The sequence below is a fragment of the Colias eurytheme genome, chromosome 1 (assembly GCF_061535395.1).
Source record: "Colias eurytheme isolate Ceu_HAF_F1 chromosome 1, ilColEury1 Martin Lab GWU primary, whole genome shotgun sequence".
Taxonomy (NCBI): domain Eukaryota; kingdom Metazoa; phylum Arthropoda; class Insecta; order Lepidoptera; family Pieridae; genus Colias; species Colias eurytheme.
In genome coordinates this window covers 3,704,719-3,761,960 of record NC_142980.1, presented here as the reverse complement: position 1 = coordinate 3,761,960, position 57,242 = coordinate 3,704,719, and the positions used below count along the sequence as shown (strand labels likewise).

Sequence of the window (57,242 nt, the reverse complement as noted above, 5' to 3'; positions counted from 1 at the left end):
GAAAATGGTTACACTCGTATCTATGAAATTATTTGACGATAAATATTTTTCTTCTCTAATCCTTTACAAAGACTATTTTACGTTCCAAAGTCCAAACCATGCTTAAATGCTGATTAAATATTTTCTTGTATACCTAATATTATGACATATGATTTCTCAAATCATTTGTCATTTGTCATTTATTCTCAATTCATAAATTGGCCTATTAGACTAGAGTAGATAATTTTTGAAACAAAAAAAAAATCGCAGTCGGATGAAACCCATTAGAAAAGGAAGGGAATATGATAAAAATGTAAGGAAAAATAAATTACGGTCAATCCGAGTTCGGGAAGCGGGAGCGGGGAGCTTTTAAGAGAAAAAAATGGTTTCTCTCGATTTCCGACAAAACTACAAGTCCTATAGAAAAAAGTTTAATGGTAAAGTTGTAGGTAATAAAAAGTTCTACAACATTTTTATTAACAATTTTTTCACATAACCTCAAAATTTAGGTGAAAAATTCAAAAAACCAAGTTTTTGGTCTTTTATTTTTATCTACTTCAAAATTTATTTTTTTTCTACGAAATTTGGTGGAGACTTACTTTATTATGTCCCAAATACACTGTAATTTATTTGATTGAAAATATTTATTTTTTCGCCTTATTTTGAATTAATACCAAAAAAACAACCTAATTTTCAATCGAAAAGTCACCCGTCAAAATATCAGCTTTTTTCAAAAACTTGGGGTGCCTTTTATTCATTGAAATCTCTACTTTCATATGGTGTAAAAAAAATAAACACCACCATAGTAAATGTTCATAGGAAATGCATACAAACAGTGTGAAAATTAGCTTTTACTAAATCAGGCACACTTCTTGAACTACCTGAAATGTTTTTATCGACATTATTTTGCTTTTGAATATGCTGTAAAATATTAAACTTAGAACAGATAATTATTTTTCTTTTGAAATATTACCGAAAAGCCGATACAAGAGAAGATATACAGTTCAAGAAGTGTGCCTGATTTAGTAAAAGCTCATTATCACACTGTTTGTATGCATTTCCTGAGAACATTTACTATAGTAGTGTTTATTTTTTTTTACACCATATGAAAGTAGAGATTTCAATGAATAAAAGGCACCCCAAGTTTTTGAAAAAAGCTGATATTTTGACGGGTGACTTTTCGATTGAAAATTAGGTTGTTTTTTTGGTATTCATTCAAAATAAGGCGAAAAAATAAATATTTTCAATCAAATAGATTACAGTGTATTTGGGACATAATAAAGTAAGTTTCCACCAAATTTCGTAGAAAAAAAATAAATTTTGAAGTAGATAAAAATAAAAGACCAAAAACTTGGTTTTTTGAATTTTTCACCTAAATTTTGAGGTTATGTGAAAAAATTGTTAATACAAAAGTTGTAGAACTTTTTATTACCTACAACTTTGCCATTGAACTTTTTTCTATAGGACTTGTAGTTTTGTCGGAAATCAGGAGAAACCATTTTTTTCTCTTAAAAGCTCCCCCCTCCCACTTCCCGAACTCGGATTGACCGTAATTTATTTTTCCTTTTATTTTCATCATATTCCCCTCCTTTTCTAATGGGTTTCATCCGACTGCGATTTTTTTTATCTTTTCATTATTTTTAAAGGTTTCTACCCCAGTCTATATAGATACCTATTAATTAAGTCCAGTATGGTATAATTGTACTTGCTTTTTGTGATTTTTCGAATTAATTGTCCAGTATTATATGTATTATGATGTTGTATTTATGTTTTTCTTAATCGATCTCTAATATGTTTAATCCTACTTTCCTTGCCTACTCATCACAAAATACCCTTACACTTTTGGAAGATCCATATCAGCACCAAGTTCCTAGTCATCCTTATCATTACCTAACCCCGCAAACCTTGTAAAACCCGCAATCCTCTTTCAGAATAAATAATAACAACGTAATGTAATACAAATATGTACAAATGCAAACAATCGTTCAACAACATATACCATTAAATAGAACTTCATAAAACTCGAACAAAGCAGAAAGTTTTCAAAGCAGCTTCGTGTAATCGTGATACCTGTAAAGAAATATTTTATTGTTTACTCATTACCTTGTGTAGTTTTCGCAACAACAAAACGTAGTTATAATGGTTTTCCTTGAAAGTTCTATATTTGTTTTTTATCAAGTCAAAAGAATGTACTCATATTTGTATAAGATAAATGTCATTTTAAATCTAAAGTTTACTCTATTATTCTTGTTATAGCTCGTAAATATATGAGCTATGGCTCATTCATTATTATCTTGAACATATCTAAAGTAAATAACACCACTAAAGAACAGCTGAAAGGGACTTAATGATTTTCGCTTCATTCGATTTGCCGCCTGCATTAGGAACCTTAGCTGTTAAAATGTGAAAAACATAAATCGGAGTCGAGGCGAGCAGTTACAAGAATTACTTCAATACTAAATTTTATCCAACTTTCGGAAAGTTCTCGTCTCGTATTTTGTTTAATTTTTTAAGGTTTCTTTCCCAATGGTCCTATTTTAGAATCAGGCTTAGTACCTTGAGTTGTTTCCCCTCGAGATACCCTCCGATCATTAAAGTTTGGGTGAAAAAGTAACTAAGAAGTTGTGACCTTCCCTGCATTTGGAGGTACCTATCATTGAACAGGTATTCTAAAGTTAGGTCGAAGACCGAAGTTTTATATTTCATTTATTAGTTTTTGAAAAGGTTGGGAGTGAAATGTCGAAATATGAATTGTAAGTATCTCAAGTATTCATTTCATTTGAGTAGTTACTTTTAGGCAAAAGAAAAACATTAAACACCAAAAACACTAAATACGATTTGATATTTTAACATATACAATAGAAATCAGTATGTATTTACTTTTTTGTGGCAAACGCATACGTGATGTTTTATGAAACAGTTTTATTAGAATCTAATGAGCTATGGCTCGTATTTTTAAGAGCTTTATCACGAATTAACAAACTTATAAACTTGTTTACTAGGCAAGTTACGTTTTTCTTTTTTTAAATATAAACTTCATTAATTAAGTACCTATTTCGAATGAGCGCTCATTATAAAGCGACTTTATTAAAAAAGCACTTTTCTCAAACTGATACAATTACTGCCATCTTTTATTTCACATAGGAGCTTTGGAAAAAAACAGCAGTACCTTAATGTAATATTTTATAAACCTTGTAATTTAATAAACCTTTAATATAACTGCATTTTTCTTTCTCCACTACATATTTTTCAGAATTTTCAAACAAATCATTGAATGTTACAAAAACGACATTAGCTGCACCATGCGGTCGAAACGTGCAAACAATGTAAATAAACTGTAGCGCTCCGACATTCGAGTGAACCTGAAAAATGTATTTCGTAGTTCCCGTGTCCCCGTTTAGATGGCTCTTAGGTAAACCATCGAATCGCCCCATAAAGCGCTTAAAGCATAAGTTTAAGGAACATACCCATACTACGTTACCCGTTTAGAGGTTGGAGTCTATGCATGGGTTGGAGTCACGTGATGATGGGGGGTGGGTTAGATTTTTTTTACGTAGTCGATCTCGCCTAAAGTAATTTTGCAATTTTTCGGTGTATACTCGAATACGGTGCGCATATTTCAATTTACTCGTATTATAATTTATTATACGCATGAAGTAGTCTTACGATAAACGGTGGTGTCTCAAATTATTTTCTTTTGTTGCACTTTCTGCCTGTGAAATGATTGAAAATTGCACTTGTCAATGCTACTTAAAAACTTTAAGGAAGAGGGGTCTGGGCATATACGAGGGGTCGAAAAATCTTGAAAAATAATTCACGTAGTATGGGCACGTTGCCTTAGTTCCACTTACCGCTTACTGCGCTTGAGGTTCCGGCTCGGCGGGGCGGGCGTCCCACTCAACTTTCACCTTCGGTTCGCGAGCCGCTTTCCAGCGTCCCAAGTCCTCCACCATTTCTGTTGCAATCATACAAGTATTGCTTTGATGTAACAATGGGCTAAATGCGTTTAATGGGCCCTCTTCACAAAGGGCTGCGGTGGGCGAGTAGAGGCAATCAAGAGTGTACAGGGCCTAAATGTCTATATGATCAACCGAAATTATAGATATATTCATAATCGCTGTAATCGCAGCTAACATCGATGATCATTTGTTGGGCCAACGCTGCCCATTTTGAAGAGGGCCCATAATATAAGCTAAATATCGCACAGCCACAGCATAGCGTTATGCATGACTTGACATCCCATACCGCAGTTCGCATGAAGTTCGGAAGTAAGTACAAAGTTCATTATGACAAGTTCCATCGCTTGGCATTTAACATTCTAAAGCTCGCTGAATCTAAATATCAACAAGTTGAATGTATACAGCACACAATAAAAAAAATTGTTAGTCACAGACAATAAATAAATGGGAAGTGCTTCGAATCCCACCTTATGATCAAATATTATAAATTCTTTAAAAAGTTCCAATAAGCATTTAATATTACAAAACTAAATATTCAAAGATTAACATTTTTATCAAAGCTTACATCCCTGTACAAAATATTCAGCTCAACAGGTGTATTATATACAACTCCATATAACACGCTAATGCGGATTCGGTATTGCACTTGACTTGTTCCACGTAACTCGTAAGCTACCCGAGAGCAAGTAGCGTGCGTTTGTAGCGCCATCTTCACGAAGCTTTCGCATTAAAAGTGCTTTACATTTCATAGACGAGTCCTTGAAATAGGAGCATTCTCGCAAGCTCTTAAAGACTTACAAAATATATGTTATAATTCCTATGAAATTGCCTTATACACATTATGGGATTCACTACGTTTATAATACGTAATAAACCGATACAACCGCTTACAATTTCTAACGCGCAAAACGTAGCATGTCATATTGAAGATGCTAATTGAGAACGCTTGAAAGCGAACTTCTCGTTTGAAGCTGGCTTATTTATATAAACAGTTTTCTGTGTTGGACCTCAGAATTTCTAAGAAGCTTATTAGTGGAATTCGCTATTATGTACAAGAGCAACTTTGAAGGGTATGTCACAAAGCAGAATATTATGTTATATTAATTGAGCGCTCGAGCTCATTAAAATCGCATTACAATAAACTTGTACATTTCGTCGAAGTACGACATTCATAATACGAATTTAACACTCATAAAATAGTAATAGCATTTGCATAGCCTTTTATCATAGAAAGGATGACTGGTGAAATATACTTTGTACGATTCCCGTTGTATGTAATAAAAGTCAGTCCCTAACTTTTATCCTTTTTTGCTATAAAGAAGTGTAGACACGCGCTCCTGCCATCATTTCGATTCAATCACGCTGTGGCCTTAGAACACCAGTCCTAGGCTACAATGGTAAACCTATACCATACCCATACCCATACCCTATACCCGATAACTTACATAAAATGCTAAAACAACTTTAAAATTTTACTTATAAAAAATCTCGTATCACATTCGTTTGAAGAATATGTTACCAGTCACCTTAAAATTAATTAACAATGCGAATTTTTTTTTAATACTTACGGTGAAGCTGGAAATATTCAGCCTCAGTGACCAGGAGGTCATAATCAGCGAAGTTGTTGGGCAGGATCAGCCGGCAGTTCCTGAGATAGTTCAGGATGTGGCGGAACATTCCGCCATCACGGTCGATGAAGTAGTGCTGCTTCAGGCTGTCCAGCACCAGCGGTATGGCGCCAGAGAACATCCTGCCAAGGCGGGAGTCCGGGAACCTGCTGTTATTTTACTAGGGTTATCGCGGGATTTTTAGAGATGATGGGAGTAAGGTTATTGAATCAAACGTTACTAAGACGTGTACGTCTTAGTAAGGGCGGTAGACTGTAGCCTAAGCTTAGAAGTTGTTAATTCATTAGTGTTTTAAAAGACACATGTAAATAAAGAAATCCAAAATTACGAACATGCTGAGTTCCAAAATTGAAAACGAAACCTGATACTCTATTCAATCCTAACGCCGTGAGCACGTATAATTACTCCTTTTGTCCGAATCCAACGAATTTGGGATGGGTTTGAATCAGTTAAAACTTATAGATTACGGATACAAAATTCAGAGCATTCTTCGATTTACTGGGGGTCATTTAAACGCACACAAAAGTAGCTCTTAATAACTTCGGCGTAGGATAAAAGTGGCGCGAGGTTTGTCCGCATGGCTGCCGGCTACGCTTGTGGCTCGGTTTGGATAAACCATGCTTATTTACGATCCTGCCAAAATAACTGGAAATTTGAGAACAGGCGAACAAGTTTTAAAATCTGACAAATGTTTTTGATAGCTTGAAAGCCACGCCACGTGCACGGTATAAGTAATTTACATCACGCATTATGAGATGCTATCGTTTGATTATCAATTTCACAGTGTTAAATTGGAATTTAAATAGGGATATATTCCTATAGTTAAATACCATAATAATAATAATTTAACGTAAATAAAGAATTATGAATTATGAATTAGGAATATTCCTTGAAAACTTGCTTTGAATATATTTTAGTCAGTTTTAAATCCGTAACTGTAAAAGTTACAATAGAGCCGCTTTAAAACCAAATATAATATTGGATACTTACACAGTCAGCGTCTCCATGGAAGATGTATAAATCACCCCGCCCACATCGATATGCACCGGCGCCGTCATGTGGTTGGGCACCGCAATGCGCGGCATGCAGTAGCGCGGCTCTGGCGCATACGTCATCTCATATCCAGGGTGCTCGTGGATGTGCCCTGCCCCGTGGTATCTATGCGGGGTCATCTCGCACTGCAGCGAGCGAATGTCTTGCACATTGTCGTACCAGCCTCTGTCTACGGATTGGGCGACGTAGGGGCGAGGGCGGTAGGGCCAGGTATCCGGGCGGGGGTTGTGCGGCTGCACGTGGATAGGCCCGTGCGTGTGCGCGTGCCCCGGGCCGTGCCCGTGTCCCCGCGCGTGGACGTGCCCCTGTGCCTGTGCCCCGTTGGTGTGCTCTGGCGCATGCACGTGCGATGAATGGCTCTCGTTCGAAGGCTCAGCCGGTGAGCAAACGGATGTTGCCCGATCCGGAGGCGGACTCCAATTGGGCAGCGGCTCCGTGCAACGACCACTTACTCTGCTTCAAAGTTGAAATAACATTACATAGGTATTTTGTTAAGAGTTCCAATAAAATTCAACGTCATGGGCGAAGAATTGAATCAGTCCTGTAATATTAAGCACCAAGCAAATAAATAATTTTGAGTTTGGATCCGATTCAATTTTTTTTTATTATTATGCAATTAAAAACGCAATGAATTCCTTTGATCGATTGTCAGGCGCCATATTCAATGTATCAGAACTTTGTTAATTTTTTAATGACTCCATTGAATTTTCATTTAACGAAAGTTTTCCCGGTATAATTTCTATTCCGGGAATTCTTGGAGATTAAATTCTCCCGTGAGATTGCAAATAAAATTCAAGCGTATTCAATTATTATTATTAACACCTTATTAAAACGAACTTCAATGTCTATTAAAATCTGTTAGAGATTATCTTATCTTATATATAAAATTCTCGTGTCACAATGTTAGTCTGCATACTCCTCCGAAACGGGTGGACCGATTCTCATGAAATTTTCTGTGCATATCGGGTAAGTCTGAGAATCGGCCAACATCTATTTTTCATATGTACCACGGGCGAAGCCGGGGCGGCCCGCTAGTCTTATATATAAAATTCTCGTGTCACAATGTTAGTCTGCATACTCCTCCGAAACGGGTGGACCGATTCTCATGAAATTTTCTGTGCATATCGGGTAAGTCTGAGAATCGGCCAACATCTATTTTTCATATGTACCACGGGCGAAGCCGGGGCGGGCCGCTAGTATAATATAATATAACATCTGTAGGTTCACTAAAGAAAAAATATGTATACAACATAAATATGTTATAAAAAATATGTATACAATATTGTACTAACCTTTTCGGCATGCTGGCAAATTGCGATCGACTCTCAAAATTCGAAGTTTATTTCAAATCTGAAAGAAAACCTCTATTAAAACCGAAACTGCAGAATACTAATGAAAAATGATAATTATTGTATGAGTACCAAGACTGGATATTTAATCGAGAATTCGATTTTATTGAATTAGAATAATTGATATTCTTTATATAATTTTGAACCGACGTGACAAAAAAACTACTATAGGTTCTAATTTTCGTAGCGTATTTTTTAGATGTACAAAATGAACGCTACATTATAAAATCCTTTTGGTATAAAGAACTTGCCTCAATTTGCATAATGACACGAAATAGTAAAAATGAGTGAATTTGTTTGTTTTGTTATAACATTTTCCTACACAACAAATGAGTACTCCACTAATCGCTACACGATAATGCAATAGCTTATAATAAATCGCAAATCGGATTACATGTTAACAGTAGCTTCCTATTGCAGTCAATTAGGAGAATTGATTGCCCCCCGTATTGATATCAACAATTGAATCCGAGCTTTCATATTACCGTGTATTCTTTTCACTATAACATCCATTTAAATTATTTCATATTCCATACAACGAGCTTAGGAAATGAACACGATTTTAATGCGCATATAGAACATAGTAGATATAAAGGTAGCTCTGGCAAGAGTGAAATACTTTTAAAACTGTCAAAGAGCTTGGTAATGAATTAAATGTTTGTGTTCTGATTTCTTTGCTCCATTAGTGAATATTGATTTCTGCTATCGTTTTAAGATTTAGGTAGCCTAGTGGTTCATCAGTTTTGCACGAGCAATTAGACGTAAGGCATGAAGATTCATTTTTGGCGATTTACACATAGTGAAGTTATTTTTCCTAAATTTATTATGATTCCCTCACACACAGATTATATATTCCAAAAATGCTTATACACCACAGTCCACAATAATCCAAGACATTTCCCCAGAGTAAAACATTTTCTATTTCTGAATACCGTATATATACCGCTCTCCGTTTGGAGTAGGCGAAGCCCTAAGGCCATTCATGAACTCGCCTTATTGTGGGGCGCACCGCCCGGAGGCCTGCCGTCGCCGGCGGAGCCCCCGGGCCGGCCTGCCAACATTTTGTACATACAACTACAATATTTACGACCGCTTTTAATATTCAACAAGAAATAAGGTTGAAATTTATTTATGCGTATTGCTGTATGACGCGACTTTGTTTTAACTGCTATTAATCATCTGCATCGATCTTAGCTGTATAATAATGCAATAAAATTGCACTGTTTTAAGAGCTGTTTATAGAAGGCATCGGGCGTTCAGTGATACCGAAATGGATTTTTCTTTATGAACTTTTACCAAAGTACATAACATAAAAGGCGGTCTATCGCCTATGCGACAGGAGCTTTTTGGCGGCAAATGAACCCTCAGCATCTAACATCATAACTAAAGAAATTCTTTATAAGTATGAGTACTTTCCTCATCGATCAGCTTTGTATGATTTAGAATTATACAATAAATTGATAATGCTGCACAAAAAGGATTGATCGATTAACCTGTTACCTTACCTAGAAAACGTAACGAAATAGATTTTCCTATTAAATATGAATATGGCAAGTTTCTATGGCGGGCCTTGTCAAAGAAATAATGTCTTTGAAATCTACGTTTAAAGAAATTGTCATCTACAATATACTGTAGTAGGAAATGTATTCCTGTAATTTCTTGGAATATAAAATATGAAAAACAGTTTCATTTTGTAACTATTTCTGGAATTCTGCAATCCTGTTTCCATTTAATTGCGATTGAAAATACACAAACAGTCCTTTGGAAAACTTTTAGTGATAATTATTTAATCCTAGAATATTACAAAGCATTAAGAAAATGAAGGAGATAAAAATGGATTCATAGAATAAAAAGCTATGAATAGATACTGTTGTAGCTCAGAAGTTTTATTAATTAATTCTAAGAATAAAATAAAGTGCAGGGATTTTTGCATTTAATTGAATACTATTTATTATTATAGATCAAATGCAATTGTTATAATGATATACCTAATTCAATTAAGATACTAATGGATTTGCTTGTTTTTTCCATTAGATATTTAGATATTATTATTTGGCAAATTTTACCAATTTTTATATTTTTTTGACAGAGTTACATTATCTTAATCACCAATTAAATAAAATTTACTTAATATTATTAAAAATCGAAATTTAAAAATTAATTTTATAAACTCCTTGGTCTCGAACATCCAACCCACGACTTAATAGCGATACCGCCATAAAAACCAATAAATGCATCTCAAATAACGTGAACGCAATGTTTTGAAACTTGTATTACTTACAGAAAACCCCATTAAAACGAAAGAAAGGGGCAATGTTTACGCGACAGGGAAACAACGGCGAAAGACAATACCTCATAATAACATCTTGCTTATTCTATGCAGGCCCATAAAGACACGATGCAAGGTCAAATGATTTCCTTTGAAGAAACCTTTTACTGCCATTAAATTATAACAGAGATTTTCTTTGTTGGCTAACAGTGCGACCGGAGCTTTAATTATAAATTTAAAAGAGCAAATGTGAAAATACATTTTAAGGATAATATTTATCTCACTAGAATGCATTTATAGCGTTTAGTGTTAGAATTAACGCTGTTATTATTTAAAATTTATGAAGCTGAAAATTATTTAGCAAAAACGCGAAGTAACGGAGTATATGCCATTTTAATTAATTTGTCAATTAAGTATTTGTGATCGTCTCACCACACGACAGCTTCGTACGGAAACTGATTATTGACTTTTTTATTTTCCACAAACAAATGCGGAAAACAAACGTATATTTACGTTTTGTGTATTTGATTGCTTTGTCAAATAATTATAGGCAGCGTGTGTCGAACACCATGTGTTCAGTGTTACAGAGTGACATGCTTATTAGGAAAATTTGTATGACAGCAAACAATAATACCACTGATGATACTGCACGGCTTGATGCTTCTGTATAAAGGGGATGGACGTGATTTATGGTAGGTATGTTGTTGAGGGATACGCCTATTGTAACATATTGGCAGGTATCAATTAGTATATTATGACAATAACAACGTTACGAACGTCAGCCTTCACCTCTTGTGTTAGGGTGGGTGTAACACAGAACGTTCACATGCATTTGCACTTTTTATCGAGCATTCCATGTTCTGTTAGTCTGTTACAAGCTGTTTACAAGAGCGAATTGGTGTAACTTTTTACCGAGAAAAAGTACCAAGGCAGACGCTATGATGCTGTTTTTAATTGGAAAAAGTTCAAACCAAAATATAATGCAAAGTTACAAGGAGTATTGAGCCGAACAGAGTACCGAAAATTTGAAAGAATGTTACATTTCATGGAATAACTCTTGAAAACTGAGCATTTACTTGTATTGTAGAATACGTAAAGATGTTTTAGGCATTCCCGAGGGAATGATCTAGTGTATATCCACCATTACAGTTAGAACACTGTCATATGTTTAAGACACATGACAATATTCACCATGTGTATAAGACACCAACATATTATACCTAATTATATAGTATAGATGATATAATTAGGATTCGTGGATTTAAATATATAAAAAATTGAGCAAGTAGTCTCTATATATTAGTTAGATGGTATGGTATATATATATATAGATTAGACTAAATATCAGTATAGATTTAGATTATACAGATTTAGTATAATTTTAAGTAGGTAATAGCTTTTAGAATATGTCATTTTTTTATTTCCAAAAAATACAATCTCGTCGCAATTATAATATTTGCAAACCAAGCCAAATTTTCCACGGTGATTATTTTTCCTGTTATATTTTGGGAACGTTCGTTTAATGTTTCACGTAATTCGCCAAAGGATGGCGCTTATTTTTGTTATTCAATGTTTCGTTTAGAAAAAAAATATAATAAAGCGTATAGGTGTGTACCAAAATAATAGAATTCATAACAATTTTAAACATGCAATTAAAAGAGGAGTAAATGTATCTTTAAACATAACATTTTTTTTTAGTACACAAGAATGTTAATTATAACGCAAGAACTTTAATTAAAAAAATTAATTAATAATATAATTAAATTTTCTCTGGACTGAAAATATATTTTATAACAAGTTATTGATTAAAATTCCGAAGGCGCTTTAAGCTTTGATGCTATAAGTTAAGCATTCCAAGAAGGTATGTTAAAATATAACGTAGCCGGTATTCCTTTTTGATTGATTTAAAAAATGTTGTAGGTATTAATTATGACCGTTTCCTTGGTACAGTGGTTAGCGAGTGAACGTAGAACAGAGGGGTCCTGGGTTCGAATTCCAGTGGTGAACTGGTGACCAACAAAAAATTTGTTTCAGTCTGGCAGAATACAGAAAGCTGATCAACTATTTGTCCGTAAATTAAAAATCGATTTGTAAAACACATTTATCATGCATCTGCCCCATACCCCACAAATTCACTATATTTGAATCATAAAGCTCAGCATGAGCTTATGATTCAAGATTGAAACAAGTTATTAAACAGTACATACCTATTAGGGCTGATTTTTCAATCACTGGTTAAAACTTATTCGTCGAATAATGTATAAAACTACCATTTTAAAAACGTATTCTAATTGCCCGTATTTGACAGTTTACGTGACATTTTAATATTATCGTGTAATACTTTATTGGACGAATAAGTTTTAACCAAGCATTGAAAAATCGGCCCTTAGACGAAAATATAAAATTTAAAAACCATAAACTTAGTTACATCCATTTATAAACATAGAGTTCAAATTGCATTTCCATTTAAATTTACCTTAAGGACGCTGTCACAAATCTGCGTTACTCAAATTTAGGTATCTAACGACGTAACTTTGTTCGCGGCAATATCACGCTCACGTAAACATAGCGCATTCCATTTTATAGACCATCTTCATACTTGATATTATTTTTAATTTTTGATATTATTTATTTTTATTGAAATTGATTCCAGAAGATTACTTATAGGAACTTTAAAAATTCATTTTGTTACTTTTATTAGTAGGTACGATCCTAATAAGTATGTTAGTATATTCAAACAACTTAAAAAAGTGTGACTATTTTACATCATTATTTCATTGAATAATAATCTATGAATTGTATACAATATCAAAGCTTTTTAAGAAATGTAGAATTATTATCATACATATGATGTTACCGGCACTGTATTAAATCCGGCATTGTATACAATTCTTAGTAAATGTATGTTATTCCGAAAAATAGTCGGAATGAAATAAATTATAGGTATTCGTCACATAACACATTACCTAGGATACTCTTAAATCTGAACTTTTCCTACGTAGCAAACACATTTGCAAGTGTGGGTAGTTTTTGGGGTAGCTATTAACCAATATGAGGTCAAAACTAAAATCCAAGATGGCGCCGACGAAAATTTTACATCTTTTCGTCATGGGTGTCATTTTCAAGGTTTTGGAGTAGCTCTTAACAAATATGAGGTCAAAACTAAAATTAAAGATGGCGCCGACGAAAATTTGACTTTTTTCGTGAAAGGTGTCATTTTCATGGTTTTTGGGGTAGCTATTAACGAATATGAGGTTAAAACCAAAATCCAAGATGGCGCCGACGAAAATTTGACTTTTTTCGTGATGGGTGTCATTTTCATGGTTTTTGGGGTAGCTATTAACGAATATGAGGTTAAAACCAAAATCCAAGATGGCGCCGACGAAAATTTGACATCTTTTCGTCATAGGTGTATTTTTCTTAATAATAAAGAAGTAAACTAAAATAAAATAACAGATTTTCGTCGGCGCCATCTTGGATTTTATTTTTGACCTCATATTGGTTAATAGCTACCCCAAAAACCATGAAAATGACACCCATGACGAAAAGATGTAAAATTTTCGTCGGCGCCATCTTGGATTTTATTTTTGACCTCATATTGGTTAATAGCTACCCCAAAAACCATGAAAATGACACCCATGACGAAAAGATGTCAAATTTTCACCGGCGCCATCTTGGATTTTAGTTCTGACCTCATATTGCGTAATATCCACCCCAAAAATCATGAAAATGACACCCATCACGGAAAGATGTAAAATTTTCGTCGGCGCCATCTTGGATTTTATTTTTGACCTCATATTGGTTAATAGCTACCCCGAAAACCACGAAAATGACACCCATGACGAAAAGATGTAAAATTTTCGTCAGCGCCATCTTGGATTTTAGTTTTGACCTCATATTAGTTAATAGCTACCCCAAAAACCATGAAAATGACACCCATGACGAAAAGATGTCAAATTTACACCGGCGCCATCTTGGATTTTAGTTCTGACCTCATATTGCGTAATATCCACCCCAAAAATCATGAAAATGACACCCATCACGGAAAGATGTAAAATTTTCGTCGGCGCCATCTTGGATTTTATTTTTGACCTCATATTGGTTAATAGCTACCCCGAAAACCACGAAAATGACACCCATGACGAAAAGATGTAAAATTTTCGTCGGCGCCATCTTGGATTTTATTTTTGACCTCATATTGGTTAATAGCTACCCCAAAAACCATGAAAATGACACCCATGACGAAAAGATGTCAAATTTTCACCGGCGCCATCTTGGATTTTAGTTCTGACCTCATATTGCGTAATAGCTACCCCAAAAACCATGAAAATGAGACCCATGACGAAAAGATGTAAAATTTTCGTCGGCGCCATCTTGGATTTTAGTTTTGACCTCATATTAGTTAATAGCTACCCCAAAAACCATGAAAATGACACCCATGATGAAAAGATGTAAAATTTTCGTCGGCGCCATCTTGGATTTTATTTTTGACCTCATATTGGTTAATAGCTACCCCAAAAACCATGAAAATGACACCCATGACGAAAAGGTGGCAAATTTTCGTCGGCGCCATTTTGGATTTAAGTTTTGTCAAATTGCTTTACCCCACCAATCCGTTCAACAACCCATAAAAAAAGAGGATCTCAGTCAACATAATTTTTAAAACATAATTTTAAATTACAAATAACTGGAATATGAAACTTATACAGTTTACTCTTATAAAGTATCAAATATTTCAAATCACGAAAACGACAGTATACGCACAATAATCTTTTTCTAATTCGTTTTTATTTTTGGGACGAGGAGCGATACACCCGTCCTTCCAAGAGCGCTTCTGAGCGCGGTCTGACGACCCGCGAGAGCAAAATGTATGAAGAAATCGACAAGTATTTTTAATTTAGCTTATAATTGAAATAAAATTTTGATTTAGATACAAAAAAATTATCTCAATCTATAAAGGACTATATATCCCTCAATAATTTATAGGTAAGAAGATAGATTAGGCTTTTAATTTTCTTAAAAGTGTACCGGTTTAGACCCCATTTTTTTGCATTTTATGCGATCATTGTGCTGGGAAAATCGTATTTCAGTGACAATTTTGTATGACGTCGTACAATTTTTATAAGATGATCGTAGAACTGAATATATTATCTTTAAATTAAGATATTACTTTGTTCTCACGTGTAAGTGCTTTGAGTTAAAATTGTACCGTAAAATAGCGGTTTTTGTTAAAAAACTGTTATAGCACCCTTAATACACAAAATCGTATACCAAAAGTTAACACTTTTGTCTCGTAGCGGATTAAATTTTTGGCTTTGACAGTTTCAGTCATGTTAAAATAACTTTTATACGTACGTGTTGCGAGGCTCGGGGCGTAACACTGCATAAACAAACACGCATACTCCTCACATAATTAAAGTTTACACTAAAAAAACTTTGTAAGTACACTTCACACGTGCAAGAAAATTTTAACACGCGGAAAGTTGTAAGACATGTACGTCCGCACTTCCCGACTGTTTTAGAAGGTATGAACGTAAAACTGATTTGGTACGAATGTGCCTCAGCTGCGAATTATTATTTCGTGTGTATTATAAGGGGTTGCTCACGGGGTGGCCCCGGGCGGTTCGCTTCAGATAGGCACACCTAGTGCTCTCGCGCCGCCGGCGATGACCGCGGGCGTTCATCTACAGAACAATCATTTTGAAAATTATTTCGAAACCGCCGTAAGCGTCTGCCGTTTTATATAGCGTTTGATATACGTATTGACGGATCACGCTTGTGTATGTTTATGTAAGGATGAGTATTATAAGAAAGTAAAAATTTTTTAAACGGAGAGAATAAATACACGGCGGTGCATATTTTATCATAAAATATTTTAAACGTCTTTGAAGAATTTTCTGATGTAGTCCGTCGGAGAATTAAGTTATTTAAAGATTTCTTTAAAAAAAATAATAACTATTTCATAACTTTTCGTTCACAATAAAGATTATATTTCTTTTTTCAATTATCCTAAAAATTAGTGGAGCAAAAAATCCCAATTGAGTTTAAACGATCTGTATCTGGAACCTTGTTACTGATAATAATGCTGCATTGCATTACTGACTTTTAAGCTACTAGAGTAGCGTTTTTATTATTAAAAAACCTTTAACCTTTTATTATAAAAAACCTCATATTCAAACATACAACTCAAAACTGTCAACACCGATCACGCTAAATATATATTTATTTTTACATATAAAATGTATTCGTGCGTCTTAAATTTGTCTCCCTTATCACGTCCTATACGACTGCTAGCGGCGTCGCTGGCGGCTATGCCCCCAGCAGGCCGCAGCCCCGGCGGCTACGCTGATAAAACCAAGCTATATTGCTCATTTTAAAACCTAAATAACGTTCTTTGAGTGTAATATTGTTGTTGCTATGTACGCAATTTTGACGTTTATTTTTTGTTCAGTAGATTTCGTTAAATGATTGTTATTGACAGGTTTTAGTGGTCGTTATCGTAGAAATATTTATATAAAATGCGTGTGGCACTCGAGGACTGCCGCGGTAAAGAAAGCTATTGCATAGCATCGCATCGCTGTGCCGGTTGGAGTGGTGTGGAGTGGTGTTAGGTTTTTTCGTTACGGAATTTTTACATTCGGTGGCCGCGCTCAAAGTCTGAGATAAAAGCTATGCAATAGCTTAATATAGCAAACTGTAAAGGACGAGGTTCCAACATGAACTTAATATAAATTAATCCAATTTCCACCTACTCTATACAGGAAAGTCTATGGGCATTAATAAATGCAATCTTATATTTAAAATCATACCTACTTTACTTACCTATAAAGTTTTCACGCATGTAACAAATATTATAGTTACTAAAGTCTTCGCCAAAACTGTGTGGTTCATTATCTTACACCATAAAATATGGTTCCTCTTACATAACCATTGAAAGTTGCTAACGAACTCATCGAAACTGCATAAAATAAATTTAATTATGGAGCTGTCACTGATATAATAGGTAACTCACACCCTTTGCAAACTTCGGCTATTGTAGTCAACCAATTAAAACCTAAGAAAATTATCAGCTAAACTAAAAAGCGAAAACGTAAGACGACTCAGAACAAATACTGCTATAACTATTTGCTTAGCTAATTAGCCAAAGCACAAAGGATATCCGCGCTGATTGTGCTTTCATGGACTTTACTGGCTTTGCAGTTTTTGTGAGATACGAACAAAACTATCAGGTTTGCTATTTACGGTAAGTGGCCCTGGTTATGACATCAATGCTGATTTATTCAAAGCTTTCCTGTAGATTCTTGCATTCGAATTCAAAGAGAGTAGTGTAGCAAATAACTTGAAAGATAAACATTATAAAATCTATATTATTTAACATATTACTATGATTTCTTTTTTTTCTCTGTGTTTGTTCTTTTTTTCTCTTACGTATGTTTGTGTGTTAAATAAAGGATTTAAATAAAATAAATAAATATATATATTCATTCCAAACAAATAAACACGTTGACATATTAACAAGTGTTTACGATGAAAAACGTATGTATTTAATCATCACAAATGTCGAACGAACTAATGGTCGTGTTAAAGTATGGAATACAAAGCCGTGGGTTAATGTATTGCCGCTTTAACACTTGAAAACAAAAGATTAATTTTTCATAAACCAAGCGAAACGAATACCAAAGGAGACACAATAACGCGGGCGGTAGTATTGCTAGTAAATATGTTTATATATGACGTTCAACACCAAAGGTACCAATAGCGAAGGGTGAAATTATTAATAGGAAACGATTAAAAAACATCATGGAGGAACGTCAAGCTCGCAGGACAGCGTAAAGCGATTAGCCGATCTAATCGAATAAAAATATTAACTTTTTATTAATAAAATCAAAATGAAGCATAAGCTAATAAAGACTGCTATTGGCCCAAGAGCAGATTTTATTACATGTCAATTAATTAATTGGTGTTCCTTTGATACGGAAAATGTAAATTGTAATGAAATTCTGCTTCGGACAAATGTCCGTGTCTGTCTGAGGCCCTTTCAGCTTATGAGATCGGTTATTATTTCCTTTTTGACGCATTCAGATTTTCTCTACTAATTGGAAATGTGTCCAGACCGTTGCAAATATGGCAAAAGGTTGGCTCTTTTTACTGTGGTGAAAGACAAAGAATTTCACCGCCATTACATTGTGTTTGTGAAACAGTATCATCGTCAAAGTGACGAAATTTTCTTTTAGGTCAGTTTAAAAAAAAGAGTTTTGAAATAATTTAAAACTTTAAGTAACTTTATGTTTTATGAGATCTTTTTCTGAGACGTTTTCTTCATGTAATAACTATCTATGGTTTTTGCGTTCTTTCTAAAATTATGTTTAATGTCGTAATAGAAAATTGCAACTTAACATTAATTAATATAAACACTATCTATATCTCGAGCACATAAATAGTGACAAATAATAATAGCATTATAAGATAGTGACAATTGGTCTTAAGAAACTCTTATTTTTTTATTAATTAAAGTTAAAATTAACGCACTTATACAATTAAACTTATTCACGCATACACGCCACAATTTTTATAACTATTCAGAAGGAACTCTATTTTTCAGAGTACCCTGTAAACTGTTTGAAACAATTGCATTTCATGTCAAGGATAAAACGTGTTTAAATCTGCCGGCAAATTTGTGAGGACCTAGTTTGAAAATTTTGCGGCCCCGTGTAATTGATTTTTGGCTTTTCTGAATTTTCCTGCTATCGCTTTACGAAAAATAGTTCTTCTATCGTTAACATGTGACCTTTTTAATATCGTAGCTACATGATAGGTACAAATATAATTCTTGATGATTTTAAGTGTGCACGATATAATTTTAATGATTTATTATTATGATTTTCACTTTCTAAAGTCTTTTTGTTCTGTCTAAATACATAATTATTTCTAAGAAATCTGTATTGAAGAAGTAAGATTGTGACTTCTTCTCTCTTTTCAACTACGAGTTAAAATTTAAAAGTCAGGGTTAAACTACATTGAAATAAAATGCAAATAGTATAAATGAATTCATAAATTCAATTTCAAAGTATTCAAAGATATTTAGTTTAAAGCAATGAATAGATGTTAAATATCCAAAGACATATTGATGATGATTTTCAATTCGATTTTTAATGCCTTCTTGGTTTGGTAGTCAATGTCAATGCTATAGCGTTATCTACTATTAAGACGTATTCTGTTCTAAAGCTAAAACATTCTGAATTTTTTGAACTGAAAGATTGAAAAAAGGAAGAATTGCATAATCAATTAAGGTTAACAGATCACAAAAACAGAGCTCACGGAACTTTACCCACTCACACATTAACCACAATAGCAGTCTATTTGCAACGAATACGCCTTAATTCGGGGCCGAGGGTAATCAAATATGCATACGATTAAACACCCTTTGAAAAAGCGGAGGTGTGAATTACATCGCTGTTGCTGTGGTCGCGTCATAGGTGTGGGTAAAATTAGGTGTATTGTAAATTCGTTAGTGATAGGACTTATTTAGACGCGACACACGCATCGTGCTTATTCGTGCATAGCGTAATTAAGATTATTTATGGCTATCTACGGAACACGCGTGATTGGGGTTTCAGGTGCATGTTTATCGGACACAAAGATTGTTAATTTGTGCGTCGGCTGAAAGGTTTGTGTGGACTGAATTAGAATTGTCAATGCTTCTGCAGTTTGCGGCATTTATTACATTTATAATATGATGATTTAATAATGTTTTATACGATATGAAGTTATATAATGAACTGGTATTTTTAACAATTTAGGACAATGAAATAAGTATGGAAGCAATAAAAAGGTTTTACTAGTACAAGTTTTAGACAAAGTGAGCGAAGCCATCGGCAAGCCGGTACTTCATAACTCACAATTTTATTTCATAGAGCCGCTTCATGAGGTGGCAGTTGACGATCGTTCTTTTGAATATTTTATGAACTCTTATTTCTATTGAACTGGTAGACAATACCGTGAACATTTTATTATAAGAGGATAATGATATTGTGAATATTCTATTATGTTAAAAATCAAGTAATCTTTAATTTATGAAATTGTATTTAAAAAGAAAGCGGTATTCTTGTTGTACTTCACTGGTAGCGATTAATTTTTTTTTAATATTCTTGTTATTACCTAATAATTGACGTTCTTTATATGCGATAAATATGATGTAAGTTACATTCAATACAAAGTTCAACTTTTTACAAATAGCATTACATAATGGGAAATATTTTAATTTACTTGTTCGTTCGTTCGTTTGCAGCCGTGGGACGTCCAAATAATTTAATTATAAAATCATCAATCAATAATTTAATTATCAAGCTATTTCTAAAACAGCACAGCTAAGCGGTTTTTACATTCTAAGTAAGCATACAATTATTTCCTAATTTTTTTCCATTTGAATACAGTTTGAAAATATATAGCCCTGTACAATGGAAGCAATTAGCTTCTATAGTTTTTATGTAACATTTTTATAGCTTACTAGCATTCCGCCCGCGGCTTCGCCCGCTTTGTCTAAAACATAATAAATTATATTATACTAATACCTTCCTCATGAATCACTCTATCTATTTAAAAAAAACCGCATCAAAATCCGTTGCGTAGTTTTAAAGATACATAGGGACATAGGGACAGAGAAAGCGACTTTGTTTTATACTATGTAGTGATAATAATTATATTTACTTTATGCTATGCGCTTATTTCCACTTATATTGTGCTGAAATATTGTCTTTTAAAACAAAGGGTAAACGCACAGCAGGAGAGATTTTAATTAAAAACTGTATACGATAAAATTCCTTCGCTTACAGCGACTTTATTTTGTTCACACTTTTAAAAATCGAAGCTTATAATAATGAACTAGCTGTTACCCGCGGCATAACTCGCGTGATATCCTGGTAAAAGTAGCCTATCCATACTATATCTGTACCAAATTTCATACAGATCCAAGCAGCTGTTATTGCGTGATACATACATACATACATTATTGAAATTTTCACGTTTATTTTATTAGTGGGATACGCTGATCCATCGTCAAAAGTTCCCTCCATGAAACGATAAGATATTTCAAATATTCAAACACAACCCCTACAGTGAAACACTATTAAGTCGTTAGAAGGATAAACTCAGTTTTCATAATTGCACTTGCAATTGTATTTCAATTCGAGCTAACATGTTGTGTTAATAATAAATCATTAGGAAATTGTCAATAATGGCGATCAAGACTGTCACAAAGGATCTACGTACTAATATATGGATAATTGATACAATTTTCTAATTATTGATTCAAAGCAGTCGTGGGAAACTAAACAACCCTTTCAAAATAATTAACTGCATTCGGATCAACTGAATACATGCGAAATGATACCACTTGTAAATAGCCTACAAATGGTATTTATTATCCAACGAATTTTCATTAAATAAATGAGTTGGTCGTTTTATAAACATAACTTGTCACAGCTAATGTTTCAATATAACCTAAAAAGGCATACGTCAAAGCTTTAATGTTTATAATCAGGATAACCACAGATAATTAATTATCTAACAACTAGATAATCATAATGAAACGTGAAATATACATTTTATTAATGTGCGTGGGATATCAATTTGTACGGCTTTTACCTTTTCACGAGAAAAATCAATAAACTATAAATAAAGCAGACGAAAACTTTTATAGGTATCTACCTAGTACAAAAAAGAAACGAATACTTAAAGTCACCTGCAGAAAAGTTCCGATGGTTATAGTTAGCAAGTTTTTAACTAAATGTCAATCCTGTGAGCTTAACGGATATAAATCTGACTATTGTGCCAGAGTCTGGTCTAGTATTGTCTAGAATCTATAAAAGAGGCTTTAGAAGAGAAGTTTCAGGTTTATAATTCTTCGATGAAATGTATACAAAAATTATTTAATATAATCATATAAATTACCTAACATTAAAAGTAAATTTTGTATCAACATTTAAGGCAATTATTCCGTAATAGATAGGAAATTTAAATTAAGCTTTTGGTTCCGGATGAATGATTTGAAACTGGCCAACAAAATAAAATACAGATAAAAATATCACACACAGTACACATGCTATACACTGGTCTATCTACGCCTATCTGCAAACAAATCAACAAAATTTGAGAGCGAAAGTAACGCAGTAAAGCGCACAGAACCGTAAAAAGGAACACGCGAGTCGGGAACTGACAATTCTGAGTGAACCAAGGTTGAGTGTCATGTTTGCTGTCGGACTATGGTACATAGGTGTGAGACTACGCGAATTTTATTTTGAAACTAACTTTAAAAGGCAGAACTATTTGAACTAAAGTCTCAGCGTAAAAGCGTTTAATATTCTGATTCTAGAGATTCTGAGACATATTATATACTAGAGGTCCGCCCCGGCTTCACCCGTGGTACATATTATTTCGCAATAAAAGGTAGCCTATGTCCTTTCTCGGGTATCAAAATATCTCCATACCAAATTTCATGCAAATTGGTTCAGTAGTTTAGGCATGATTGAGTAACAGACAGACAGACAGACAGAGTTACTTTCGCATTTATAATATTAGTATGGATTACGTATAATTGCTATTTATAATAAGTAGTTAAAGGGGAAAGTTCTGATCATCGTATTCACACATGAGTCAAGGTTAATAATAAAAATGTGAATTGAGACATCGTCATCGTCATTCTATTGAATTATCTGTTCCAATATAAAGAATTATTAAGAATAATTCAGGAATATGTTTGTATTAGATTTCATGACGATATAAAAATGTTTAGGATTTTATATTTTAAACAAATTCTAAAATAAATCTTTTACTTTTCCGTTCGTTTTTTATTCATTCGATCCAACTAGCCATCAACTAACTATTCGTATTATTTTAGTAAAGATTTTCATAAAAAATAAAGTTTTATAAAAAAAGAATCGGACACAAGTCAATAAAAATGAAATTCTAGTCAAAAAGCTCTCAAAGATTTCTCTATTGCAAAACTCATCAAAACCCATGAGTTGACGTTGAGGCAAGTACGTACATACAAAACGAGCAGTCGTATATTTGTTTATTCATGGCTATATTTTTTTAAAACCATTTCACAGAGATAGAACTGTATATTAAAAACTCTGTAATATGATGGTAACTGAAACTGGAAATCCTTTTACGTATAAAATTTGATATGAATATTATATTGTTATGACCATTTTAACAAAACTAACGACGCTTACTAAATTTTCCGATTTTTTTGGAAAAACTTTTTATATTAATTTGATGGGGTTAATGAGTCACAAACACTGATTACTTTAAATTAACTTTATTTCTAAGTAAAAATACCGGGAACACATGCAGTCGCTATAATGTCACGGAGCAGAGAGAGACCATAGATTATACACCTCACAGGAAGGCACGCAATTTAGAATAACACAGATAATAAATAAATTTACTTTAACACTCCCTTCAAATAAGAGCCTTCCACAAAGAAAATATAAACAAAAAGTTTCAACTTCACATATACATAAGTTTAACATACAATTTACTTCTTATTATAACAGAACTTAATATTCACCTTTTATTTAACATACCAATATTACATTTATTCAACTTAAATCTATATCGGAATACAAACACTTTAAGTTCCTTGATTTGACATACCAATATTACATCTTAACAATTTAAATCTATCTCGAGGTAAAGCTTTAGTAAAAATATCAGCAAATTGATGATCTGTACTAACATACTTTAAAGAAATAATCTTTTCATTATATTTTTCTTTCACAAAATTATACTTAATATCAATATGTTTACAGCGTTTATGAAATTCACTATTTTTAATTACATTTATAGCACTTTGATTGTCAATATTTAAACACACAGAACTTTGTTTGTATTCTCCTAAATCACACAATAATTGTTTTAACCACATTAATTCTTTGGTGGCCGCACAGGCAGCCATAAATTCCGCCTCAGTAGTTGACAAGGCTACACTATGTTGGCGTTGACTGGACCATGTGATCGCAGCTCCACTTTTCATGAACACATAGCCTGTCATGGAACGCCTTGATATAGCATCATTAGCATAATCAGCATCGCTATAGCCAATTAAATCTGAGATCTGTGGCTTACATTGATAGCATAGACCAAAATCAATGGTTCCTCTTAAATATTTTAATATTTTCTTTACAGCATTCCAGTGAGACTCATTATAATTGTGCAAAAACTGACTTACCAGACTGACTGCAAACATAATGTCTGGTCTGCTTACAGTTGCTAGGTGTATAAGTGATCCAACTGCTTCTCTGTATGGTAGGTTGTATGCAGGCATCGTCTCATTTTTCTGTAACTTTACATGAGGATCAGCTGGAACAGAGTTAGGGTTAGCACTGCTCATGTTGAACCTTTCCAACAGTTTTTCAATATATTTACTTTGATGAAGGCTCTTATTTGAAGGGAGTGTTAAAGTAAATTTATTTATTATCTGTGTTATTCTAAATTGCGTGCCTTCCTGTGAGGTGTATAATCTATGGTCTCTCTCTGCTCTTCAGAACCAGTCCAGATGTAGGAATGACAAACCTGTAACCCTTGGTATTAGTACAATAACCAGTAAATATTGCTTTCTGTGCTTTTGGATCCCATTTCTTTCTTTTCTCTTTTGGTAGGTGTACCATCGCTTCACATCCAAATACACGTAGGTGACTAACACTTGGTTTATTTCCCGTCCATACTTCTTGAGGAGTTTTATAATCTAATGACTTAGTTGGTATTCTATTTAGTAGATAAGCAGCCGTATGGATAGCTTCCGCCCAGTATCTTTTAGATAATTTTGCATTGAGTAGCATACACTTGGCTTTTTCTACTAATGTTCTATTAAGTCTTTCAGCGACACCATTTTGCTGTGGTGTATAGGGCACAGTAGTTTGATGTATGATTCCATAACTTTTTAAAAGATCAGAAATATTCTTATTAATATATTCAAGGCCATTATCAGTGCGTAGACATTTGATTTTACATTCCAATTGTTTCTCTACAAAATTTTTGAATTCTTTAAATTTATCAAGCACCTCTGATTTGTGCTTTAGGAAATAAACAAATACATTTTTAGAAAAATCGTCGATAAAAGTGAGAAAGTACTTAGCTCCACCGAGAGATTCTGTCTCCATGGGCCCACATACATCGGAATGCACAAGTTCAAGGAGTTTTGTCGCCCTTGTTCCTTTATTTTTGAAAGGCAGTCTCGCTTGTTTTCCTTCTATGCATGTTATGCATGTTAAATTGTTAACACTTTTCTTTAGTACTTTCATACCTTCAGTATTTTCTAATAGTTTATTTAAGTCACTGAAATTCAGGTGACCCATACGTTGATGCCACAAATATGCATCATTTTCTTCAACATCGGACATGCATGCATAGCCTCCTCCGGGCATGTTCAGCCGGTACATGTTGTTGATAATACTAGCTGTTGCTACTATCTGATTTTTATTGTTCATAATAACACAGCCAGTTTTGTCAAATCTTACTTGGCCACCACAGCGAATAATCTGACTTACAGATAGTAAGTTTGTAGTTAATTCAGGAACATGTAATACATTTGTAAACAGTACTTTATTTTCTTGACCTTTTTCATTGTAAGTATTTAAGCTCACTTGCCCTGAGCATTGCACTGATAATACTCTGTTATCTGCTACTCTTATATTCTTTATAACGGAAGTAGTCTCATTCTGAAGCAAACTCTTGTCTTTGACCATATGTGAGGATGCGCCTGAGTCCACATACCAGGCATCACACTGTGCAGTTGTCGCTGTAAATACAGCAGCATATGATGAACTACTGGAATTTTGTGATACTTCTTTATTTTTCAATTTGCATTCTGGGCTTTTGTGTCCATATTTATTACAGGTGTAGCACCTAGGTCCTTTAGAATGCCTCTTGAAATTTTTCTGAAATTTTTTGTTAACTGCGAATGCATTTGACTCATTTTCATATGGTCTGACGTCCTGTAATAATTTTGCCTTTACAGAATCTGAAGTAATAGTTGTGCCTGAGCTTTCAATGGCCATTATCATTGGTTTGTAGCTTTCGGGCAGACCTGAGAGCAACATAGTACCTAGCCACTCGTCGTCCACTTTGAAACCAATGTTTCTGAGTTTATGAGCTGTGTTCATTATTCTGCTTACATACTCCTCTACATTTTGACATTCAGTTAGTGACGTGTTACATAAATCACGCAGTAGCCCAACTCTGCGTGTCAGCCCAGAGTCATCAAATGTTGAGGACAATTTATCCCAAACTTCTTTGGCGGTGCGAGCCTCTTGGATATGCACATAGTTCGTGGGATCCACTGAGAGGATTATCTTTGTTCTCGCCTTAGTATCTCGTTTTGGATCTGATTCCATGTTAGATTCTATGCAGTCCCACAACTCCTCATGTTGTAGATATGTTTGCATTGCAAACCGCCAAGTTGCATAGTTTTCCCGACCGGATAGCTTTTCAATTAATGCCGATTGGTTATTTGTTGCCATTTTGTTTGAATTTATTCACTTTCAACACAAAAGTTTGTATTAACAAAAGTCACGTTGCCGGTTTGAGGTTAAGTTCACATGTAATGTTTTAATCACTGATTTTACAACGAGATTTCGCACTTTCTTTGTTTCTGCGCAGTGGAAGCGTGCTGGGCCCATAACCTGATGGGGTTAATGAGTCACAAACACTGATTACTTTAAATTAACTTTATTTCTAAGTAAAAATACCGGGAACACATGCAGTCGCTATAATGTCACGGAGCAGAGAGAGACCATAGATTATACACCTCACAGGAAGGCACGCAATTTAGAATAACACAGATAATAAATAAATTTACTTTAACATAATTAAATAGTAATAGCCCTTCCAAGACACCTTTTAGTGTATTATCACGTGATAAAAATGCATTCAAATTAATTACAAATTCTAACTAATGAAAACGTTAAACTATTATATATATTATATACTATTTTTTTTCAATCATTTTAAACGTCTTTTACTCTTCTAAAATAGAATTAAGATGATAAACAAGGGAATATAAGATGTGTATACAAATAGAACCATACAAATTATGATGAGCACAATTGCCACCAAGGCTAATCCGAGGGCAAAATTTAACAGCCCAGGGCAGCTAAATACGCCGCTACATCCGATTGTAATTACGTTTGCCCGACATTTGTACCGCACTATGAGTCGTGTGTTGATTAGCCTTCGTAATCATTTTTAAATCACTTTTGCTTTTTTTATCATGTTACTAGCGGTCCGCCCCGGCTTCGCCCGTGGTACATGTTAACGTTTACTCTTTATAAGGACTGGTACTTTAAAGAATATTATAAAAAAAGAATTAACGAAATCGGTTCAACCTTCATTTTTTTATATTATAGAAGAACTTAATGTTATTATACACTAGCGAGCGCCTGATTATTTAGGATTTAATTCATAGTTGTTGTGGTCAACTTTTAAGGCTTATACATGCGCTAATAACCTTGACCATACTTAACGGATCTCAAACCTCTCCCGCTGCACCTTCTTTTTTCCTCGCATTTTGTATTTAAAAAGATACTAATCAGTGAAACAAAAAATCCTCGTCAGGGACTGTTGTGTAATTGATAATTTATTAAACATAAAATTTTCAGAGCTCTAAGTCAGCAGGTTACGAAGTTTATAGAGTATTTGCGGAAAAATCGATGACCACAGCACATTTTTTTTCTAGAAATCTATTTACTTTGGAAAAAAGTCCTCGCGAGCAATTAAAGATCAAAGACCATCCTATTTTATATATTTTTTTCGGTATTGTGCTTTATGTTGTACCAGACTTTATAAAGGTTGAACATAGTCGAAATTGCCGGGTAACGCCTTAATCGATATAATTAACGGTCAGGGTTTAATTGCTTTTCTGAATAAAATATCTTAATTGACTCCTTGTTATATCCATGTACTTATATAAGTCTAGTCGAAAACTGTGGAAGCACAAATGGACAGACGAGCAAAAAAGATTATAATATATAGACGTTTATTGTCTATTTTTGTGTCACACTGATCGCACGGTGCCCGTCGGTGCCATAACGTAGGATCTCTATGAAGCGTTTTAAAATTTATTTATTTACTAGCTTACCGCCCGCGGCTTCGCCCGCTAATGAATTATATACTAAAATCTCTTGAATCACTCTTTCTATTTAAAAAAACCGCATCAAAATCCGTTGCGTAGTTTTAAAGATTTAAGCATACAAAGCGACATAGGGACAGGGAAAGCGACTTTGTTTAATACTATATGATAGTATGTAGTGATTAGGGCAGCATCGACGGTCAGAGTACGGTCAGCGTGACACTGAAACTAGCGAAAAAATACTATTTTTTGAGAAATAATTGTCTTACAAAGTGAACAGATATGTGAGGTATTTGTAATTTAATTATACTCAAAATTTTAAATCCTTCCTTTATGACGAATTTATTCTTTTTACAGAAATTAAAGATACCATAAAAATGCATATCATGACAATATTACTTTGACAAGGCGCTACCCGCAGCCTTTTGTCTGCCTTTGAAATCTCTAGTATTGTTCGCTTCATCATCGGATACACTTTTATGAAAGATTTACAAGTCTTCATTGCACAGCTTTAATTATGCTGTATTTTAAAATCAATTTGGCTATTATTTATCAGACGATCAGGTTACATGCAGGAACCTGATACCTTCCATTGTGAATAGGATGCGGTGTGCTTTGTACATTTTATAACATAATTATTATATGTAAATTATTATCTGTTTAGATTTTTGACCGCAATGTTTGATTTGTTTTTGTTGATTTGTTTTCAGGATTTTTTAGAGATTTGATAAGTAAGCGAATTTATCATGTTCATCATGGAATCATGCGTAAAACTTCATAATTTGACACAACAATAAAACAAAGCTTTATAACTTTAAAAACTTTACTATTATACGAGATATTTGTTTCTTTGTTTGTAACGCTACCTAACGAAAAACTCAATTTTATTTTTTACTAGCGGTCCGCCCCGGCTTCGCCCGTGGTACATATTTACGTTTTCTCTACATAAAAACCATCCTCGTACTTCAAGGAATATAATAAAAAAAGAATTATCGAAATCGGTTCAGCCGTTCTCGAGTTATGCGCTTACCAACACATTTTGTGATTCATTTTTATATATAAGACTAGCGGTCCGCCCCGGCTTCGCCCGTGGTACATATTTACGTTTTCTCTACATAAAAACTATCCTCGTACTTCAAGGAATATACTAAAAAAAGAATTATCGAAATCGGTTCAGCCGTTCTCGAGTTATGCGCTTACCAACACATTTTGCGATTCATTTTTATATATAAGATTATGGTGGCCGTGTTTTATTATGGTTTAACTAAAGCGCAGCCGGGGCAAGCGATAAGTAAGTAATAATAATATTATATGAAAATAACATCCTTTTTTTATAGTGGGGAAATCTTCCAAAGATACCCACGGCCCCCGGGGAAGGAGCCGTGGGTTATGTCGGATTCTTACCGACTAAAACCCCACTGTGTTCCGTCGAGCCGCTTTAATGATGGGGCCGCGGGTATTTGTTAGAATTCTTCCGCGAACAAAACATACGTATTTCTTTTCCGATGTATTAGATATCGTAATATTCTAAGTTCATATTTATATAAAACTAGCGGTCCGCCTCGGCTTCGCCCGTGGTACATATTTATGTTTTCTCTACATAAGAACCATCCTGGTACTTCAAGGAATATAATAAAAAAAGAATTATCGAAATCGGTCCACCCGTTCTCGAGTTATGCGCTTACCAACACATTTTGTGATTCATTTTTATATATAAGAAACTAGCGGTCCGCCCCGGCTTCGCCCGTGGGGCCCTATTTACGTTTTCTCTACATAAAAACCATCCTCGTACTTCAAGGAATATAATAAAAAAAGAATTATCGAAATCGGTTCAGCCGTTCTCGAGTTATGCGCTTACCAACACATTTTGCGATTCATTTTTATATATAAAAGAGAAGAAGAAATAGCGATCATAAATTGCATTATATTTACAACTAGCGGTCCGCCCCGGCTTCACCCGTGGTACATGTTTACGTTTTCTCTACATAAGAACCATCCTCGTACTTCAAGGAATATAATAAAAAAAGAATTATCGAAATCGGTTCAGCCGTTCTCGAGTTATGCGCTTACCAACACATTTTGCGATTCATTTTTATATATAAGAGAAGATGAATAAAAATGACAGTGTTAAAAAATAAAATATCGAAAATGTTAAAGCGGCGTTGTAGGTATAAGGTGAAAAAGCTCAGAAATGTATTACTTTGTACAGGCTCAAAGGCGTCATGTTCATTATATCGTCGAGAATGCCGGCACAAATGAAATAAGAAACATTTAAAAAGTTACGAGTTAATAGATGTCCATACTTTTTCTCTTATCGAGTTTATAATCCCTTTTTATACTGAACTAAAAAGCACCAAATCAATTTTATAGTAAGTATGTGTTTTGCAAAGCATAAAATATTTTTCAAGTGAAAATTCTATAGACGCGTTGAGAGCATAATTTCAAGGTCGCGTCGTGGCAACACCGTCACGTCATGGAGCAAGGCGACGGCGTATCTTTGAATCTTGTCAGAGAAGTTTCACTTCTGACACGTGTCCTCGACACACAATATAATTCCTGGTGTTATACTTCTTTACCTACCTGCCATAAACTATTACTTTGCATAGTGGGTTGCCTGGAAGAGATCACTCTTAAGTGATATTAAAGGCCGCCCTCCGCGTTGGTCTAGTTACAAGTTTTAATTTGATCTATTTGTATGCCAGCACAGTAAAGTGCAATAAATAATAATAATATAGAATCAGAGAAAATATCTCTTCCATTGCCCCTTCCCTCCTTGGACATAAAGACGAGTTGACATGATTGTGTTGAAATAATTTTGAATCGTAAGTAAATAATTACCAAATTTCGAATAAACTATAGTAATAACACTAAAACTTACTAAATATAAACAGTGAGTAAACATCATCTTCGAATCTTTCTCACACTTCAAGTAGCATCTTGCTGCAAGACAACGCTATAGCGCGCGCTTCAAGAGCAAACCTAACCTTACCAATCTGCTGGCACCAGAAGATACTATAATATTTTATGTTAAGATTCTCTTTTTGTGTGGAATTTTGTGTGGAAATTTCGGGTCATTGTTACAGGATGGCGGTTCTACAGAGGTCTTAGTACGCAATGAGAAAAAGAAAAATGATGGCCAGAACGCTGATACCGGATACCGATACTGTAATATTTTATATTAGAGAATCTTCACGTAAAATATTATAGTATCTTCACCGTGTTTGACGCGTCACACTTGGCCCTTCATCTGTTAAATCGTGTCCTGGCCTCTGATCCCACAATTGATATTTTTTGCTGGCAGTTCAAGTGCTGTCCTGGACCTCCGTAGCAGGTGCTTGGATGCATGTAGCCGCACATAGTGTGTGGCTCCGTTTTGTTTTTATTTTTGTTAACGTATTACTACTAAATTCAATGTATGCTTTGGTATTATTATTAAGATTTTATTTATTTATTTATTATTTATTCATGTCCATGGTGTAGAGATATCTTAAATAACAATTTGTGTATCGCAATATGTGTAGGGAAAGCTCTAAAAACGTCTCTATAAAAACACGACTTCCAATATAATAAGCTCTATAAATGTAGCAGGGCAAATTAATTATATTTAATAGTAATTCATTATAACAGTATTACAGTAATTCATAATAGTAATTAATAATAGTAATTCAATGTATTGAAGATATAAAAAAATCTAAGAGGGTAACCCACACACAAATATAATAAATGAACCCAATTAAATAAGATATCTCTGTATGATATATATTTTTATCTATATGTATCATGAATTAATTCCAAGTTTCTGCGTAAAATTCTGTCTCTCAAACTTCTGATTCATTTAATAATTCAGGCCCCGGAATCACAGACACAATAGAAAATCTGTGTCGTGGACCGATCGGGCCGTTCGGGGCTCAATGGGTTAAACGTTGGTATGCTTTGAGTACCAACATGCTGCGACCTAACACGTGAAAAGCGTTTTAATCCGATTTCCAAAAGCTTTTTTCAATAGTAAATTCGCTTGATGGAGGGGTTGAAAGTCAAAATTTCATTAATTATTTTTATGTCAGAAACAAAACCGGTCAAATGCGTGGCACGTGTATTGTAAGGTTCCGTAGTTTTAATAAAAAAATAAAATAAATCTAAAATATCTAAATGATCTAATATCTAAAATAATAGTCATGTGCAAGTCGAATCGAGCCCTCTAGAGCATGAGAGTTTGTACTTTAATTTTTTTTATACATAGGTGTTGCATTTGAATCTCATAAACAAGCGCACACGATTAATATTTTTTTTAAATCCTATCTAATGATTTCATACTTCACTATGGAAAGAGTCACCAATCATGCACAGGTAAACGAACAGCTAGATAATAACTAATAATACATAGAATTCGTTAAATATCAATCTCCAGTATAACAAAGATAGTAAATGACCGAATATTCACACAAAGAAAAGAAAATTTTATGGAAGCATTTCGGATAAGTTTAATTAGAAATGAACATATAGTTTTATTTTCGGACTGTGATAAATACATTAGGTACTTCCGTAAATGACATTTAAATGCAAAGTTAATCCTTTAAAAGAAAACAGATTATCCTTTCAGGAGTGTGTCCTATTTTTATTCTTCCTCTCCTTATGCACGGCTTATTCATTGACCGTTCAACTTTTATATAAAATTGTGTTCTCAGAACTCTTTACTTTATGCAGGTCCGCCCTGGCAGCCTTAAAGCAGTATTAATTCCAGTGAGGAAAAGTGACGGCGCTAGACGATATTGCTTTTAGTCCGGGATACATCGCCCATTTTTGCAAGTGATTACTATCAAGCTAATTTTTCGTGAGTAGCTTTATTTTGATGAGATGCCCAATAATTTCATGTACGAAACTCTCGATTGTGGTAGCTTACAGAGGTAACAAGGATAAAAATTTTTGATTTGACGGTTCTCAAATATTTATTACGCAATTTGTAGGACAATATGTCTGTTGAATTTTATAAGTATTAAATAAGTGAAAATAAAAAAATCAGCTGGTTAGTAATCATTTATGATGACTTCGTTATCGATACACATTGGAAAGGGGGACTCTTTGATCAAACCATAGATTTTGTAGGACAAATATTTTTTCGAATAATTTAGATAATTATCTTGAGATTGAACAAAAAAAAACATTCAGTTAGTAATTAATATTTGAGAACCATCAAATCAAAATATTTTATCCTTGTTTCCTCTGGTAGCTACCACAATCGAGAGTTTTGTACATGAAATTATTCAAAATAAAGCTACTCACGAAAAATTAGCTTGATAGTAATCACTTGCAAAAATGGGCGATGTATCCCGGACTATTTGACATTGTTTCACACGAGAAGTAACACTGCTTTAATATATTATGGTAACCCCCTGTTTAGTAAAAGGCACTGATGTCATAGGTAATGGTCAAGTACAATCCCCGGAAAATAGTCTGGCACGGTTTTGGCGTAGAGGCGGTATGCGAGCGCAAAAACATTTTAAATCGTGTCTGTTTAGAATAAAGTTAAATAAATGAGAAGGATTTGAAAAAAGCTATTGTACAAACGAAATGACTCTTGTCAAGTTTCGTGTCGGATCTGTACTTAACCAATTAACTGAACACACTGAACAGGACTAACCTGCATAAACTAAAGAGTTCCCATATAACAGCCATGGCTTTGGTATACCAGGTGTAAAATAGAAGATAGAGATTTATTAATGATACTAGATAAGAGATTCAAATATTTCTGTAGGATTCACAAGAAAATAAACTTTCAAAGGTTTTTGTAGCAGTAATGCACGATTCGCAATCTGATTTATTTCGTTAATATATCATTAATTTGTGAATATGCTTTCACTGATCAATCGTGTCGGTTATCATATGGAATAAAAGTAAAAATATTACAAATGCACTAGTTGGTATAAACGTATAAAATGTTGTGTTTTCTCATAGATAAACACAACATGAATAAACTACATTAAAAAATAAAATGTTGACCACAATTTCTAGAAAAATGCACCGCTTTGACAAATCCTTTAAATGGTTTATAAAGTCCAGCAAGACAAGATTACACGGAAAGTATGGAAAAAATAATAAAACACTTAATAAAAGAAGTTTTTCTATAGAAATTGGATGTTTCACTGCACGACTTTTAGGACCAAATTAAGTGTGTAGTTTTTGAAAATACGATCATATTGTAAGGCCCGTAGCTCGTGGGCTGAATATTTTGGAAGTGTACTTTTGCGTTAGACTGCATTCCGACCACTAATGCCTAGCGGCATTTTTATGATGGCTTTTAAACGTGATACGCTGAACTCTACTTTCGCTTTTTTATTATGAATATATTGGCAAAATATGTTTATCCATATTTCTCTGATTTCAATTGTTCGGAAGAGAATAGCGTCACTTTTTGTTATGAAATGTAACTGAATTCCAATAGTTGAACTTGTCCGATGTTAAAAATATTTCTTTTGTTTTAGGAAGTACTATTGTTTCATTATATAATAAAGTAATTTTTTAGAAAAAAAACAAAAACCGACTTCAAGACTATACCTATATGTACAAATTTAAATAATTTCTGATAAACAGTGTATATGCCTACAAAATTTGAGGGTTTCCCTCGATTTTCCCGGGATCCCATCATCAGATCCTAACCTGGTGACAATGGGACCACCTCTGACGTATGACCTACCAAATAAAAAAAGAATTATTCAAATCGGTTTATAGTTGCCGGAGTAATCGCGTAACAAATATACAAAAAAAAATACTGTCGAATTGAGAACCCCCTCCTTTTTTGAAGTCGGTTAAAAATAAGCTTTATTTCAACAATATAAGTTGTACAAATTTTAAGGTTTCAACTAGCATGTATAATAAACTGTTTTTGGTACGTAAGTAAAATCTGTTTAATATGTAATCGGCAGAACCTAAGTTCAATTCCAGTCAACATTAATAAAAAGTCTTAGATAAATAAGAAAAAGAAGACTCATCTCCCACTCGGCTGAAGAAAATAGAGCTACAACAAACATCGTCGCCTCGTTACGTTATATTAACTTTTGCGTAAGAAAAGTAAATCGTCTTTAAATTGAGTTTAAGTGTAAGCCGTCACGTTTTATTTAAACTTTAAAAAACTGCTTTAACCTCCCTCGGATAGCAAGCTTAAACGGTTATCAATCGAAAGAGATATTAAATACTTGTTAAGCTATTGCATAGCTTCTATCGCGGGCCTTGAGCGCGGGGAAAAAAATCCAGAATTTCCGTAACGAAAAAACCTCACGCTCCCCACTCCGACGGGCACGGAGGTGTGGCTTGAAGGCATAGCATGCAATAGCTTTACCGCGGCAGTCCCCGAGTGCCACACGTATTTTTTTTAATTAGTTTTGCAGTGGGTTTAAAGTAGGTACCTATATTATCTGTGATCGCAGGTCTGATGTATTACCATAATATAAAACTTACGAAATAAATAATAAAAAAGCGAATACAAAAACTTAAAAATAAGAAGATTTGTAAAAATACGACTATTATAAAAATTAAAAATATGTAGATATCCTAATATAAATGTATAAAAATAACAATCAAAACATGAGAATATCAAATAGAATGTTTTTTTAATATCCATATGTGATTGCTAACGTTCAAATGTATTGCTGTTCAAATGTATAGATACACAATGCAGCGAAGCCGATAATGGATTGGTGGATTAAGTGCTTACCGATTACACTTCTTCGAATTATTCGCGAGATACGCACAGACAATATAACATTAATTGACAGCTGCTGTCAAAGTCATTCTCAATTGCTTAATGCAAAAAGTCAAAAATAAATTAAGATTGTACCGGAGTAATAATAAAATTAAAATGTAGAGTATTCCTTTAAACTATTTAATTGTTTTTAATCCGTGTTAAGTCTAATCCTATACGTCCGCACTCTATTTTCCCGAAAGAGCGAGAAAGATGCATCGTTCTTCAGCATAGCAGCGGTAGGTGGGAACAGCGAGCGCTCTCGCTTTCACGTAGGCGTTTCCGCGCGATAAGAGTGAGACAGGCTATTGGAAAATGCATAGACAAGTGTATAGCTGTTTCCATTGCTACAATCACCCGTTCTCTTTCGCACGAATGCTACACGGTAACTAACAACTATCTCGCTCTACGGATAAACTTTGCATATTGGCTGAAAGGAGCAGAATTACGAGAAATAGAAATCCATTCGCATGAATAATATTATTTGCACATTATTTGGCCTTCGCATATATTATAAACGTGATAATCTTAGCTTAGAATATGGGCAGAAATGTCAAAAACAAAAACGTCATTTTGACAGCCAAGCTAGAGCTATATTACTATGTGAAAAAATCGTTTTTCATTAATTTATTACACCAAAAATATTATAAAATTACCTATTGGAAAATTTTTGAAAAACAGCCCATTATAAAGATATAAAACATTTCGAGAGCATAATCTCATAATATTATATATCAAAATAACACATTCTCAAATATAATATTATATCAATTATTGATCATTTAACGCGGTACATCTATGTTTAAAATTAAGTTTTCCTATAAAATGTAATGAATTTTGCACAAAACCAAAAGAAAAAGACTTTCATAGTCGTTTTAATATTTAAATAGTGTCCAGTAAAGCGAAGCGAATTCTCTGGAAAGTCCGTCGGAAGTCTCACCAAACTTAACACTTCTTATTAATTTATTATTATAGATATCTTGCAATATTGTCAAATCGCGACGTTTAATAATTTTAGTTCATTTTAACTTGAATCGCAATATAAAAATAATTAAAATTTTCCGTTGGATTTTTTTAAAGGAAATCTAAATCACCAGGCACACTTATTTAATTTAAAAAAATAAAGGACTAAGTATCCGAATTTGATGAGAAGATCCGTAATTAAAAATAATCTTAACGTGTTAGTTTACACTCATTTTATAAGCGCAACTTGTTACACCGCGGCCGCGGACCGCGTAGAAGTTTATAACAAAATCTCTTATATCACCAAATATAACTTTAAACACACAGTAATAAAAGTATAAATTCATATATAACGCTTACCGTAATAAGTAATAAAAAAATTCCAATCGAAATCGAATTAAATCGACCATAAAACATCGCGAAACTCGTCAAAAATTAGGCAAAAAATATAAATTACGTTACAATTAAACTTGCACATTATTATACAAGTAAAATAAATAATGTTTGTACTTACCGCGCGCCTCACCTGTTAATTGCAAGCGAGTTGACCAATCCGTAGCTAGTTGGAAGATGGAATGCATACGCTGCAAGCTCCGACTGAACGGGGGGTTGCCTCCCCGATTTTGAGGAGTACTCGTGACGTATGTCAGCATCAAATTGCCACCTTTTACAATGTTACCGTAATCGCGTAATGTAAAACGATTTGTTTTATTTTATCGGCTTTATTTGGACGCGGAGGACGAAATTTCCGTATTTATACGCTTTTAATGGACTTAAAATATGATCGTTAAGTTGGCTTTTTTGTGTATTAAAAATACAATTTTTAAAACATATGTATACCTAGTTCAAAGTTAATTATCCATGCCTAACCCAATTTATTTATACCTATTTTGAAACGTAGGCTTTTAATGGTCTTAAAATATGATCTATATGTTGACTTTTTCATTTATTAAATATACAATTTTTAAAACATATGTAAGATAAGATATATTATTTATACTTTTACTTTCCTAGTAATTTATATTATTACTTATTTTTTATCGCTTCATTTTTAGTATACACCGCCTACCTACTTGTACTCGTAATTTAAAATTTAAATTATTGTTTTTCTTGGTTGGGTTACCTGGAAGAGATGGCTCTGTAGCCATAAGGTCACCCATTGTGCAATTTGTTTGTATCTTATTTTTTCATCTGGTGTGTGAAATAAAGAATTCATTCATTTATTTATTCATTCATTCAATCATTCATTCATTCATAGTTCAAAGTTCATAATCCATGCCTTATTTAAAGTTACGTTGAACCCAATTAATGATCAAATATTTATTTCGGAACGTTTATATAGAAAAACCTCTTTTCCAGATAATTAAGCAATATTTTAATAGAAAGATTTGCTGCATTTCACGATCTCAAAATAACTTGGCGTCTGCTGAAATCAATTTTGATAAAATACCTATTTAAGACGTATTTATTTGACTTCCGAAACCTTTATGCTATTTGCGTTCTAATGAAAATTGGTAGATTCCATTTCATTGAAGTTAAGAAATAATATTATTTAAGTAGATTATAACGTCTGTAACATCAAAAGATTCATATTTCTATATTATATTTAACTGTAAAAATATCTTATTAATTGATATTCGATAAAATGTTTGTGAACTTCAGCTCCTCCTACATAAAACTCGTGTATTGATAGAAATTGATTTAGTGGATTCATATTCCTGAATTCAAATCTATACGAGTTTATTTTTTTTCTTTTATGACATTCAAATGCTATAAAAAATAAAATTTATATTTTCTATCTATTTCTAATCTTAAAAAAATGTATCTAGTTAAGTATCTGAATTGTGTAATTTTAAATTTTATAAGAAATATTAAGAGTAGGTACTTTTAACAGTTTTAACCGTACAATTAATTTTTTAATAATCTTTAAAATAATCTTAGTCATTTACGTGATATGATCATATTTTTCATAAAGATTAGTATTTTTTTACAAAATCATTCAATAATTAGACAATTGATAAGAAGCTTAAGATCAAGGGACTTTTACATTAAAAAAATAATAAGCCATATCATTAAGTACTCATTTAATAAAATAAGTTTGCTCACAGCAATAACAACATCGTTAATACTCATAATAATATAACATACTATATTTAATATTCTCATACTATTTACGATTTCTACTTTATAGTAACTTTTGCAGACGTTTGAATTTTAACTGATAGTGAAGCTAATAAAATAAGAAAGTTCATATAGAAACCGAGCATAATACATTTGTAATAAACCATTTATATTTGACAACTTATATCTATCTTAACTTAAGGCGGAATACGGCTTCTCTCCAGATCTCCTTCATGCCTGGAAAATAAAAATATAACGATTAATACAAACTAACTATTGGAAACTAAAAGTATTAAAAATGTAAGCTTCCGAAGTCCGACAGTGCCATATAAAATGCAACATGTAAATTTCCAATTCGTAGCAAGAATAGATCCTGACACTAGTTACTGGATATAAATATCTCAGAGACGACTGATTCTATTTCCGGTAAAGGCAAAACATCTTAGAAAGCAGATTTTCCTTCTATATAAGATCTAAATCAAATCTTGTTGGGAGCTACGTAGCTACAAATTGCTACATGCACATTGCACACCCGTTCACGCAAATATTAAATTGATAATATATTTTTATCGTAATAAATACTAGCGGTTACATGTTTACGTTTTTTTTTTTTCATAAAAACTATCCTATCTCTCAAGTTGGATCGAACTGCACATGGTGTGCGAATCGGTTAAGTGGTTTAGGAGTCCATTGAGGACAAAAATTGTGACACGAGATTTATATATATTAAGAGATGAATAATGTTTAAATTATATAATAAAATAATATAATAAAATATTTTATCATCGATACATAATTGTGTTCAATTATCTAATAATTCAATTGTTGCATTTTTTAACAGATACGTAAAAGGGTAAAAAATTAAAAATACATACAAGAAATGATATCCTCAAGGATCCATTATGTTTCATATAATAATAGGGAACAAAATGGATTCTAAAATAAGACTTTTATTTAAAAAAGGCTCTATGCGTGTCGCAATTACAAGCGAACGAAGAGTATTCACTCATTTCCGATCCTATCACCGAATGAAACTATCATTAGTACCAAAGTACACAGATTACTTCTATCAATGTATAATTAGTCAGAAAAACCAATAAACGTGGCATGGATGGCGCATAATATCTGGTGAACACATACGAGCATAAATATTCCCCTTTACGCAAATACAAACATTGTAAATAAATGGGAAGTGCCCTGTAGGTTTTGATTACAGCTTTTCCGTCTGGAAATCGGACGTGGGGTTAAATATACTCGGCTACAATCTACATGCTAGTTATGACCCGCAACTGTGCTCATAAGACTGGCGTAAAAAAGTATGGAACTCTTTTATTGCGCTTGACTTTTTCATACGTTTCCGCAGTTCACACATGGCTTGATTTCAGTTCTAACTATGAAGAAAGAACTATATACTCAACGTTATTTCAAATTACAATAAGGAGTTAATTAATCTTTCTTTTAGACTCTGCAAATATCCAGTGCATGTTAATAAAATCTAATTCAGTGAGTAGACTTTAGAGTTAATATTATAACGACATTTTGAGCTTTCCGTCCGCGACTCCGTTTTTTCCCATTTAAACTCTCACGTAAAATGAGCTTATGTCCTTCTAGTTTATATGTTTTTTTCTTTTCTTCTAATCTGTTCCGCCATTATGGTATTAAAACGGAATAGAAACATTCGCACCTGTAATAATCCTCTTTGCTGAGCTGAAAGGACTTTATTCTGTTTATGTTCCCATTTCTATCAGTTATTCTACTATACAAATTAATACGAATTAAAAAGTATTTGTATTTCCACTATTGTAGCACGTGTAAATACTTAATACCTATTACGTTTCTATTAAATTAATATAAATTATTAGCAACTTTAATCTTCACTTATAATTAACTAGCTTTCCGCGCCTGCGTTTTCAAAGAAAAACCCGATCCTGTAGGATTTCCGGGATAAAACCTATCCTATGTCCTTTCTCGGGTATCAAAATATCTCTTTACCAAATTTCATGCAAATTGGTTCAGTAGTTAAGGCGTGATTGAGTAACAGACAGACAGACAGAGTTACTTTCGCATTTATAATATTAGTATGGATTATAAAGATTAGGTATTTAATACGATTATATCAAATGCAAAGTTTTAGGGAAAATATGTATATGAAGGTTGATTTAGGGGAATATCGTTTATAATATAGTTTAGGGGAATGTTTGGCTTACGAACACAATTTCAGTAAATTCATAAATTCACCAATAGTCACTTGGGGTCACTGAAAATCAGTGGTGGTAAGGTATTAATAATAATAATAATTACCCATCGCCCCCGGTTGGCATATCTACAATAGATATCCCAGCCGTGCAGTCAGTCACCCCGCAGGGCACCTTGTGGCGAGGTGTCGGGGAGTAGCGACCCCGCGGGAACCGAGCGCTTCCGGGGGAGGCCCCTGTCCTCACCTCTGGACTGCCCCAGTGGCAGTTCGGAGTGAACAATGACGAGGTTCAGGATCCCCCACCTCTGGCTTGCCTTTGTTGGCCGTCCAGAGTGGAGCCGCCAGAGCTATATGCTCGGGGGTGGAAGTGTCTAATGGCGTAATAGCGGGGAAACCCGCTCCGGGCCTGCGGGCCCGCGATGGTGAAACCGTTGTAGTGTGTAAGCATATCCTAATTGTTTCATCATCAATAATGTACACGTGTAACCCAATTATATCTATATTTAAGCAATACTAATACAAATAAAGAGGCTGTCTTAATCATGATCTCGTTGTTTTAATTCGTCTCCTAATACACGCCGTACATGGCGACCCTGCCAATAGTCGACCACCCGCGCGACTCGGTTATTTGATACCACGTTAGCGTTACCTTATTTTATAGACTGGAACTTTTATTGGACTTTGTGCATCATAGTGAAAGAAATAATCAAAATTATGATTATGAAGGAATAAGGAAAAAAAAAGAAATGGATCAGTTAAGTACGTGGTGAATATATCTTCAAATCATGGGTAACCAAAAATCCACCACCTCCTGTTGTCATCGTATCTTCGTACATATTCGCAAAATGTAACTGATGGGAAAAATCTGCCAGAAATCTCCGGGTGTCATGAGGTCCTCGCAATGGGAGCGAAGTTCAGCTACAGTCTCCGAAAAATCCAGGTGTTGTGTAAAATCGGCCTAAAGTGCGTGCATCATGATAAGTGCTCGTTTCAAATAATAAAAAGTGCGTGTGTCGATTAGTGTTATATATAATTGTGAAAACGGAACGAAATTTAATGAACTATTTAGTGGACTCTAGTAAATTTATATAATGCAATAATAAGTATATTATAATTCTATTATGTCGTATATATAGTACATTCATACATTAATTAATAATGAGTAATCAATGTGGTAAGTTATGGCAACTTATTTACAGTCTTTATATAATGAATTAAAAGAAGTGAGATCATATTTAATAAAAATAGGCCCTAAAAGAAGGCAAGGTAGTATTTTAGTCACTAAATTAATTGAAGCCAATAAAATATATGCGCGATACAAAGACTGGCTTAACGATTATAATTTAAGATTAAGCAAGTTTAATGAGGACCCTACACCAGTGCATAATTTTTGCAAACAGTTTTTAGCTTTATATAACGAGATAACTGATTTATGTCAAAGTGATACATCCAGCTCTGAAACTATTTTAACAATGAATACTTTTGATTTGAAAACTGCGTTGCATTTATTGCCCTGTATGACAGATACAGTGGCCAACACCAAGCAATTAATCGATAATATTGAATATTATAACTCTTTATTGGAGAATGAAACGTGTAAACAAAATTTAATTAATTTTATTTTAAAGAGTAGATTGTCTCAAGGTGCAAAGTTGCGATTAAATACTAGTTATACAAATGTGAATGATTTGATTTTGGATATGAAAAGAGAACTTTTACCTCATAAGGCGGCAACTGCAATTTCGTGTAAATTAGAGAACATCAAACAAAATAATTTGTCTATTTCAGATTATGGTCAGGAAATATCTGAATTGTTTGTGGACCTTACGATATCGCAAGCTAATGGAAATTCTGAAAATTATAAAATATTAAAACCATTAAATGAAAATATAGCCATTAAAAAATTTGCTGACGGCTTGCGAAATCGTAGGCTGAGTACGATTATAGCCGCTAGGAATTTTACCACTCTAAAGGACGCAATTCAAGGGGCTCTGGACGAAGAAGGTACCAGTACATCAGCGTCTGGTGAAATTTTGGGTATGAATAAAACTAATTATGAGGTACCAGGCATCATTTTAGAGGTCAGCGAGGAAGATACAACAACTATTCTCCTTTCTATAGGGGGCAAGGCCGAGGTTTTCGTGGCAACCAACGAGGACATAATCATCAGTTCGCCATCAGAGGTACTTCAATGCGTGGCCACCAGTTTCGAGGCCAGCAGAATGCAGGTATGTCTAGACCTAGAGGAAACCAAAGGATAAGCCAACAACCAAATGTTCATATTATGACAAAAAATCAGCCTGTAAATTCAGTGAATACAGAAACATTTTTTCGTGACTAATAAATTTGACCATACAATTTTATCTTGCCATAGTGACTTTTATATAAATTTTTCAGTCAATGGTACAACATTTCCATTTTTATTAGATACAGGCGCATCTTTGTGTGCAATTAAATATAAAAATGTCTTAGATTTGAATCTTACGGTATATAATGAAGACATAATTATCAATGGTCTCGGGGGCAAAGTCCAAGCAATAGGATACGTGTTTATGCAATTGAGTTGCGATGATTTAATTATTAATCACAAGTTTTATGTATTTGATACATTGCCAATTAGGTGCAGTGGTATAATAGGTCGAGACTTTTTAAGAAGGTTCAATTCTGTTTTAGATTTCGATAAAAATATTTTGACAATGCGTGATAGTTCTAATATACCAATTAATTTACCGATTAGAAATACATTTAATAATCAGTTAGAAGTATCAGCTAGATGCGAATCTATTCACTATGTTCAGACAGACTGCCAAGAAGATTGTGTAATTTTTTCAACAGAGATACAAGAGGGTATTTATTTGGCTAGTTCAATTGCTACTCCCATAAATGGCGTTGTACCTATTAAAATACTAAATACTACGGAAAATAGTGTTATTTTATCAAAATTAAATTTTAATATACATAAATTAAGTGATTATAATATTTGTTCTTTTAATAAAGTAGAAAATAAAGCAGATAGAGTAAAACAATTATTTTCTTATATGAATTTTTCTCATATGAATACTGAGGAAAAGACTTCTATCGAAAATTTATGCGCTAAGTACGCTGATATCTTTTATTTACCGGGAGATACATTAAAAACAACTAATATTTATACACACACTATATCTTTGAGACCACTCCAATATTTTCTAAGCAGTATAGATTACCTCAAGCCCAAAAACATGAAATTCAACAACAGATAGATAAAATGGTTGAAGAAGGCATAGCAGAACCAAGTCAAAGCGATTGGTCGAGTCCTGTGTTATTAGTACCGAAGAAAATAGACTCAACAGGTGCTAAAAAATGGCGTTTGGTTGTTGACTATCGGAAGTTAAATAACTGTATAGTAGATGACAAATATCCTTTACCGGATATCACTGAGATATTAGAGTCTTTGTCTGGAAGTGTTTATTTCAGTCATTTAGATTTACACCAAGGGTACTATAATGTAAACTTAGATGAAAATAGTCGAAAACTAACTGCATTTGGTTCTGGTCAATATCAAATGACTAGAATGCCAATGGGTTTAAAAACAAGCCCTAGTTCTTTCTCTCGCATGATGAATATTGCCTTAGCGGGTCTTAATTACGAAAAATGCTTAATTTATTTAGACGATCTTGTCTGTTTTGGACGGTCTTTATATATTCATAATAAAAATCTACAAGATATTTTTGAAAGGTTGCGTAAAGTTAATTTAAAATTAAACCCTTCAAAATGTGATTTCCTAAAGAAAGAAATTTTGTACTTGGGACATGTAATATCTAATAAAGGCATACAACCTGATCCGGCAAAAATTAATACAGTTAAAAATTATCCATGTCCAAAAAATTGTGACGAAGTTAAGAGATTTGTAGCTTTTGTGAATTATTACCGAAAGTTTATACGAAATTTTGCGGAAATCGCACAACCTTTAAATTCACTTTGTAGAAAAAATGTATCATTTCATTGGGATCAAAAGTGTCAGCAGGCATTTGAAACACTTAGAGAGAAAATTATTTCTCCTCCCGTTTTACAATATCCCGATTTTTCGGAACAAAATGAATTTATTCTCGGGACTGACGCGTCTAATTATGCCATAGGATCCGTTTTAGCGAATAAAGATGGGCGTCCTGTTGCTTTTGCAAGTAGAACGCTAAACAAAGCCGAAAAGAACTACCCTGTAATTGAGAAAGAATTATTGGCAATAGTGTGGGCGGTTAAATATTTTCGTCCATATTTGTATGGCAGACATTTTAAAATTCGTACAGATCATAGACCCTTAATTTATCTTTTTAATATGAAAGATCCATCAAGTCGACTAATGAAATTCAGACTTGCTCTAGAAGAATACAATTTTACTATAGAATATGTAAAAGGTTGTAATAATAGTGTAGCAGACGCCTTGTCACGAATCTCGTTGAAAGAACTAAAAGAAATGCATGAGCATAACGTTAATGTTTTGACTCGTAGACAAGCCAAAAAACTTCAAGATTCTTCGGTTGATAATATAGCACCCTCAGATAATTGGCCTGATCAACCAAATGTCGTAGGGACTCATATTAAACCGAAAGAATCAGTTGAATTAGTATTTATCGATTTGAGAACTTATAAAAGAATTAAGAAAGAAGGTATTATAAATTATGAAACTGAATTATTTTGTTACGTTAATAGTAAACGAACAATTTTTATTAAATATTTAGAATCTCAATCGCAAAGTACACGAGGTGAATTCGTGAGAGAACTAGATAAGTTATGTAAAGATATAAACGTTGAGGAAGTTTGTATAGTAAAAAATAAGGATAATGCAGAATTTATTCGTAAATTGTTAGAAGAAATAAAGAAAATGAAAGATAGGTCCGGACCACGATTATGTGTTATAAAAGATATAGAGCGAATAAATGATAAAGATGATAGACGCGTAATTTTGAATGACTTTCATCTCTTACCTAGTAGTGGCCATGCTGGTATGAGAAGAATGTCAAATAATATTAAAAAATATTATTATTGGCCTGGAATTGATAAAGATGTAAAGGATTTTGTAAAACGTTGTGATAAGTGCCAACGACAAAAACATTCAACTCCACATAAAGAGCCAATGAGTATTACAACAACAGCCAATTCAGCATTTGAAAAAGTATTTTTAGATCTAGTTGGACCCTTAGGAACTGATAATGATAACTTTTCATATATACTTACTTTACAATGTGAGCTCAGTAAATATATTGAAGCTTACCCTTTAGTTTCTAAAAGGACTGATGAGGTTGCAAGATCGCTTGTCAATAATTTTATCCTTAGATATGGAGTTCCCAAGGAGATAGCTTCTGACAGAGGTAAGGAATTTATATCATCTACATTCCAAGAAGTTTGTAAATTGTTGCAAATTAAACAATTAAATTCTACTGCCTATCATCATCAAAGCATAGGAGCTTTAGAAGTATCTCATAAACACTTAAACTCTTTTCTTAGAATTCATACAGATAAGCACCCAGAGACTTGGAGCCACTGGCTTCCCTTTTGGTGTTTTGCATACAACACTTCAGTACATTCCGAAACGAAGTTTACACCTTATGAATTAGTATTTGGTAAAAGATGTATACTACCAAGTAACTTGTGTAAAGGCTTAGTGGAACCTATATATAATTACGAAAGTTATCCAAGTGAATTAAGATATCGTATACAGCTTTCACAGAAAGAAGCAAGAGATAACCTACTTAAAAGTAAATTCAATAGAAAAATAGGTTATGATAAATATACCAATCCTGTTACATATAAGGAAAATGATTTAGTATTAGTGAAAAATGAAGTAGGTTTAGGTAACAAACTAGAGGATTTATATTCAGGTCCTTATAAAGTTATTAGGGATATATCACCAAACGTAGAAATTATGAAGAATAATAAGTTAGACATAATTCATAAAAATAGGACTAAGTTATATATTTCTTAATAAATATTAGTTATAATACTTTTATATTCGCATTTTCTTAGAATTGTATAACTGTAAACGCAATTGTAATCTTTTTATATGTTAAAAAAAAAAAACAAATGTAATTATGTTTTTTTTTTCTATTAGAAGGGAGGTGTAGTGTGTAAGCATATCCTAATTGTTTCATCATCAATAATGTACACGTGTAACCCAATTATATCTATATTTAAGCAATACTAATACAAATAAAGAGGCAGTCTTAATCATGATCTCGTTGTTTTAATTCGTCTCCTAATACACGCCGTACACCGTTGCCGCACCTCTCTACACCCCTAGCCGTTCAGCTGATGTTGCCCCCTTGTTGCCATTCTCGGTAACCTTTTTGGGAGCCCATCGACCGAACTGGCGAGTCACCGTCTGCCATTATTTTCAATTTTTAATATTGAAAAGGCAGACGTCCATAGTCCCCATAGAACCAATATACCAGTCCATCTAACACCCCCTTCCATAACCCAGTTTTGTTCATTTACATTTTTCTGCAATAGTCCTACATTGGCCGCGGATTGCCCAGGGCTGTATCTCTATAGTGCAGTTATGGGCAGGCTGCGGCTGGTGTCCCACAACACATTAAATTCTCTAAAGGGCCTCTGCGTGTTGGACCTGTGTCCCCACGTAAGCCTTCCAAAGGACCGGGTATCTTCCTTCTGGTGGTACCCGTGTATCATGGAGAGAGACATAATAATTATATAATAATTAATATCACCTTGCAGAAACTGAGTTGGCGCCATTTTTCAAGTCACTCACTGCCACATTGCTGTTCGATTCATTTATTTATTTTTTTGTTTTTGCTTTATTCTAAATGTATCTCGTGATGTGATATTTACAATAAATGTGTTTTATTATTTAAATGTTTATACCGATTAAATACAAAAAGTATAAATCTATTTAAGACCTTCTTCCCTATCTATCATCCCTTCACGAACCTGCTGCTTCATATGCGTGGTAGCCTGATCAAAAAGTGCTATGTACTAGTTAAGTCTATGTATATCCATTCATTCTTGTATACTTTCGCGTTTATATTAGTACCCTTACATAGCAACAATCGACTCCCAAGTGCCTCTGGTTGGGGCAGAGCACGCCCCTCATCTGCACGAGGTTCCCGGGCTGGCAGTCTTCTATACGGAGGCAGAGACCGCCCTGGGGCACGCATGGCTACCAAATACCTATACATTCTAACCGCGCTTATAAAAGTACCCTTACATAGCAACATTCGACTCCCAAGTGCCTCTGGTTGGGGCAGAGCACGCCCCTCATCTGCACGAGGTTCCCGGGCTGGCAGTCTTCAATACGGAGGCAGAGACCGCCCTGGCGCACGCATGGCTCTTCTAATTCTATCACGCTGACCACTGAAACGTAAAAAGAGATACATAAATATTGAGAATTATAAATAGTCAGAAATAATTTGGATAAACATGTTTTGGGTAGTGGAGTAAAATCTTAGACGGTTATTTGTGGAAAATAACTAACCAAATTCATAAAAACAGTGGAAATTTTTGGAATTAAATTTGGAAAATTATCATTGTTTTGGGTAAAAAGCGAGGCAATTATAAGAGAAAAACGGCTAACCAAATACAAACAAATACAGTGGAAATTTTTGATTTTCTCCTAGTCTGGTTAAAAGCTTGATACAATGGAAAAATATAATCACCTTTATCACAAACCGGATACAGAAAATATCCCTGATACATTTCAATCCCTCTTTATAACGGGTATTATTTACTAAAACAATATTTTATAAGCCTCTTACGACTCTGGGGGAACCATTGTAAAGAAATAAAAAACCTAAAATCCTATCTGTATTACATTTGAAACTTTTCCACGAAATATTTTTTGTATTTCAATAAACAAATGGATTTGAATGGAAATTTTATGTCTATAGCACATCGATATAGATAGGGGCTTATTTTTACGAAACTAGATAATATAACACTATAGCGTCAAATTTCAAAACATTCAGTACTTGAAAAATGTATCAACACTAATATTATTTCTTACCATGATTCTAAGCGTAATCGGTAACAAATTGCATTAAATAAAAATCTAAATCCAAATTATTATCTAGCATGCAATAAAAATCCCTAAAGCAATTTTAAAGATTACACCCTAGATAGGAAGGGTTGAAATTGATTTAAATGCACGCATCATCGAATTCATGTGGAAATATTAAATAATGTACTTACATGTAGGTACATTAGATTCGGCGCATGTTTGTGAATATACAATTAATCACATTTGCATATATTTGACGGTTTTGCAAAATGATTTATTTCTGGCAAAAGTAGAGTTAGTTATGAAATCGTATTGATTTTGCTATAGGTACCTGAATTATACCGACAATTTTCTGACTGTAACAACAATTTCTTTTCTTTTCATTATAATTTGAATCGAAAGTTTATTTTCCATATGTCTGTATAAATCTGTTACATAAGGTGACAAATAATTTTCAGAATACACATTTAAGCTCACGGCAACACATAAGCTACGTATAACGTTTTGTGATTCTTAAGTACCTCCTTAATACAGTACATTTCCACGCACCCAACGGCTTATATTTTCAACTGACAAGGGAATATTTATTTTATTCTTCGCCAGCCGCCATGTGGTATCCTTCGCGCGAAAATAACCACGATCGGATTTTCATCCGGCTAGCCTGTTGATTGATCGATGGTAACAACCAATATTGTATCTATTCGAGCAGATATAGGTAAAAAAACTTTATTATAACATGTTTAAAACAGTTTAATATATAAGTGGGACTAGTATCAAAGTAGAAATCTAAACTGTTTTTGTTATTGACTAGAATTACTTACATTAATATCTACAAACAGCAAAGTTTAAAATATTTAATTATTAATAGGTACTATAAATCATTATGTTTTAATAATTTCTCCAGAAAACCGCGCCATAAGGAAAAGCGCAAAAATTTCCGCCCATGGCCTAAATCGATCATGTTCTTATATAACGTGATATTGACACAAAAACAAGCGAATTATCTTAAATATAGACATGAAGGTCGAACGATGCGTAAGCGCTGCTGTTATTATGTATTGAATTATTTCAATTATCTGGTGGGTCACATGACTGCGATAAAAATGTAACTAAACAATAATATTATTAATTGCTTGAAAATGTCAAATATATTAGCGATTATTCCCACTATAATGTATCTATATTGTAATATTTTTCATTGAATTTTAAGCTCACGGAAAATAGTTTAATTATACGGAATGAAAACAAAATATATTACATACATATGCATACAATAATATAACATATAATGTACTAATATTAGTACAATTAATGCTGTATGTACCTGTAATTAATAGCCAATTTAGAAGAAGATTTTATGTACGAATTCTATATTATGTTACAAATTGAGCTACTGTTGGTGTGTCTTTAAATAAATAAATAAATTAGGATTCACAGAATAAGGGACAATCCCTAAAATATGGGTTGTAAGCAACCACCGCGCAAATCAAAACACCTAAACTAATATACCATTGCTTTTGTTTTACATATTTAACCCAACAAAATTTCAACAAGTAAGAAATGTCACAGAGCTGGACAAATCAAACGGGATTTGTATAATTGTATAATATGTAAATTCCTATGGCAGCCTGCCTGTTATAGAACTTATAGAACTTACTCAGTCATGCATATTTACACATATACATATGTTACAGGAAAGGATTACCAATTTTAAACTACATATTCATACTCTCTATTTTTTCATAAATCCTTTACGAATTTACAAACTATTTAACGTTAATCATCCGCAAAAATATAAAGACCAATTCCAATTCCCATGTATACAGTTATTAAATACAAACATGGTATTAAAAAGCTTTCTATTCCTGAAATTAATCTATATATTTTTGATAGAATTTATTTCCGTTTTCGCTTGGTTTAACATAGCTATGTTTATCTTTGAAATGGTATTATTTCGCTGAATTGACCCAACATTCATATAATATGAAGGGAGTCAACTTACAGAACTCCAATGCGTTGGTTTCATAGAATTAATACGTGGATAAACAATGTGAATATGTTGACTTTATACGTATATTTGAACTACTTGTTGAATAAAAACATTTCTTGTAATATCCAAGCACTGATTAAAAATAAATAATAAGTATTTAAAAAAATAATAAATTGTAATAATTTGATGATAAAGCTAAACATGTATTCCGAAAATGTAACGAACCCAATCTTCATATGTTTTCAATATATTAATTGTACCAACAACCACCTGTACCATTAATTATTAATCAATTTACAGTGAAACGATTTATAATTATAGAATATAAGCGACAATAGGTCATAGGTGGACCAACAGAATCTTGGAATGGCGTCCTTGGACCGAGCGAAGAAATGTTGGACGTCAGCCTGCTAGGTGGGCTGACGATATAGTGAAGGTATTGGGAAGAAAATGGATGCGAGTGCCGAAGAACAGAAAAGAATTGCATGCCCATGAAGAGGCCTATACTCAATTTTGGGTGTAAACGGGCTGAGAAAGAAAGAAGAAGAAGAAGAAAGATTTATAATTAGCAGTATGAAATTAAAATAAACTGAAATTGTTTTATTTTGACAACAGTTTTGTTAATTAGTGTCAAAACTCGATTAGAAATCCTTTATAGAGTGCGATCCCAGTACCGCCAGAAAATAAGTAAGGTCTGAGTTGAACCAATATAAATTAGACATAAATTAGATAAAAAAAACAAGAAACTGAAAGAGAAATTAAATTATTTAGGTTTGAATCAATTTTTTTGTACTTGGGCATATTCAATGCCAAATTTTGTAGAGTAAAGAACATAGGTAGTCGTATAGGATTTTTTTTATAATTTCCTAGTGCCACTAGCTACTAGTTTTTATACTGAACGGTAATAAGTGATTCAGGTAGGTATAATTAAGAATGCTCATGATATCTTTAACATTATAAATGGTACATTTATAATGTCACTTTAATAAGCAGTTGGAGGGTAGACATTTTAATTTTACAGTTTCTTATACATGTGAATATTCTACGAGCATTTAATCGCATATAAATGATACCAGCTTGATAACTGTACAAAACGATATCAATTATTTACTAGTGGCTATAATTCGCGATGTCATACGTATTAATTTTTTGTACTATAACTGTATTCAGGAAGTGGTTTCTTATCTAATAATTAAGAGTTAAAATTTCTAAATCATAAGTCAAGGAAGAAATACAATCACCGTAGAGATATATACATTTTAGTTATGAATAGGTAGTGGTTTTAACAAATACAGATACGTTTAAGTTCAAGATTAGGTAATAATAGCGATATCTACATATTTATATAATATATATGTGAAATACATTGTAGGTATAGTTGAGATAAAATTGTTAATTACAATACCACGTACTTAATCAAATGCTTTTCTCACGAATTCTAGATGTTTTAATGTAAACAATGATAATATTTTTCATAGTAACATTTTCGTAAGTAATACAAATATTATTTATTTTGTTACAGATTATGGTGAAGACGAAATTGTCTGATATGATAAATGAGCACTGTTCAGAAATACCATCATCTAGAGATGATGATCAGGACTTTGCAGACGGTCGGAATGACGATGACATGGTGAGGATAAGACGAAACTTGGACCAGCTTGATGAAAACTTTATTGAGTCCGAAAATCATGTTTCTCTACCAGATATGCATCTTCCTCTACTTACTTACTGATACACATACAACCCTTGCCAAAAATTTTAATGAATAATCAACAGTTCCCCAAACCAGTATTTCAAGGGTAAGCAGATCAACACGCCAAAGAAGAAGTTCTTTCACAGTATCAGTTAGAAGTAATTGAATTTCAAAAAATATAATTATCAAGGAAGGAAATGAAATTCAATTTGATAGAAGAACACAGCCAACTTAACAGCCCAACCATCCTCCATCTTCCGGTAATAAATATTTGAAGGGTAATACAACAGAACGGGGATATTCAGAAGAATGGATAGCTGATTTTGATGAAACAGTAATTGGCAGGGTAATGTGGTAGGATAATAAACTCGTAGCTTTATCATCATCTTTTATTGGAAAACAGCCTATTGACCAAGTTAGCCGGTATTGCAAGAAAAAATAAATTACCTAAGAAGTACCTAAAATTGTAAAAATATATAATCAACATATTGGAGGAGTAGATTTATTAGACTTAATTTCTTGGGAAGCATAAAATAAAAATGCTTACTGATAAATGGTACTACGTCTATTTTGCCTACTGCACAAGAGAGTAGTAGAACACTGACTGAATTAAAATATTTAAAACTGGAGGTTGCTAGAAGTCTATGCATGTCGTTCATCGTTACGAATAAAAAGAGGCGACAGATGACGGTGATTGAGAAGAAAAAAAAACAAATGCAGAAATCCTTTTCACCTGAGATGTGGGTACGACTTGAAAGGTATGATCACTTTTCAATCTGGAAAGAGAATAGACAGCGCTGCCAGTATTCCCAGTGTAAAGGGAAAACATATATTTCTTGCAAAAAGTTTCCAGTAAATTATGTTCTAATAAAGACTACAATTTGTTTTTACAAATTTCATCAGTAGAAGACATACTTTTGATGTAAAATAAAAAGTTTTAATGTACTGATTGCTCCTAAGTAAGAGCCAAATACTAGTGTAACTGCATAGAGTACCACTTAAGGGCTGATTTTTCAATCCTTGGATAAAACTTATTCGCCGACTAATGTATTAAACTACCATTTTAAAAACGTATTCTAATTGCCCGTATTTGACAGTTTACGTGACATTTTAAATTTTAATATTATCGTGTAATACTTTATTGGATGGATAAGTTTTATCCAAGCATTGAAAAATCGGCCCTAAGGAAAAGAATTTAAAAAAATATCTGCTAAATAGATGGATTTTAATTTTTTTTTGTCTAGAACCTATATAGATCCACATATATTTTTTTTAGGTGAAAATAAAAATATCATGCAATGTAGGGTTAAAATAAATGAAAATATATTTAAAAAATTTAAAATAATAACAATTAACAAGATTAAAAACATACAATTCATAAAATGCTTTTGAGTATGCGTAATTTGATTTATCTGGAATTCGAGCTTATTGCTGAACAGAGCAATGTTATTTTGCAACTAGCTTCCGCCCGCGACTCCGTCCGCGCGGATGTCGGTCTTCGCGTGGATGGTTTATTTCTCCATTTTGAGTAACTCTGACAATGACAACTTATAAATATCTATTGGACCCAAATACGGCTAGGCCTATAATAATACGCAACGTGTTCGCGGTTCTACAGAACAACGAATGGATAAAACTGAAAAATTAAGATTAATTTTTTTTCTACGTATTTTTCCAGGATAAAAAGTATCCTATTTTACGCCCAGGATAATAAGGTATAATTATACCAAGTTTCATCGAAATCGAACCGGTAGTTTTCACGTGATGTCTTCACATACAGACAGACAGACAGACAGACAGACAGACAGACAAAAATTTTTTTAATCACATATTTGGGTTTGGTATCGATCCAGTAACACCCCCTGCTATTTATTTTTTCAATATTTTCAAAGTACAGAAATGACCCTTCTACAGATTTATTATATGTATTATAGATAGATGAAATATTTCGTAATAACTACAGCTATCTGCTTAATTGAATATGTACAGTATTCCAGTAATTCTTAATTGTATAAAGCAATTTTGTTTACTGGAAGGATAGAAATAACTCTTTATACTGTTTCTACCTGTTTGCAATATTATTGTTTCTGAGAACTACTTTCAAAAAAATAATTATGTTTTATTTTTTTAGCACACACACTTATTTTATATGAAGATATAGGTTGCTATAACATTTATTTGGAGCTCAACACACACATGATTAAAATAAGATCATTAAGTCGTTTCTATCGTTAGAATGCATTCATATAAAATTGGTCAACACATTATCTTAATCAATATTTGGTTGCAGTAGCGCTTGAAAGACATTTTCCGAATTCCATGCACATAACAAGGTATTGTTTACAGTATTAAAGAATTCGCTTGCACGGTAATTGAGTAGTACTCACATTCAACGGGTGTCGTTGACCGCTTCCGCGTTGGGGTGGCTGCGGCCAGCATGAACAACGCAAACATGAACACAAACTTGAACATCATTATCAACAAAATAAATAAGTCAATGGTTTACTCGGGCAGAAGCACGACAAGCATCTGGCCTCGATGGGGCAGCTTCGCGCTTTTATACACACATATTTATAAACATTTTCGCGCGGATCCAAGACGAGTGTGTTAGGAGTGATCGCAGTTACGGCGTTCGTAAACTATAAGTTGTTTACGTACTAATATTATTTGGTAATGTTTGTGGTTTTGACAAAACTGATTGCTACACTATGATTTCTAGTAAAAGAAAGTATTTTGATGAAATTTTCAGTTTTAAAAGCATTGAAAAATTAAAATAACGCTTAATAATTTGGATGTGTTCGTTTAATACAATTTTAGGTTTTCCTATCGTTTTCTAAATTACGAACGGTACAACATTGTCTTAAAATAATATATAGATAACTACGATCAAGATAGTATTTTCAATTACTTCTATGATTCATTCATTTTGTAGTTATATTTTACTAAATCAATATTGGATACTTACATCGCAGACAAGTGATTCCCCTTGCTTTGACTGCTAATTTCCCTTTCCCTAAGTAGGTAAACCTTTCCATTTCATAAACGTGAAAGATCCATCGAATTCGTAAAATACCTAAATTAGCTAAACAAATTTGGATGTTTGATGAAGCTTTCTCCTTGAGGAATATCAGTTGAGAAGAAAAGTAGTAGAGTCGAAATTAAAAACTAGGGTTTACTTACTTCGTCAGTAACTAAAGACAGGGTAAATCCAACGACTCACAATTACTCCTTTAAAAGAAAAGAACTTGTAAATAATAGAAGAAGGATTATTATTTACAGAAGCATTTTCTCTTTATAATTTATATTTAATTACTCGCTTCAATTAGCTGACATAGAGCTTAGGTATACAGGCCCCGTTTTCCAATTACAGAGCATAATGCGACTCAGTGCCGCACAATGCCGAATTATGCTGATGCTTAATTGGAACGTGGAACGCACCAGCCAGGTTGCGCTAAGTCCATGCGCTAAGTTCAGTGTTGAAAAAAAAAATATTCATAGAGTTAGCAATAACCTCTTAAATAAAGTGTGAATGTAAATAAAGTGGTATACATAATAATTGGTTGAAAAATATTTACGGTTATTTTAAGTAATTTGGATTTTGATTATTTCATTAACATTTTTTTCAATGTTTGTACCTTCATCCATACTTATATTTATTTTTTTAACACAATTTGAATTAACTTTGATTATTTCGAAAAAAATACAATGAAACGAAAGCTTTAAATTTTTTTCCAACAATTAATAATTACTAACGATAAATCGATTGCACGCATCAATTCACGCGCATTACTTTTTCTAGTGCTCGATTGTGCGAAGCATTGCTGTAGTTGGAACATTCAACGTTAAGCATTATGCCGCTTAATGCGCTCTAGTGCTGTAATTGGAAAACGGGGAGTGTGTCCCACTGATCTGCCGTCCTTTAACTAGAAAGCCGTTAAGCCCACGAAGTGAGTTTCGAGTAAATGGCAAAAAACACGGAAATCGTTATTTCTTAAAAATTATGACACTTAGAATAATTATTGTGAGATACATCGATCGAAATTTAATTATATTATATATAAATAATAGTTTTTACCCAGAAACTGTTATAATTTATTTTTAAATTCAATTTTTCTCGTTTAGTTCAGCATATAATCTGAAAATTTTAACTATTTACTGGACAAGACGGCCGTTAACATACCATAGC

The 57,242-nt window shown here is 33.3% G+C and overlaps 3 protein-coding genes and 1 pseudogene across 3 annotated transcripts; 1 reads left to right on the top strand and 3 right to left on the bottom strand.

Moving 5' to 3' along the window:
- Nucleotides 1-1,648: 1,648 nt before the first annotated feature.
- On the bottom strand, nucleotides 1,649-15,742 carry twz (BTB/POZ domain-containing protein twz). Its single transcript, XM_090105024.1, has 6 exons — nucleotides 15,593-15,742; nucleotides 7,912-7,969; nucleotides 6,557-7,075; nucleotides 5,507-5,715; nucleotides 3,831-3,934; nucleotides 1,649-2,049 (listed from the first exon to the last, which is right to left on the bottom strand). Exons 2-5 carry the CDS (start codon nucleotides 7,920-7,922, stop codon nucleotides 3,834-3,836), a joined length of 840 nt encoding a protein of 279 aa, XP_089961150.1. The 5' UTR covers nucleotides 7,923-7,969; nucleotides 15,593-15,742; the 3' UTR covers nucleotides 1,649-2,049; nucleotides 3,831-3,833.
- Nucleotides 15,743-23,835: 8,093 nt separating this feature from the next.
- LOC149910956 (uncharacterized) lies at nucleotides 23,836-24,647 on the bottom strand (annotated as a pseudogene).
- A 14,484-nt stretch (nucleotides 24,648-39,131) lies between these two features.
- LOC149910954 (uncharacterized) lies at nucleotides 39,132-55,600 on the bottom strand. Its single transcript, XM_090104823.1, has 3 exons — nucleotides 55,444-55,600; nucleotides 48,582-48,727; nucleotides 39,132-39,420 (listed from the first exon to the last, which is right to left on the bottom strand). Exons 1-3 carry the CDS (start codon nucleotides 55,529-55,531, stop codon nucleotides 39,415-39,417), a joined length of 240 nt encoding a protein of 79 aa, XP_089960949.1. The 5' UTR covers nucleotides 55,532-55,600; the 3' UTR covers nucleotides 39,132-39,414.
- Nucleotides 41,832-43,641, top strand: LOC149910955 (uncharacterized). The gene has a single exon (XM_090106483.1). It carries the CDS (start codon nucleotides 42,562-42,564, stop codon nucleotides 43,639-43,641), a length of 1,080 nt encoding a protein of 359 aa, XP_089962609.1. The 5' UTR covers nucleotides 41,832-42,561.
- Nucleotides 55,601-57,242: the final 1,642 nt, after the last annotated feature.

What these genes read in the sequence shown, in the direction of transcription:
- LOC149910954 (XM_090104823.1), bottom strand. Translation starts at nt 55,531, where the DNA reads ATGATGTTCAAGTTTGTGTTCATGTTTGCGTTGTTCATGCTGGCCGCA. An exon ending in GTCAACGACACCCGTTGAAT is followed by an intron (nt 48,728 to 55,443) that starts GTGAGTACTACT and finishes TTTACGTTTCAG; the next exon opens with TGGTCAGCGTGATAGAATTA.
- twz (XM_090105024.1), bottom strand. An exon ending in TCCATGGAGACGCTGACTGT is followed by an intron (nt 5,716 to 6,556) that starts GTAAGTATCCAA and finishes GTAAAATAACAG; the next exon opens with CAGGTTCCCGGACTCCCGCC. An exon ending in TGAATATTTCCAGCTTCACC is followed by an intron (nt 3,935 to 5,506) that starts GTAAGTATTAAA and finishes TGATTGCAACAG; the next exon opens with AAATGGTGGAGGACTTGGGA.
- LOC149910955 (XM_090106483.1), top strand. Translation starts at nt 42,562, where the DNA reads ATGGCAACTTATTTACAGTCTTTATATAATGAATTAAAAGAAGTGAGA.